Genomic DNA, 72,089 nt, shown 5'->3' on the forward strand with positions numbered 1-72,089 from the left:
GCTTTTAGCTGGAGGAGGAGAGGGGGAAAGTAAACCCAGTGTGGAAGCAATGTTTTTGAAATAAACAAGGGGGCAGCTGCTTCCATAACAATAAAGGTTGTCAGAAAATGTCACAGTAAATCATCCAGGGCATTTATTTTATATGCCATCTCAAAAAATCCTTCTTTCCAATTTATAGTTGGATAAGTCAGATAACTCTTCCTGATTCTGCAACTTCTTCTCTTTACCTATGAGAACCTAATAAATAAATAAATTTAGGACTAATTTAATTTGTGATGACATCACTGATGGATTTTTAAAAAACTAACAATGTCAGCTAAGCTTCATAGTTAATTTCTGTAGGTCTGCTTAAAATGTGAAGAGAAGATGGCAGAATTCAGTATTTAAATGGTGTTTAGGCAGCTTCTACACGTCTGAAAAAGAAAAAAACAAAAGGAAGGGCAGGATATGGAAACTGAGGCTAAGCCTTCATAGAAGATAAATCCCCACTAGAATGGTGATGCTGCATGACAAAAATAATTAATTTTGAGGATCTGGATCAGCTAGGGTCCTCTGCAGACCTTCAGTCATCCTGGATGAGCCACAGGATTATTCCAGAACACTCAGGGCTTCAACCAGGCTGGACTTGAAAACCTCCAAAGATGGTTTGGAGGTTTCCAACATGTGACTCAAATCTTATTTCATTATATTAACAACAATGCCCTGCCAAAAAGCTCAGACACCAATGATCCTGGAGCCTGAAATGACTCTGTGTGAACAGTGCATTCCCCTGCCAAGCTGACCATGAATCAAGGTTGCTCATATCAAAAAGTTAATCAAATTCCTTCCCCTTGTGGGCTCACAGATGATGGCCAAAGCCACACAGCTTTTCCTCTCCACCTAAAGCAGCAGCTAATAAGTGCTCCAGGATGTTTCCTTCAAGCAGTGCAGGGACAAGGTGACACCAAGTCTGCTAGGAGCCTTTGCAGGCATCTGGGGACAGCAGAGGACATGATGCTCCAGATTCCCAGGACTTGTTTCCAGAGTTCAATGTGCCACAGCTTGGTGATTCATACCCTGTGATCTGCACAGGACCCGCAGGCAGGACCATGAGCTGCTGCCCAAAAGAAATGGGACAGCTCAAATAGAAAAAAAAAAAAAAAAATCAGGAAAAACTGAGGAGAAAATGAAATTAGTGACAATGACATGAATGGAGAGCTCAAGTTTAACAAACTTGGAAATGAAAGTTATTGAAGAAGCACAGTGGAGTTTTATTTGCCTTTGGCTTAGCTCCAAGTGGCTCAAAAACTGCCTTTTTAACCCAAGTGTGATTCACTCTGCTCTCTTCCTTCCCAGTGGTCCAAACCTCAAGCACACAGATTCCATGTGCTCTAAGTTGTCACTGCAGTCAAGAACCACCCGTTTTCCATGCCTACATGGAAATTTTTGTTATTTTTGTTAAAAATTACACATGTAGGAGGTCTGTGCATGAGCAGCAAAATCAGGATATCCAGCACAGGTCAGATAAATGTTTATACACAAGACCAGAAGCATTAACTTGCTACATGCAACCTCTCAAATTTGTTTGCACAAGGGATACAGCCAAGGCTTTCACACTTTCAGCATCACAGTGCCTGGGCACTTAACAGTGGAAAACAAAGGGGGACAAAAAAAAAATCAACCCTCATAATTTTTTCTCTTCCTGGCCTCAAGCACATATGTGGGGGAAAATGAAAATCATATCCAATAACATCTAGATACCTAGTGCATCTGCTCAGTGAAAGAAACTTGAAATTTGAAAAACTAATCTATTCTCCTGGCCCCCAATTCTATTTTCCAAAACAGTAGAATGGGTTATTATCTGAAACATTAACAAAACAAAACAAAACAAAACAAAAAAAAAACTCCCAAAAAAACCCAACACCTCAAAAATAAAAACAAACCCCACAAACACAAAAAGCCAAAAGAAACCCAAACCAAACCAAAATCACAGGCAGACACCAAGCATGGGAAGCTTCCTTCCAGCTCATTTAAAGCTGAAAACAGAGAGAACAGATCAGAGTATCTTAGAATGGAGAACGTGAATCAGAGTTATATTTAATTCTACAAAATACCAGAATGGGAAATCTTTCCCAAACCTTCATCCTAGCTCCTTCATAACCATGATTTTTTCTGAGTGAAATTACTAGTCCTCAACACTGAACTGCTCATATCTAATGAACAGACTACTGTGATCAAGAGCAGGAGCAAACTCCAGCCAAACTCACATGACTGCTTTCCCACCCCTACACTCAGCTCTCTGAGGTGTTAATTTCCCTCGGATTTACATATTCAGATTTGGGATAGCAGTCTCCATCAGGATTCTGGCACCATGAGGCCACACTCAGGTCTGCACGACAAAAATCCCACAATTTTGAGTTGAAATAACCGAAGTCCAACCCTAATATTGCAAGCCACATATACTTTTGTATGTCTATAAACCCCTCAGGGTTTCTTCAGGTATCTCCCTTCTCCAGACACCTCACTGGTGTGTTTTTAAGACTCTCAAACCTGAGATTTCAATGCTACAGCCCCCATAGAACTTCATAGATGAGACAAGCATCTCACCTTGTCTTTCCCAAATGCAGAATTAATCACTTTGCCCCATTTTTCCCCCCTTTCTCCCAGTCACCCTGTGAGCTAACCATGCAGGATGCCTGGCCAGCTCCATGTGACCTCTGCCCACGCTGCACTAAATGCTAATTTAATTTGACAGCTGAGCTGCTCATTCTCTGTCTCCCCAGTGCAGCTCAATTCCCAATGACAAAATCTGAGTGTTAAACAGGACAACCAACAGTGTGGCTGAGGTCAGAGGTGAAGGGGGAGCAGGATTAAATCTAAGCAAACCTATATTTCCACCTGATTAAGGCCAGTGTGTAATGATGACCCTGCTACTGTTCCTAGCAAAGAAAACATTTTCCAGAGCACAGGAGTGTCCACAAACACAAAGGACTGGATATTAGCAGATTCCAGGAAAAGGTAAGGATAAAAGAGGAGCAGAGAATGGCCTTGTTGTGCAAACACTGCTCAGCAATAACTAAATCATCCCTGTGTTATCAACGCTGTTTACAGCACCAATCCAAAATATATCCTCCCACTGAAGTTTTCTTACTGTGAGGAAAATTAACTCTACCCCAGACAAAACCAGCACACCCACCTTAAAGCAAAACTCCCGGGGAGAAGGAAAAGGGACAGAAATCCAGTCTCTTGCAAAATAACACTAATTGTTCTGTGCAAGCTATGATGGTGATGTGACAGCCACACAGAGAGGGTTTTTTCAGCTGGAACGAGTAATTTGATGACAGGCTTGCAGCTTCTCCACCTACAAACCGCAATCATGCAAATAACATCTTACCACTGAGACACCTATTTATGCAAGCACAGCCCCAATCACTTACACCTGAGGCATCCAGAAGGTATTATTAGGGCATGATAAGGCTTATTAAGGAATAACACAGCGTTCTAAAGACAACACAACCTTCAGCAGTGAAACAAAACTGCAGCATCAGTGTCTTCAGTTTCAAACCCTAAGTACAAAAATGGCAGAATTCTGTGCCAGAAGCAGCACCATTTAGGCAAACCTATTTTTCTTGCCACCCTAACTTTCCAACAGGGTATTTCTCTTCTCTAAAAACACTAGTTTATATCTGACAGCAGGATCACTAGATACAGTGCATCAAATGCTGGCTGGCTTCAAGTCCAGCCTCATTTTGCATCAGAAGGCTTAAATTATGTGACTCTCCCCAAAAACTCTTACCATTTCATCAGTGGTCCTCCCCTTTAATCGGGGCAGAATTCACAAAGATGGCACTTTGATAGATCTGGAAAGCACCAGATCCTTTCCAAACAACCCTGGAGCAAAGGGAATTCCAAGCTGGGATCACAGGGCTCCCCCTTGCCAAGAGGATGGATTTACATGCCTCTCCCACAGATGGCCACAGCCAACAGTTAATTTCAGCAATAACAGCTCTCAGTCCTGCTGCCCTGCCCGCGAGCAAAATCACCCTTGTGCATGGCAAACTGAGGTTCAGTGCTTCAGAAATGACAATTTGATGTGGGTTTTGAAGGCAACACAGGCAAATTCGACCAGATGTAGAAAATTTTGTGTATTATGCCTCCTTTTTTGTTTGTGTACCAGAAAGCCACTTACTGCAAATTCTGTGAAATGGGAAAAATATGGCTATGTACACATTTAGCAACAATTTCTTACTGCAGCTGAAAAAAAAATACAGCTTTGTTGACTTGCAGTCATCATATTTAATATATTCCAGTAGCTTCTCATTGTAACCCTGCTGCTATCCCACGATTGAGTATTCCCAGGGTTTTTTCAGCTTTCCACAGGTCACAGTTTATATTTTAGGACACTCATGGATCACAAATTTACTTGTGCTCAAGGGACACATCAGGAACAGTTGTCCAAATGGACTCTGCAGCGTTGCTCCAATTGTCCTGAACAATCCTGATCTTTGCCAAAGGGAAATTTGGTATTTTAATAGGAGGCAGGGGAAGCAAGCAGCACATTAATATTAAATGCATGTTTTAGGCAGATCACTCATTTCTCTCACTTCAAGCAATGCAGGCTCCAGAAGACACTCACAGGAATAAAAAAATCAATTTTTTTTCCCCTCCACCTTAAAGGAGAAGGATCTCAGTGCAGTCAGAGTACCCAAGAGTAGTGTGTGGTGTCTGTGAGGTATATGCCAAGCTACAAACAGGTGTGTTTATTTTTACTGCCCTCATTGTTTTGCAACCTCTTTGTCATCTCCCTCAGAACCGGTTTCAGAACCAAAATACTACACAAAAAGCTACTGGATAAAAAGAAACCTGTAATTTCTTTGTCTTTGAAGTCTCCTTATAGATAAAAGTTATTTCTGTTCCCAAATACTCTATCAATCTCCTCTTTATATACAGAGTCCCACCAAAGGTTTGCTCATTCTGACTCCCCATTTAGCCTTTATCACACTGGTAACTCTCCCAGGCATTTCCTTTCACACATTCTGCCTCTTCCAGGTCCAAACTCCTCACTTCAACCTCCCTGAGGAGATCTTTATCTCAGGTGTTCAGCACTTTTATTGCCCTGTTTCATATCCCACCCTGAAGACTATTTCCTCTCCCTTTTCCTATTCTGAAATCCTGTTCTTCCATCCTCTAACAGAAGCTGGTAGTGTTCCCACTGCAGCTGGCATGCTTTCTTCTGTAATGAAAAGAAAGTGGGAAAAAAAAAAAAAAAGGAGATTTAGAGTAAAGACAAGGGAGTGGGGGTGGGACGAAACACACTTAATTCAAAGATATAATTAAAAATATGTGTCTGACTTTGACGAGACTTTGAACAATTCTACAGATACAGCCACACAGACATGTGGGAGACATTGCCTTATTTTTTCATCTCTGGCTGCTGCACATTTAAAGTCAAATGCTTCACATTACAAGGACAGCAACCAACCCTTCCCCTGGGATGGCAAACAGCTGCCTGCTGGTGTATCTGGTTACTCCCTGTCTATCACATCTAAAATCTCTTATCTCAGGCAACAAGAATTTCAAGGATGTTGCTCCTTGCCCTCAGCACCACAGTGTATCCATGTTGATGTGTGGAGCCACACAAAAATAGAAAGATACCTATTTTGAAAGACACTTTGCACTCCAGGTCTCTAAGGCACAACTGCATGAGGCACAAAACCTTAAGTACTGTTTCAGTAGCAGACTTTCAGCAAATGGAAGTACACAGCAGATAATGCTTTGTAAGAGCTCCAAAAGGAAAGTGCCAAAGCAAAGGGCTGAAGTGAAGTGTCTTCATCATCTACCATTATTTTTCCAGACTACTACCATCATTGAAGAGTGTATTTGTCTTTATTAGTTTCACTGTAGTTTGGAGAGGAAATGCCAGAGATGCTAGTGTCTCCATGAAAATGTGCTTTGATTATAAGTGGAGTTAAATTGTGTGTGTTCAACAGTTATTTCTCTTGCCTAGGAGGAAAGAAATCTTCCTGACAAGAACCAAGAAGTTTCATGACCCATTTCTCCCCCCCTTACAGGTCATATATTCTATAAAGAAATATATGATACAGAACTGGCACTTGACAATTAGAAGTCAGCAACATCAGCTACAGTCATGTATTTTGTGGTGATTGAATAAATAAACTTTTCTCATATATCATTTAATCACAGGTGGAATAAGCCCACTTTTCTGGATGGTCTGGTGAAGTCACAAAATTTTGTAACTTGTAGCTCCATAACCATAGTTGCAGTTATAGCTGTGTCAAAATAATGTTTTCAAAGGATGGTGTGTTGAACACTCTGCTAGCATCCCAAACCAGGCAAGGAAGAACTAAAAATGTTGTCCCCACTCCCACATTATTGTTTCCATTGAGCTGCAGAGTATTTTCAAGTGCAGAAATTCTACATTATTTTTGTGCACAGAGCTGGACTTAAGAGAAGTAAGAAAAAAAATCATGTGGCTGCCTCCAAAACTCTATAAAAACTAAATGAAATATCCAATGAAACCACAGATGACAGATCTGCATGCATTATTTGAGGTCTTGGCTTTGTGTCTGTGTTTCATTCATTCATGCACATTCTTGAAGTGAAGCACAACCCAGCACTCCAAAATCAGAGTCACAGTTTGACTTCAGGAGCGAGTATCTCACATTCCTGAAAAGTTCTGTTAGTGTGGGGTAAGAACATTTAATCAGTCAAATTGCTTGGGTTTTAGCTGGATTCATCAGGCAACTCTGGGTGAGGTAAATGAACCACAGCATTAAAATGCATCTGTACAGAGGACTTTAAGAACAGACAACTACAGAATTAATATGACTTCAGAGTAACTTTTTAATCCCAATTAAAAGTGCATCATAAATAGCTTTTGTCTAAGCAGATATTCAGAAGTTTTACAACAAACGTAAGGACTACAGTACCAAAACTTAGGAAGAAATACTTTATTTTCTTAGCTACTGTTCAGAAAGCCCTGAGGAAACTGATCCCCAAATCCCTAAGAGATCTGCAGCAGAGAAGCTGAGGAGCACTCTGTGCAGACAACTCCCGGTAGTACTTGGTAGAAAACGAGGCACAACATACCTAGGCAGCTTGCTCAGGTCACACCTCCTCAACACCACATGAATTCCATGTATTCTTCCCTTTTGGCAGCTACTACAAAGAGAGACACGATTCTCCCTGGCAAGTATCCTGCTATTGGACAGGTAACAGTTTCTGCTAGCGTGTAAGGTCAGACACCTGTTGTTCATCAGAAGTCACAAAAACACTGTTTCACTGCTGGAAAAACGGGAACAGCATGACTAGTAAGGCTTCAAACACAGCAGCCATAAATCCCTCAGTCACTCAGCATACAAAGTTACAAATGAACAAAGCTACTAGCTTTTTTTCTTTTTCTTTTTTTTTTTTTACAAAGAACAAGCTCAACAGACTTTAATTCAAATACATTTATAATAAGTAAACATTTCAAAATCAAAATTGGAGGGAGTGGACTGAAACACCCAGACATTCTTGCTTTGCTCTCCACCCTCCTAGAGAAGGAATGGTTATTTCTCATAGCAGTTTGATCAGTACAGAAGACTCCCACAAACTAAAAGCTTTTGTCTTAGTTAGGTATTAGCTATGTAGTAAAAGTACATTCAAGAAGTCCTTGTATCAATTTGGTGTTTTTCAAGTACCTGACAGCTGGTCCTTTTACAGATAGCAAACAGGCCTTTTGGCCTGCAGTGTTAAATCAAAATCCTTCTCTCCCAGTTCAGAGATAAACTGAGAATCCTATTTAGATGAAGTCCACTAGCTGACTCAGGTATTAATGTTAACTCCTCTAAAATGAAAACATTATGAAAGACTTATTTCATATTTAGCAGTATCACATCTCCTGCTGATAAATTTGGGTTGTGCTACTGATCACTTAGACGACATACACCTAAGAAATTTTAAAAGAATAAAATCTGAATAATTAAAATACACACTATCTGGAAAAATATCACAGATGTATAAGAATAGAAAAAAAAAAGTAAAAGGCTTTAATACATTTCATTGTTTTGTGCAGATAATATTTTTACAGACTATGGCCAATCAATGAAGAAACGAAATACAAATGTTTCAGTCTTTTTAGCTCTTTTTTCAAGACACTTGACTTGTACTTTGAGCTTAAGTAGTAGTTAAGTAGTTAATCCACTGATAAACAAACTCAGCAGAAAATAATTTTTTAGTTGTACCACTAAATCATTAAAATCATTAATATCATTAGTTGTACAGGAGGTCAGTGCTGTACCACTAATAAGATTTTTCCTGGTTACTGTAGAGGTAAATTTGTAATCCAGGTAATTGGACTACAACAGTAGAAAAATCAAACTATCCCCATGTTGTGTTCAGGTAACGTTACACAGAACAGCTTTAGATTAAATTTACATTTGTTTTTATTCCTAGTATTGCAATGACGGGCAAAATTATCTTTAAAAATAAAAGTATACAAAAAAAAAGATTGTTAACATTTTATGATGACTAAACAAAATAAATGATAAGTAGGTATGAAAAAGTAAGATTCAAAACTCTCTAACCAGAGTTTATTTTCAACAGAAAGTTTCGAGTGTCAATTTTTTTTACGTTGGAATAAATTCATAGTTCGCTTGATATCTCAAGTTTTGAACTTGTCTTCCTTATAAAGTGAATAAATCCCCAAAAGTCCTTACTTAATAGAAATAGCTTGAACACTACAACCTACTCAAGAGCAACAGAACACTTATAGCTGTACTATAAAAGCTGGTTCAACGAAGTTGGGAAGGTGAAATTTGATTTGATAAAATCTCATTGCAGCAGACAAAAATGAAGCTTGCATTTTGTTTGCTGGCAGAAAAAGAATATTCAATTCACTAGAGTGCATATAACAAAACCAAACATGCAATCTATTGCTTTTAAAACTTTTACTGCAAGATAACATTAAGAGAACAGTAATTAGATATCTATCTTTTTTTTTTTCCCAAAGAGAAAATATGTAAACAGGATAATAATTTTTTTTCTGTATGTATATATAGCTTCTCAGATCATTTGAGGGGGACAAAGGAGGGGGTGGTGTTTCTCAATAATCAGGACACTTTTAACTGTAATGGGTTTTCATTAAAAACAAAAAAGCCAACACTGTTCTAATTCAGCATTAGACAAAAATACTGTGTTTCTTGCACTACTTTAACAGAGCTGAAGAAAAAAACCCGAATACCCCTATTTTGGCATTCAGGATTACATTTGCTCAGATCTTTTAGATTTCACAAAGCTGCTATCCAGTGTTGCCATGAAATACAGACTTTAAAATCTACGTAGCACAGGCTACTTCCAATGTCGATACTAAGTGGAAAGGAACATGAAGCAGTGCATTACACTACATTTCTGGAACTAGTACAGTAAGAGAGAAAACCTAGAAAAAGTTAACCTATAGTTTATAGAAGGAGCTAATTATCTGCAGAAGCTGATTTTTTGGTTGTATTTTTTTTTTTTTTTACACTGTGCGATTTTCTGCATCTGCTAATTTAAAACAGACATAAACTTGTTGCTTTCCTTGCTTTGTTTTTTCCTATGTTCTCCCTTCCACCCACCCCCTAGATGCCATACACCAAGCATTATGAATATAAGCCCAAATATCCTAGACAATCCAGTGAACAGAGTTAGTGTAATGCACTGGTGTGAGGTGTGAAATAAAAAAAAAAATTCTCTCAGTCTTCATCGAAGTTCTGCTGTAGAAGAAAGTTGGCAGCCAGGTTTTCATTCTTCTCACAAGCAAAATACGCCTGTATCACAAGTCCTTCAGGAAATCCTAATGCCTTTAACTGAAGAAAAGAAACATATTTAGGAAGTACATTTTGTATGTTAGGCTTCTTTGTATGTCTACTGTCTTGAGATGTCACTTAAGCAATTACTGCCTTCTTGAAAATAGCATTGCTGCCTAGCTCAATGCAGACTTTAGTGAATAAAAAATAAGGTGCTGTCTCTGCTTTTAGTAGAGAGGATCCTCACTTGAAAAAGTGATTTGATTAAATCTAATGAAGCATCATAAAAACTTGTCTCCTTAGTGACACAGTAAGTCTAAAACAGACCTGGGTCACAGAACTGTCAAAAAGTAACTGCACATTGTACAGCTGCAGAAAAAAACACCCAGCTTCAAACAATGCTCATTTTAAACCATTATGCAAAGCTCCAAAGCACTTTTAACAAAAATTGCCTGGAACAAAAGCTCCCAGCCTGTGATCTTTAGTAAGTTGTCCAGCACATCGCACCAAGCCATATTTCCAATTGTTTATCTTGAAAAAATTAACTACTCACTGCAGCCAAGACAAGTAAGCTGAGAGCAATATGGTTTTCAGAAGTCAAGGAATTAATTAATGTCTGGAACACAGCGAAAACAGGGCAAGAGAATGCCAGAGAAGAACTTATTACTGTGCCAAGGGTTTAGCCAGCACTTAGGGGCACTCAGCAAATGAATCCTTGTTTCAGCCAAAGGCAAGTACACTCTACCACTTGGAGTTTTTCTTAAAATCCTCACAGTGCCTGCAAGGCATTTCATATATGAGGCAGATCAAGTAACTGTGAGAAACTGGGTCCTATTATCCCTCACCAACCATTCTTAGATTTTATTTCAGGCTCACAAACAGCATGAAGGCATCAGCTGCAATACTAAAGACACTTAAATTCTGAGGTGTGTCTTTCCTGGAAAGAGAAAGACATGTATGATCTCTGGTTTTAGAACAACTGCAGTGGTAATAATGCTCTATTGCATAAAATGGTTTTAAAAGGAAATGCAGCAGATTAGATAACCTGTGAAGAAGTACATGGACAAATAATTTTATTAGACTAATTTTATTAATTGCCAATTTCCTCAAGATCTAGAGAACTGATACCTATATTCAAATAGGTATGTTCTGATGATCCTTACATAAACTTTTGTTTTGCCACCTGAAAAGATATTGTCTTTGGGGTACAAAACCACTACCACTGTATGACTAAAGTTTAGCAATTTGTCCCCAAAAGAAATCTCAGAGGCATTGCCATCCATGCAAATCCATACTTAATCAGTTACACATTATTTAAGAATGCAGTATACCACCCCCAGAGTATATTTTCATTCTTCTAGAAAACTATAATTAAGTAATTCTCATGGACAGACAAATAACTGGGTGAAGTTTTTACTTCAATTCATCTACTCAGTTATGAGTGTTGTTACTTTCCAAGTATTTTGCAAACAGTACTCATGCAGCCAGACCTTTGTACCTGGAAACATATCATGGCATGATCTAGAACAATACTGGCTGAGGCTTTTGCAACAGGAATTACTTCCAGAATAATTCCTGAGGGAAATCCATTCCATCATCAATTATCACAGGATGGTCTCTGATCAGTTAAAATGCTCTACCTCTTCTCAGTAAGACAGATTTAAGCTATTTTAGATTTAATTGCTATAAAGCAAGAAGAGATATGATTTGAAACAAGGCTACAACAACTATGAAATGCCAAGTATGAAAATACCAAATATGATGCAGAACTACTGAGCTAAACAAATATTAAGTTAGATATGTCTTAAGCATGCACTGGAGTCAATACCCTACAGCAACAAGGAGAATAATTTCAAAGAAAAAAGGCAATTTTAAAGAGGAAAGGCTCACCCTTTCTATAGCTTCCTTTTCCTGAGGTGTTACTTGAATGTAGTTCATATGAGCATTCCCAGCATCTCCTATTCCTCCAGTGCTGGCACCATCATCACTGCCACTCAAACCCTGGCGAGACTCTAGAACTGGCTCATTCAACATATGAATAAAATGTTCCTGGTGCTGGCTTATTTGCTGTGATGCACAGAACAGTAAAAGAAACACACATATTCAAATAACTCATGCTTAAGCCTGCCAACAGACAAGTAGAAACATTTCATAAAATTAAGTGGTCAAAGGAATGTGTAACAAATGCACAGAGAAAAAGTATTAAATCTAACCACATGAAATGCAAATTTTATGTTTCAACGGAACTGCAGTGATGCTTTCCTCTTCCTCATCCCCTCTCCACCTCTTACAAAATCTCAGACTTGTATCTAATGTCACAGAAAATACATTCTGTACAGCAACCACTGCTGAAAAGCCAGCAATAGAATGTTGTAACTGAGTAACATATTATCCCAGACAACATCAACATATGACTCTCTTGTGAAGCTAAACCAGAATTAGCAAGCATTATTTTCTTGTTTCAAGATCCACCTGCAGTAGCTGTGGGTTTTCCCGTCCAATCTGCTGTAGCAATGCTGGCAACAGAGAAGGATTTTGCTGGATAATTTGTCTCATCTGCTGGAACTGAGGCTGATTTCGTAAAAACTCAAGTGGATGTCCTGGAAAAAAAAAAAAAATCAGTGAAATAACATGTTTTTTTAAAAGTTACTCTGAATCTTAATAAAATATATACCTACACTGTAATTATAGATAGAAAGAGGACATGAAAGTGGATAATACACTGAACTCTAGTTTTAAGCAAAACTTGTTTACACTAAGGTTAAACAATGAATTTCCTTTTCACCCAGTCTTAAGATCCAACAGCCTTGTCCTTACCTCCAAAACTCTCCTCTGTATGTCTCATCTCTGGTTAACCTCATTCAGAGACATCTACTCAGCCCACTGTCTTGTCTCTACAACAGAGCTCTCCACCTCCTGCCATAGGTCAGTCCTCCTTCCCATTCATCCATCCCACACTGCTAGTTACTGCATTTCACAGAGCAGTGTCTAAGCTGCTGTGAAATATCCCTCCCCCCATTCTCTCTTTATGGATCATGTCAGTACTCCCTGCATGTTTCACACTCTGACCTCTTATCAGGACTTGTATCTTGAGCACCATTTCTGCCACAGCCTAAAACAGGCCCTTCATTAGGCTCCTTTCATGTTATTTATTTATCTCCCTTTAAGAGGGAGATAAACACATGGTAAATATCCTTCTCTTCAGCAGGCACCAGTCACTGTCAATGTGCTGCACTGCTGAGTGAGGAGTCCTGGGTCACTTATAGGTCTCCCCAGTGCTACACTTCATGGCCTAATTGCAGTTTTCTCCCTTGATATTCCAACTCCTGTGTGGCAAATACATTAATACAGTCATAGTGGACAGTGCCCAGCCAGCCATAAAGTAGAAAGCCAGAGTTTAAGTGAGAAAAAACACAACCCCACCCATATTTGTGGTCTTGCATTTAAGTGCAGAGTACTGAATTAAAGAAACTATGCAAGTTCACTGCATTTTTTGAAAATGCATGCTTCATAGCACAAGAATCAACATACAACAAGCCACTTGTCCCAAGGAAGTAGCACACCTGGAATTTCCATGTTAACAGCTCTTATCCAATTCCCTTTGAACAGCTCACATGCACCTGGAACTTAAAACTGACCGGAAAAAGAGATTGATTAAGTGCAGGTGTTTATCACATCTTCTCAAATACAGCCTTTCTTACCTCCTAGTGAACTAGTAGTCGTAGGTATAGTTGCTACTGCTGCTGCCACAGCTGAAGACTGAGATGCACCAGTGCTTGGTGGTTGAGGGGGTTCAGCCACAGCCTGATTATCTCCAGGTATACCCTAAAGCCACAGTTCACATCATTACCCACAGAATGCTAACAGATACCTTTCAACTGCATGCAGTACTTGGTTTTCAGAACAAAGGAAAAAAATTAATGTTTTTGCTGCAAACACAAGGCAAGATCCTGTGAGTTACGTATTTATAACTGACAGAGAACACTGTGAAAAGATTAGTTTTATTTTTTGGCAGGAAAAATGTGTGGTTCGTACAGAAAGGCAGTAAAGCATGCACTGCATCACTTTAAAATACACTTTGCCTAATAAAAAAACACTTGCTTTGAGTCCTGTTTGAAGATATTTGATATGAGCGAAAAAGTTAAACTAAATATACTGTTACAATATGTTAACAACTCTTACACAAAAGAAGCGACATTTTGGCAACAAATTGCAGTACACAATATTAAGATTAACAATGCCATACAACTGGCAAGAAACTGAGAAGAGATACAAGAACACAGCTCTTGGAACTTCTTTCCTCAATGAAAAGCTGTCATTTACTGTATTTTAGATGTGAAAAGGTCTGTATGTCACCCAGTTTTAGCAGTTTAAAAAACGTTAACTTGCCTTTTGTTTATTTCCTATGTGCAAACAATTTTATATAGGAACTGATTGCTCAGAGGGCTGAATGCACAAAGCTAAAATACAACCATAATAAACTAGAATGTAGTTTATACAGCCATGACACCTTACTCTACTACTCTTCTGCATGGAAATGCTTCAACCTTCCTACCCTAACTCTGCCTTCCTCACTGTCACAGAACTCCTGCACCAAGTCTGTCCTTTCAAACTTCCTCCCCAAAGCCTGGAAATTAACTCATAGAAGGGACACCAAGAATATTACAAGCCCTGTTGGAACAGCCCAAAGAAGTTACCCAAATGAGGGTCATCCTTCAGTTTGGGAGCCACAAAACATAAGGAACTGGGTGGGTGGAAACATTAGAGAACTACAAGGTTACCAGACAATGAAGAGATTTGTCAAGCCTGCCATAAAAACCACAGGTAGGTAATGTAAATTAGAAGTCCTGCTGTAACATGTTCTTCACATGATATGCTCACCATTACACCTGAATAAAAAGGATAAATATACAGCTAATATAGAGGGCATATCTAAAGGGAGACCTGGACAGTGCTCCAGGCAGAGATTTGCCTTACCTGTTTATTAAGACGCACATCAGGAATAAATCACCTAATCATCAAGTGCATGTTTGAGCCACTGAGGGGAATAAATGCAAGATTTCCCTGTCACACACTTCATTACCATCACATGGCTCAGTAAGCTTGCTACACATCCCTCCCTCCACTGAGGGGGAGGAGAATTCCATTCATGGTGTAATTCTGAGGTAACACTCCCTTATCAGTGGCTTACAGAGCACTGATTAAATACCTTTTCCCATCAAATCAGTCATTTCTGCCAATCCAAGTATAATGTAACAACTTGGGTTAATCTTATGAAATTACTAGTTGATTTCACCTATTCACAGGCATATGTCATCACTGCACTCTTGTGTCCAGATCAAACAACATGAGCTTGTTTAAACTTTCAAGTTTGCTCTTGAACGGAAGGACTGTGTAAACTAGTTCAAACAAATTTACTTAGAAATTATTTGTCGTCTTGAACATCATCTTAACTCTTGAACACAAGCCTGGAGAATCACTCTCCAAATAATAAAGACTGTGTGCAGTTGTAATCAGACAACACCAGTGAGGAGTATGGACCTTGTTCACAACAGAACAAAGAATGGTGTTAAATCACACACAAGTCACTGTGAATGCAAACAGTGCTTGGACAGCAAAAAGGCCACTGTTGCTTTATGGTGGATGAAACAACTGTTTAACTGAGCAGTGCAGCAGTTTTTAGCTGACATTGCTCTCCACAGGGCAATAATCACATCAGGTCCAGCTTCTGCACAGAGCTGAGAACAAAATAGTTCCAAGTTGGGAGGTACTTACATGACCATCTAGTCCCACTGACTGACCAATTCATGGCTGACCACAAGTTACAGCCTGTAAAGGGCATTGTCCAAATGCCCCTGAAACACTGACAGGCACAGGGCATTGACCACCTCTCTAGAAATCATCTTCAGTATTTGATTTTACTCACACTAATGAAATGGTTCCTAAAAATACCCAAACTAAGAGGCTAGTTTTTGAAGAGATGACAGAACTCCTTCCTAGTCAGGGGTTAGGAAATCCTTGGCTCAAAGAGAAATCTGAATGTACATGCCTCCAAAGATGAGCATGGGGCATAAAAAAAGCACCTTTTGCAACTGAGACCTCCTTCCATGACCCCAGGATTACATTTATATCCCCCATGATGAAGCCAAGAAAATTGAAGAGCTTCCCATCTGAAACATGGACAACAGGTTGACTTTTCAGGGCTCATCTGTGGAACAGCTGTGCTTTAATTACGATTTAAGTCCTTTACAACACCTTACAAGTACCTTTGGTGTACTGGTTCTTTAAACCTGGACAGTGTTGTACACTTACATATCTCAATATAATCCTAAGATTATATAGAAGATAATGCTGATGATAGTTTGGAGGCAAATAACGTAGAGGGTCAAAGAACAGTGCCATCAACAGCTCAGATCAACAGCAACTAAAATGAACTTTTTTTGATGTAGCAGGACAGCAAGAAACATCTTCAGACCTCAGCAGATCCAGAACTGTTAGACACCATTTCCAGCAAAAAGATTCTTCTGGAAGGACAGCAAAAAGTCTACCATCTAATGTGCTTTCCAAGACCAAGACCATTCCTCCCTACTCCCTTTTCCAGCAGGAAGAAGAAATAAAAAAAAGATATTTCTAGTGAAGGATAATACAAAACATAAAGAATATATAACAGAAGGACCCATTTTATATACAGAGCCTACTGAAGGTTTAGAAATGAACTGCTCATGCCAGCCAGACAATGTATTTGGCAGATGTGACATGCAACTCCATCACAAGGATTTCTATCTCTATTCTGGACTTCCTGAACAGAAAATTCTGGGCATTCTGCACACTCTGTAGGACTGCCACATGCCCAGCAAGCCCAACATTTAGGGGAAGTACTGAATTCATGGTGTATTTACAGACTAGGTGAACAGTAAAACCAACATTTTTACAGCATGAAAAACAAATGTTTGAGCTTGCAGACCTATGACAGAGAGTTGGGAGCTATTGCATTCACCCTTGCTTGGCCTAATGCTAGTTGGGAATTGAACTTTCTGCATTCTTCTACTCAAAACATTTGTTGTCAGTTTAAAATCTGAAAATTACAAAGTCCTGGGAACACCAATCTAAGTAGTAAGCGTGCCAGGGACTTGTAACTACTGAAGAAAAACTTCATTAACAAAATTAAAGTTTTATAACTGGAGGGTAAAGATGCCAGATTTCTTATCAATCAATCAAAAATTCAATACACATGTATTTTGTAAGGATTAGATCAAGGTATCTGGTTGCCAGATTTTAATAAAGTTCAGATCTGCTAAAAGGAAAAACTTCATCAGGCGAAAAATGGTATGCCAGAGTGAAAATTAAATGCACTGGAAACACTGATTAAGCAATAATATTGTAGACAGATTCCATGGTGGTAACAATTCACCTGTCAGATTAAGGTACACAATGAGAAATAATCCAAAAAGCCCCTAAAACAACTCACAGGGTTTTCATTAAAGTGAAATTACTCTTCTATTTCCTCTCATGCCAATGAAGTTTGTTTAACCCTTCAAGCTTTATCAAATGAAAATTGATTCTTCTCTAAAACACTGCTGAAATTAAAATAGCAGTTAAATTAAGCACAGTTCAAAGAAAACCTCTCAAAACTTTCTGTCTGAAATATGTATTAAGACCACTGTGCATTATTAGCAAAAACAGTGAACTGGAACTTAAAGAACTGTGATGTTTTTAGATATTAATGCAAAAGTACAACTAATTAACTAATGCTGTCATTAAGAGGTGACACAAAACCACTGAGCCAGACACTGTAACTGGACATACTTTACATACATACCCATATAAATCAAGAAAAGAAGTGGTAGAAGTATTTAGGGGATTACTTCAGTGTTTTCTATAACATATCACATCTGTCAAAGTTTCAATCTCATCCTTCCAGATGCCCTGCCTAGAGGGCAAACATCACTCTCAGTGATTGAGTAACGCTCAAATTAACACCAAAATCAAAGTGAAAGGTATTATGTGGAAAACAAAACCAGGAAGAAGAGGTGTAGGCAAGGTAAGTGCTCACCATCAGAAGGTATTCCACCGCTCTGTCAGGATTGTTGAAGCTGGCCCTCAGTGCTGCAATCACCTGCTCTCGCTCGTAGCCCATGGACATGATCTCAGTCACCATGTTCTCATAGGACTGACCTGTCACTAAAAGTCACAGGACCACCATTTTAAGATGAAAACAATCAATTTTAAGATGAAAACAATCACACACAGAAAAGAAGTTTCAATGGCTAAATGTAATTTCTACCCAAATTTCAGCCATTTGCTGAAAAGAGTACTTCATATTAAACATGCTGTGGTTCTGTGGCTTTGACTCCAAATATATTAATTCAGTAGTTTCATTATGAATTTGATTGTAAAATGCTAGAAGGTAATGAACAAAATGTAACTTCTATTGACAAAAGAAGTACTTGTGATACCTCTGTACTTGTAATTGAAATAATGTTCTCTCTTCAGGTTTTCATTTAAGGTCAAGGGCATCCTCACAGCTAATATTCAATTCCTGATGTAATCAAGGGAAGTCTCCTGCAGCTTACATTTGGAAATCAAAACTTTCAAGGTGGAAATCTGCCTGTCAAATTGTTAGCCATTGAGGTTTTTCCAAATAAAGACTTTTGGTTGTTATATAGATGACAATTAGTGATGATCAAGTTACCACTATATATTGCTCTGTGCTGGTGATGATGATCAAAGTAATTTTATCAACTAAACATGGACCAACTCAAATCAGGCAGAAGGCTTAAAAGTTGTATCTACGAAAGTCCCTCAAGACTTCAATGAGCACTTAGGAGACCAAATTGTCTCATTTAATTCTTATCTCACTCAATTTAACATTTGACTAGACATCCATCACTCATCAAATCCCCACCTCTTACAGCAAAAATGGATAAAAACTGTACCACACCTGCAGCAATCAAGACAAAAGGTACACACACTATATATGGAGCAATTTAAGGGCAACTGATGACTACACTAATCTCATTGTAAGGAAGATTATAATCTCTTTTCATAACCCATTTAATTTTCCTAAGCAGGTGTTAACAATTAAAAAAAAAAGTAACTATTCTAGATAAATTGCAATTGGGCAACATCTTAAAGCTTATCCTCCTGGGGGGAAAAATAAATATAAACAAACCCAGGCATTAAAATACCATCTCTTTCCCTTGAAAAAGGTATTCTTAATATCAGTGAAATCCTACTACTGACTGACTCTCCAACTAGCAAGTTAGTGGCCAGAGAGTTAAATAATTAAGTCTTCACAAAAAACCAACTGATTAATAATAATAAAAAAACCAGAGTAAACAAATACAAGAGTCACTCTGTTAAGACAAATGAGTCTTAATTAAAAGAACCAAAAGAAAACATGAAGTTTTATTCCCTTAGGGAGAAGGTGTTAAACTCAAGCCAACATTAATACAACCCCATTGCCTGTTTCTAAACGTGTGCTTCTAAATAATCAGTGGGTGTATGACTTAGGGCAGTATAATCAAGAACTAACAATAAAACAGCCCTAGCCCAAGGCTGCTTGTGTATTATCCATAAACAAAGGATCTGAAAGCCTTGACTAATTTGAGTATTTATTATTTGGGCTTCAGAGTAATAGTGCCAACATGAGTTTAAAGAATGGTAAATTCAAGTCTTCAAAAAGAACTGCAAGATCATTCATTTTACATCTACTTGCATTTTTTCAGACATGAAACACAAAAATCACCTAAACTTTGCTCTAAAGATACATACTTATATATATATATTTTCAAAGAAGTTAAAAAGCCAAGCCAACAACTGTCCCAACACAATGATTTTGCTATGCTCCTGCTCATGTTCTTCCTTACACAGCACTACTCTACCCTTGCTATTCCTAACAAATTAATTAAGCACAGGTTGATGTAATTAGTTACTACTTGAACACTTCCGTATTGCTTTTTCAACATAAGCTAGGTAGAAACTAGAGCAGTATGAGAGATTTGATACAGGAGAACATGCAAAAAGGCTGCCTTGCTCTGCACAGGAGGAAAACAGAATTACTGCAAATGTAGGTGCAGGTACTTCATACAGACTGCTTCACAAGTTGTGCAAAATGAGCTCAAGAATAGTGATTCAGAAGGTGCACACCAGCAATGTCATGATACAGAGGCAGGCCTAGCTCTACACAGTGCTAGTGGAAATGTTTGAGGTCAATGCAGAATTGATTCTGCTCTTCGCTTTTGTCTTTCAAATAACATTTTAAAGCTGGATTAACTATCAAATCCAGTTCATCACACTACCCACAATAATTCTCGTCCTATGCCCTGAAGAAAGCTTAGGCTGCTCCCAAAGATGTGGTTGCACAAGGACTGCAAGATCTTCAGGTAGCACAAAAAACCACATCACTTTTCAGCATCTAACTGAAAACAACAGCAAATAATAGAAATCCCTGTTTTTAAAGCAAAGTCAATCAACTTCAGACAATGTAATTGAGAAGCCACAGTTGGAATATGTGTAGGATCCAACTTAGGATGTGAAAACATACTCCATCAATTTGTGCAAGGAAATTCCTTTCGGGACAGTTTTTTTTAAAAAAAGAAACTACAGAGTTCATGACTATTGTCCTTGAAAACTTTCTGGCTGACACCACTTTGAGCATGGCTACCCAGAAAATCACACTCAATGCCTGTTATTTCCAAACATGTCAGGGACACATGGGTTTACTCCATCAGATGCCAACCAAAGCACTCCCAAATAAAATGGATAGTGAGGTGATGCTCTTGAAATGGGATTTTTAATTTTTTTTTTCAGTTCTGAAGAGATTTGAATCAAGACCACCAGCTTCATTTGACTTGCTGATCAACACTGTTAACATGAGTGTTTGTGATGACCTCATCTTGGCCACTAAGATATTATGGTTAATGAAGCACCTTTGGTAGCAATAATCACTTCAGCCAGTTTAGTTCTGCTACATTTTTGTCTCCTGCTTTCAGTATCTATCAGGTATTTCAGATCATACAATCTAAAACATTATGTCACACCTAAGACCTAACCTGCAGGTGGACAGACTAAACCTATCACTACTTCATGTAAAACATTGCTGCTGCTTCTAAATCATCTGGGGTTATTTAATCACAACACCTGCCTCCAATATATCCACACAAAAATGTAAGTCAAACTGCTGGTTTAACTCTTTGTACCAAACTGCAGCTTCATATTTTCAGACAAAAGACAGAATAAAAACCCTACTTCCTCCTTATTTCTGTGCCTGAATTGGTTACACTCTGAATCAACACAAGAATTTCAGTAGGAGTAAGGAGTTGTGGGTTTGTCTAATAATTTCCTAGCTACTCAAATCAGCACAAATGAGGGGCAGACCTTCCTATTGTCTTTATTCTATCTATTCCACTGTGAAATATGCATTATTTAAACTGTCAAAATAGAAGTAAGTTGACTGTAAGTACATGGAGGCATTCATTTCTCAGCCTAGATAGAAGCAGATTTGGTGAATTTATCTAATCTAAACGTGTCAAAAAGCAAAACACTTTCAAAGCTGGAACAAGTGAATAATAAATGCAGTCATTTTATCAGACCTGCACTCTGGGGAGCAAAAGTGAAAAGCACACACATATTTACATCTAGTCTTCTATTCAAGCTACTTGAAAGTGAATAGTCAGAAGAGGAATTAAGGCAAACGGGGAAAAAAAGCAGGGATGATAAGGATCTTCCTTTTACACAATAAAAATATGCAAAGGGAAATATTCTTCAGTAAAGTAGCTCTTGAAGCTGGTTCCAAGATATCAACTTCAGGTCTTAGAGAAGCACACTTTGATTTTAACTTTAGCAATGACAGATACAGAAGAAAATGTCAACATGTGCTAATCTGTCATGTTTCTGCTGCACCAAAATAATGTCTACATTAAAAAAACACTCCACTTACCAAGTGCACTTATAGCATCCTCAAAAAGATTTGATCGAGATGTATCACCTGTTGTACTGTAAGATGAAGACAAGCGCAATGGTAATTACAACATTTTGGAAAACTTCCTGTTTAAAAAAAAAAAAAAAAAAGCAAAAAAGCAGCAGCAGCTGTAACTCTAATAGCCCCTTTTGTTTCTAAGAAACCAACAAAGCTTTCCAAAGAGCTCTCTTTTGGTCCTACAGTGAGAACAGATTTTACAAACTTACAATGCAAGCATTTTTAACACAAGGCCAACCTTCCCCCACTACCCCCCAGAAGTTTGGCTCTTGCCCATCTGCTCAGGGATTAGCCATCTGCTTGCTTGAATGCTTTTAAAGGGTGGGAGAACAAGGTGGATTTTCAAAAGCACCCAGCAGTCTCACTAACTGCTTCCCCACAGTCACCAGTTTGACCTCAATGAGGACCCAAGGAGGCCGGTGGCAAGCATTTATTAAAATCTCAGAAAAGTACTTTCCCAGGAATATAAACTGCTAGCATTCCCAATTACTCCATCTCAAGTTATCAGAGTTGTTAAATTACAGGATTAACGGCTCACCTCCATGAACAGCAAGGAACACAGAGGCACAACACTGGGCAGAGGAATACCAGTTTTAATCAGCCACAGCCAAGGATGCCCCATTCCCAGGGCTGCAAATTAAAGCATCACCCCCTTGGTCTCAGGGTGACACCCACAGTGGGTCAACAGGACTCCTTCAAGGGCATTACTGCCAACAGGGTGGTGCAACTCACCATGGGGGTGCCAGGAAAAGTGTTGGGGGAAATCTAGAGGAAGGACCAAAGGCAGGAAAAGGAAAGCATAAAGGCACCATGCAGATGAAAAAGCATAGGTCAAGAGAACAAAATGAGGAGAAAAGAGCCAGTCATATGTAAGGAACGCTTGCCTGGCCATGCTCTGCACCTCACCACCAGTCCATCCAATTAAATGATACTTCTAACAATTTTTTCATGATGCAGGGTGTGTGTCTCCATTCTACAGGCACGAGTATATGGAATTCCAAGTGTTCACAGGGACAGGGAACTATGAGTTAGAGTGAACCAGACACCTGTGGAGCCAGCATCTGCTGAGACCAGACACTGTGGAAGTCTGAAGGCCAAGGACTGCAGGGTGAAACCTCTATGTGTTTGAATGCACGTGCAGGCAAAGGGAATTTGAGTGTCAGGGCCTGGAGCAGGGTTGCAGGGCTCAGGCAATTCCATGTCCTTGTACCAAAAACTTGGCAAACTCCAAGGACCAGCTATCACAACAGAAATTCATTTTCCTCATTTGTATGTTTGTACGTATTCATTTTGCAGCAGAGGGCTTTGCTCTAAATAGCCAGAAGGGAACAGGATGTGGCTGATGTATCTTGCATGAATTCTGGGTTTTTTCCTTGCCCGAGCTCACCTAAGCAACCAGACACACATTTACAGGTATATACACATTGTGTGTTTATTTTGGGAATACATGTTCAGTCTTGATATGTGATAGACTTGAGGACAAGGAGCTGCAGGAGCCTCACATTTATCAGGCTAGCAGAGCTGGCAAAGCCTATCAGCAAGTGAAAGATCATCAAATTGATCTGTTCAGAAGTCGCCACTAAAAGTCTAACAAGGCACTTGCAGAGATCTGTGTAAGATCTATGCAAGAAATAATTTGTTCCAACAAGAATGCTTCACTAGTATCTGTCAGCTGTAAGATTTACAATCAAAAAAAGATCAAAGGCAAAGCAGGATGCCAGCTGGCCTGGCCTTGGGTCAATAAATCTTGCCTTAGTAATTTAACTTCTAAAGCAAATCAGAGCAAACAGTGCTCACTGAAATCAAGGCAGGTGATAACTTTAATGTACATGTTAAATTATTTTGTTTCTCCCTGTTAAGTACGTACACTGAGGCTCCCTTACTGCAGTTTTACAAAACCGCAATCTATATATGAAGAACATGGAAAAAACATTGTTTCAGTATGAAAGGTTAGATTAATCTTTGAAGCTACTGGACAAACTGAGCAGGAAAAAAAAAAACTCCACCTGTTAACATTTTTTAAAAACTAACGTAATCCAACTGATAAATGGAACTTCATTTGCGTTCCGTTTCTAACATGAATTAGTTTCTCAGAATCACAAAATTAAATCATCAATTTGCTTATGTGGTGCAAGAAACTTGTGATTACTTCTTCAAAATATTAGGCAGTTGCAAGTTTAGCTTCATTATCATCAAATCAATATTCAGTGGTGTTTAAATGCAATCACTTTTAAAAAGACTGTCTTGTGCACCAGTATTCCCAGAAATTACACACAAATAATTAAAAAGCAGCATATGAAAAATGAAGACTTGATGCTATTCAGCACTTCAAGGGCAACTACATTCCAGTTATCAACATTTTAATCCCATGCAGTACTTAAGCAACTTAAAGTAAGCAAAAAAGGCAACAGCATACAAGGATGAAACCTCAAATGTAGAGAATTGAGGTGAAAAGTTTTCCCAACTCCCACAGTTACCTGCAGACGGGCCAAGGAACATTCAGGAAAAAAGAACTTGTAGCTTTAAAGCATTACACGATTAAGAGCAGTACCACATCCTACATTTTAGAAGAAAAAGCTCTTTCCAGAAATTATTAGGCTCATACAGCAATAAGGAACTTCTGGTTTAAATCTGACCAATATGATCCAAAACACAATCAGAGGCTTATGAGCAAGACAGTACACATTTCCCTTAAGATTTCAAGAGCTTTGTGAGTAGCAGATCCCCACTGGAGGTGAATATCCCCAGTCTGAAAAGAAACTTGCATGATAGCAGCTCTGAAATGCCTAACAGGAGCACAATCCTGTGTCATTTAACACTCCCCTCGACAGGTTTATTCCCAAGACCACACTTCCCACAGGAGAAGGCAAAAGCAAAGGGGGGTGCTTCTTACAATCAGTAATGTTATACTTGAGTCAGAGACTGAAATTACAGTTAAGAAGAGAAATTTAATAGAATGGAGAGACCAACTGGACTAACATTGCAATGGAAACTTAAAATCAAGCCTATAAGCAACCAAAATGGACAGGGAACCCATTTTTGGAGGCTTATTTATACCTGTCAATCGATGATGGACTGACAGCAGCTGGTGCCTCAGGTGGTTTCTCTTCTGGCTTCTCCTCTTTCGGAGCACTCACAGGTGCAGGTTCACAAGCCACTGCCTCTGGTGCTGGTGGTGGAGGGACAGGAGCTGGCACAGGGGCAGCAACAGGGATTGGGGCAGCAACTGCTGTGGGAGTTGCAGTTGTTGAGCCAACAGTGGAAGTGGCATTTGACGGCTGAGTCGCTCCAGCTGCTGCTTTGGGCTACAGGAGGACAACAGAGTTCAGGCACTGCACAAAGATCATAAATCCATGGCTCTCTACAGGCACCACACTAAGGTCTGTTCAGACCATTTGTGTTTGATGTTGCTGCTTTGACATCAAGCACAACATTAAAACATTGCTGGACATTAAATCTCTTAATGCTTTCTGTTGTGTTTAAACAAGCAACTGAGAGCGTCACTGAAAGTACACCTGAGCATTCACACTCTGAGGATAAAGTGAAATGCAAAGATCTAAATATTTATAGACCACAATATTCTAAATATGAAAACAATCCTGTGTTTTACAAAAGCACATTTTCCAAAAGAAACCAAGAGAGCTGCCAAAAAACATCTGCAGAACAAGCATAAGCTTTCTTCACCACTCAGATCTGGAAAAAAGTGATTAAGGCAGAAATCACATTTCATTATGAATGCTCTTTGCTGGAAAACAAGTTGAGAAAAAAATTAAAACTTCACCTGCAACGTTTTAGTTATGCAATCTTTGCATTCAAAGTACTGCAAAATAACATCTTAAATACTTCAGTTCTGAAGTGAGCACCAAGGATACAGCAGAACAAAGAACTACCAAATTTACCAGCAAAAAATTTAGAGTGGAAAAGACTTGTATGCAATTATGAAATAATCTTTGTATCTCTAATGGAAACATGATTTTTTCTTGGATGCAGTATTAATCCCATTATACAGAAAGAGCCCCAAGAGATGACAAAGCTGATCCAAATCTTTGCCTTTCCAAGAAAAAGAGCTGAACTTTAACAAAACTACTTATTCAAGGTGCACCACTTTCAGACAATGTTTGCTTGAGGTAGAAAACATTTACCTCCTCCTTTTATCTGCAATGAGAGGTAAGGATGAGAATTAATAGCTTCCAAAATGACAGGCATAGCAAATACCTTTTTAATAAGCACTCAAAGGAAAACACTGACACATTTGGAATGCAAGGGGGGTTATTTTCTGCTGGATTCCTAAACCCTTAATGCAACAATTTGTCTGAGTATCAGACAAAGTTAGCAGTCTGTGCCTAACATGACTGGGCATGTCTTATCCACAGCAGAATCAGGAAAGGGGAACTGAGCTTCAAGACTAGCAAAAAGATTTTAAGACTGAAGAAATGTCCAAACTACAGGTCCTTTAATGTCAGAATATACTGAATTTAGCAGTTCTTCATGGAGATCTGTGTTTAGAATCATAGGATTGTTGAGGACACCTTTAAAATTATTGAATCTAACCCAGCACTGGGTTTAGCTCACCACTAAACTGTGTCCCTAAGTGCCACAGCCACACATTTCTTGAACACTTCCAGGAGTGGCACTTGCACAACTTCTCAGGAGTCTTCTGCTATCAACAAAATGAAAACTGGACTCTGACATCTCATCTGCACCTGTTTTCTTGCACTGAAAAATGACTCTGTGGCAAACCACAGACTAGAGCTGCTCATTCAGGAAGACAGCAACAACAGTTATCTTTTAACAAGCCCAGATGTTTAATTATGTTTAGTAATACCAGATAGAAATAAAGGGCAGCACAGTATTTCTCTGTCAGGAGGAGGAACTCTAGCTTCCAAATTAATTTTGTATTCCAAACCAGAGATGAAGGCAGTTTTATTCAGACTGCAGTGGTCTGGAATGCCTGGAAAATCAGTGGCTTGATTCCTGGAAGCAGCCTGACAAGTGGTTCAGAGAAGAAATACTTCAAACACATGTCACAGTCATTCTCTGTAAATTGCACTAGCAGTCTTTCAAAACCCACAGGTTTGTTTACTGCCAGATGTATCCTGTCTCTACTGGTTTATGCTGTTGAGCTTGACAAAAGAAAAAGCCATGAACTGTGAAAAACAACATGGCAAGGCTGGAGGAGTTCCATGCAGAGGATTTAACAACGAACTACCTAGGTTGTCTTCTTCCTTTTAATAGTAAAAGGGCAAAGATAACAGATAGACAAGAAAGAACAAACAGTAAAATCAGCCATTAGCAATTTTTTTTCTTTGAAATAAACATTCAGCACAAAACAACAGCAAAAATCAGCCTAGGCAAACTAGGACTGTGAAGCAGTATCTTTTATCTATTCACACAGGCATTCTACTGTAGACCAAAACTTGAATATGATGAAATTCCATTGATTTTAAGGATGGGCATATACAATCACTCATCACAAGAACACACAGAATTTAATTAATAAAGCTTCCCATTCAAAAATAACGATTACTTACTTTTGTCACCATAACCACCACAAAGTTCTTCTCATCTATCTTGTATTCTTTAAGAGCAGTTTCATCATTAAGGATTTTACCTGGGAAAACAAACAGGTAGGAATCAAGAAGTTGTTTAGCAAATCAACACATATCTCGGGATTTCCTCATGAAAACACACTTATGCTGATTTATAAACATTGAACATCCCAACAAAAAGCAGTTTGGCTATTAAGCTTTGGCAGTAGAGCTACAATTTTCCTCCTGTGATGTGGAGAGTACTGGATAGCTTGAGGGCTGCTGCCCTGAGTGCTGAGGATGCTTCAAACCATTTAAAATAAAAGCATTTTAAATCTGGAAAGATTCATTGGACCCTTAACAAAGACAGATGTAATACAGAAGAAAGGCTTCAACATACAAAAACAACCAAATAACTCATGTCTGCTTACACACTCCAGTCACAGTAAGAGAATTTCCTCTCTACTTATCTTCCATTTGGTCTTCAGATAAGAGCATTACCTGCACTAACAAGTTTGTGATCTTGCAACTTTAACAATTTCCTATTAAAATAAGGCTAACACATTAGAAAAAGCTAAAACTATTCCATAACATGCTACCTTGGCAGAAGAATGTGAAAGCTATCAGACAAACCCAGAAACATTTGTTATATTACCACTTTTGATGTTTCATAAGCAGAGGTGGTACTGTGACAAAATAGATTTGCATCACATCTGCAAGAACTTAGGAACACACTAAGCCACATACTTTTTTGCATTTTTTAGAATAAGTTGACTTAGAAGTAGTACCACAAATCTGAAAATTAAGTCTGTATTTCACTGAGTGTTACAGCATCAATTTCTACTACAGAATTTTCAGGAAATATTTTACAATTTAAATTGATTCATTTTCTGAAGATGTACCAAAGACTGCTTCCATGTCACAACCTCTCTCCATGCTGACACTGGACAGCAACTAGAAGGACACATCCTTACCCTGATGATTGCAAGGAAATCAACACATACACTTCATGGCACTCAGAACACAAAAGACTGGTTCCACCAGTCCTGCAGGTCACACATTCAAGAAAGTATTACATGTACTGCAGTAACAGCAATACCTGTAGCATCTGACTCAGAACCTACATGGGTTTTCTTACAATTTTTTATAGGCACTATGGGGAAGGCTTTAATGAATGTGTCTGTAATGTAATATATAACTTTCATCCTATCTTCTCAGAACGCACCACTCTCAAAGTTTCTAGACCTTACACTAATACAGGTGTCAGAAAAATGGATCTTACTGTCTAATAATCAGAGTCAGCTGGGAGTATCACTTTGTTTTACCATACTACAGAAATGCTGTAGCTCATGTTAATAAAATTAAAAAAAAAAAAATCAATATACCATCTTACCTCTTGTCCAAGAAAAAGAAAAAAAAAATATTATCAATCTTTTGGATTATATCCTTTTTGAATATGAGGTATTATATCCTCAATCTTATTTACTCTATTTGCTACTGCTTGTGAGGATTATACAATCAATACTGCAGATACATTCTGGCTTCAGAAAACACTCCAGTCATCTCACAGAATCTTATGCAATCCTTGATTTTTGCAATCACAGAAACCCAATATTGAGAGTGCCATGCAGTTATACCCATTGCACAAAGCCTTCTGCCCTGGTCACATTTCTTGGTTATACATGATACTTCCACCTTCATGTTCTTGACATGCATTCCCTTCACTGATGTGTAAGAGACATAAAACTTGCTATGAGGCATAGTCCTGAGGAGTTTTACAAATACAGAGACTTGCAACTTCTCTCCCATTAGCATTTCTCCACTGTTACCAGTGGCTTTAGTCTATTACAAGTGAAAAGACAATATTTGTTACAAAGCAGTACATAGCAGAAGTGTAAAGTCCCCCAAAGTTTCTTTCAAGCTCAGTTTTAGAGGAAAAAAACACTAGAGGGAGTACTGGAATAGCACCAAAGTCCTGACACAAAGTGAGAACAAAAAAATGGATTTCTATGTCAGTGCCAGAATAAACAAGGCAAGTAAAATAAAGCTCAAATAAAGTTAATTTCATGTTTTTAACTGACATTAGCCTGCTTTTTGGTAGTACATAATACACATTTCTAGTGACAGAGCTTAAAAGTATTCAAAGTACTTTTGCATAGCAAGGATTTGGTGGTGGGTTTCTTTTGTTAATCCAAAATAAATACTCTGGCTTTTAATTCTCCGAGGTATATACAGCAATGCTTCATCTATACACAGCATCAACTGAGGAAGAAAATAATTAAGCAAGAACAGGAGCTTTGACCTGCTTAAATCCTGATTTCCTGTAACAAAAGATATTTCTTCTTCACCCAGAATACCCGCAAGACATCATGTTATAAGAGCAGAGATGACAGACACATGTACTAAAACCTAAAAAATTCTAATTCAAAATTAAGTGTTCCCTTTAACACTGAGCTTGTTTTTGTGTTTGTGGGGGTTTTCAACCTGTCTGTACTTCAGTTCTTAGAATTCTTAGAAGACTTAACATTCACATCCAAGTAAAAGAACAGCATAAAATAAGGCAGGTTCAGACAAGGTATCTTCAGAACATCCATTACCTGCATAAATTAGTTTTTGGCCAGCTACTGGAAAGGCATCTTTCCCCCTTTCTGATTCAATCTTCTCTTTGAGTGCCTTCACCTAAAGCACAAAAACAGGCTTAATGAAAACAAAGTTCACAGTACAAACCTAAATAGATATCCTTGAAGTTTTAAATATTGAAGAGTAGTTTCAATCATGTCTTAATTTTGTCAGAAGTATATCAGTCTTCTGAATATGTCACTGTAACCCCTTGCAGAGCAGCAACATGTCCTCTTCCCAAATAATCTCCTGTACTGAATCAAATAAGGTAATTATTTTCTCAATGAGAAGTTATTAGTACGAGTGTACAACACACTGAAAAAGTAAATTGAGAAATTAATAGAACAGAAATGTTCTCCTCTCCTGACCCATTTGCCCTATTATTTCTCTGAATGCAGCGGGTGCTGCTATATACCAGCTCAAGGTTTTCATCATCATAACCACTCTTCAGGGAATGCCTCTTTTTTTTTGTAAGATCACCATGACACTCAACCTTGAAGTCTCCACATGCAAAGACTTGTGCAAACTGTTCCAATGCTCATCTTACATAAGTTGTTTTCAACTCTTCCCCCTCCACCACAATTTCTGGAGCTTCACACAGCAATTCTAAGCCTACACATCTACTTGCTTGCATGGACCACTGATACATCATCCACACTTCCCCAGCACCATGTGCAAGAGCTCATGTGGCACTTTTAGTTTTCATGTATCAGAATGCTCTCAGAATTCTCCAGAAAGACTCCATAATGCTACCCTGAAGAGGCAAAGCAAGCTCCTGTAAAAGCAATCCTGTACATTCCTGACACATCTGAAGTCAAGTTTTAAGACAAACTACCTGCACACACAGTCATTCTTCTTGCTTTCTTACAGACACTCCCAATAGACAAAAAACCAAGACAATCAATCTGTTATGGGCTTATTACTACAAGCTAACACCACCTTCTAAAGGTTTTTCCATTCCTGAATATTCAAAAAGCCTTTTTCATAGAACTCTGCAAGGATACAGAACGCAACATATTGCTTCCCTCTGTGGAACTAAACCAAAATAGGGAGCCAGCTCTTTTTTCCCAGCAGAGGAAGAAAGTATGCTTTTGGTATTTGTATCATGCATGCCATCCCAGCACCCACCAAATGCTTTGGAATCTGTCTCCAACCAGGCAGTTGCTTTTCCACAGTAAAACTAAGAGCATCCTTAAGCACTGAGGATGGTCAAACCATCTCTGGCTTTAAGAATAATTTGCTGAAAGCATCATCATTCTCATGCACTTATTTTACAGAATTCTGTCCTATCCTTGGATTTGTATTTCTTTTTAAAGTGTGTTTTCTTGAAAATTAAAAATCTAACTTGTTAATTCCTCCCCTATTATTAAGGATGGAAGTCACTTACCTTGCTACCGACTACAGATAAACCACCAAGGAGTTTTTCCCTGAACTTTAACAACAATACTGTCTAATACTTTCCACAACTTCATGCTCAGGTAAAGTTTTGCATGCACTAGGGCAAATTAATCCCCTGAATCATATTAAAAGCCTGTTATGTTTCCAAAAGTCTACTTTTTAACACTCTTGATTACCTATTCTTATATTTGTGCACTTGTACCAATCACTCAAAGATAATGACTCCATGCTACTTCTTTTATACGCAGATACCATGTTTGTCGCAATTTGTAACAAATATTACAATGTGACTAACAGGTACAATTTATTTTGAGGGAGAAAATTAAAACTTGTTTCAAGTCCGCTGGTTCAATCAAGCTACAGTATTCAAATGTCTACTTTGTCTTCTTTGTTTTCTATTGTTGTATTCCAGACAACAGTCTTTTTCCCACAAGGAACAAAAGCAAGATGTGTTCTCTCAAACATAAATGTTTGAACAGCTAAAAGTCTAGGTCAGGACACACTGAACACACATGTTGATTTACTACACAATAATTGGATCCATGGAAAGGAGTTAAGATATTTACTGTAGGAGGATCCAGCAATTCATTTGCCTTTGCTGACCACCTGCATGCAGCATTTCCCCTTATTATTACTGTGATGTGATTGATGTACCACAAGTGACCTGAGGCACTGCCTTCTTCCAAAACCTCCCAAAATGTTCCCCCTTCTATAAGTCTCCAACTAACAGGACTGTGCTTCCATCCCTTTGGCATGTGGCATTCATCTCCAGACACAGGCAAACTTCCATTCACACCATGGGGCCAAGGGAAACGAGAAAAAAAAACCTTCTCGGGGACTCTGTTCCAGCATTTAATCATCCTCACTGTACAGAATCTCTTCCTTACATCTACTCTAAATCTACCCTCTTTTCATTTAAAACCTTTATCCCTTGTCCTACTGTGACAGGTCTGCTAAAAAGTCTGCCCCCATCTTTCTTATAAGCACTAGAAGGTTCTCCAAGGTCTTCCCAGGGCCTTTTCTTCTCCAGCCTGAACAACCCCAGGTCTCTCAGCTTGTCTCCCCAGGAGAAGTGCTACACCCTCTGAATATCTTCATGGCCTCCTGTAGACCAACTCTAACAGGTCCACATCTTTCATGTGCTGAGGACCACAAAGAGCATGAAGCCCCATGGTCCACAGGATTACACCTGGGAAAACTGACTCGGCAGCCACAGGCAGTTTCAGCCTTCTTGGACACTCAGGAGACTGTGCTTCAGCTGCACAAACCCCTTCCACAATCCAAAAACCCTCTCTGGATCCTAACACCAACATAATTTTTATTATGGTGGTGGTCCAAGATCAGGACAGACTAAAGACATATACTAATTACTATGCAGTAATTGGACTCCATGGAAGGAGTTTGGTATTTATTGCCTCAGTGAAGTAGTTATCAATGCAAATACCACCATGGAGTTACAGAACCATGGTGGTCCTGAACATAAGAGCAAAGTACATGTACTAAAGAACAATCTTTGGCTAAAGCTTGCCAATACAGGGGCCATGATTAACTTCTTAATTCTTGAAAAGACTGGAAATCCTGAGGAGAAAAGGCCGTTACAGTTTTCAATGCTCGTCTTTATTCTCTGCCTGTATTCTTGTCATGTACATCAATCAGTTTAAGAACAGATTATACGCTAATTTGGAACACAAATTACTTCAGTTCTCTGGCTGACAGCTTACAAAAATCTAGAACAAATTTGAGCTTAACGTAACTGAGCCAATTTACAGTATTTTCCTATGTCCAGAGGCACTCTACCACTTGCAAAGGGAAAGATCATTTATGTAGGTCTCTCATTTAAGTGGACATTCACTCTACTGTGAACTTTTGCTATCCAAAGATATCCAATGTGCTGTGGTGACTGATAGTAACACATCATGAACTCCAAATTACTAATTAAAAATTCTGTAATGTTATTCAAGTTGCTCCTTTAAAACTGATAATACACCAGATAGTCAAATAATTTCCTGATTACATTTGAGAACATTTCGGAGCATTGCTTTACTGCCTTATAAAGAATAGTGATTTAGATAACGGAATCTGTCATACCTCAATGAATACAATGAACTGATCACATCACATCCTATTCAAAGGAACAAAGACTTAAACCAACTCTTAACCACTAGGCTTTAATCTGTAAGAAAATGCAGTCAGCTGCAGACTGCATCATTCTCCTGTTAGAGACAGGAGTTCAAAAAACACTCAAGATAAAATAAAAAGTGCTTGCCTGTTCTTTTTGCTTTCATCACTGCCTAACCTAGGAGGCCAGAAACGCATCATTTGCACAGGATATAATACTAATTCTTAGAATTAAAAAAGGAATAGATAAGATCAGATACATCGATTTTAGCAGCAACATTCCAGTGGCATAGAATTTCCTCTCGCAGCTCTAACTGGAGTGACTGAAGACATAGTCTTCAGTGAGAAATAACTGTGCCATTAATTCTGCTAATAGAAGAAAATACATGATGGTGCAACAACCTGTAAGACAGACAGTAGTCTGATCCACCTTCATTTAGATTTAAACCATAGATGTTTCATTTTCAGGGAGGAATTTTAAAAAAACAAAGGGGGGGGGAGAAGCCATCTCAATGCTCTTGAGAAAGATAGCTGCATCTTCCAGCTGCTGGTGCTGTGAACTGCTGCAAAAAAGCAACACCAAACTTTGCCTCCAGCAAATTAGGTTGCTGAGAACCTAGACTTCAGCACCACCACTGGTTCATGGTTATTAAGTGAAAATTAATTTTGGGGAAACACACACAACACATTGATCTGTCAAACTGAGATATTATCCATAGACTATGACGCATTTTTCTCATAAATACTGATCCATAAACCAAACCTTCAGGCTTCCTAGCTTTAGTCAACCTGATTAGAGTTCAAAATGTATTTCAGTCCCCACCAAATCCCATTTCATCTCTGCCCTTATAAAATTTCACAGCACAATAAATGGAGCCTGTACTTTATGGCAATACCTTTAAGAAGGAGCATCAATTCATCTACAAACACCTTACCCTAAAGATTCAGAAACAGCACACTTACAAGGCAAGATAATTTTCTTTTGTCCCCTATGAATTTAGACAGGAAACTCTCCCTACTGTTCAGAAACTGAACACAATGTCCTCAAGAATATATGCCATGCAATCTGTTTAATAAAGAGCTAGAGCTGATTGGCTCCTAACTGAAAAACTGAGGTCTTCCAAAGAAATACCCGTCATCAACTGCATCCCAGATGGGCATCCTAAAAAAGGGTTTCATGAAATCACCAGTGCTGAGTTTCACAGTTGTTCCTTGCAGTCACTTTTTGCCAGCTAAGCAAGCAAGGCATGCTGGGCTCCATCCAGGCAAGCAGCTCCCATTGATTAAACACCCTCCCCCTTCCCTCTCACACACCGATTTTCATTACTCCTACCTCATATAAATGCTAACACAGAAGAGGCAAAAATAGTCAGTTTATTCATGGACTCATTTCATAAATCCTAAAATGAACAGTGTGATTTCATCAGTTTTAATGTATAATTACATAGGCAAGACAAACTGCTGAATTTCTTGAGATGCTGGGAGAAACTGAATGCTAAACTGGAAAGGGTATCTTCTGACATCAAGCTGCAAACCCACCTTCCACACCACAACCTTCATCAGGAATCTGATGCACTTAAAGACAAGGTTGTTGCTACTTCTGCCATGAGGCTGCTACAAAGTTTACCCTGATGTTGGAAACCTTTTCCAAATTTCCAGCCCAAATTAATTCACAGACTATTAATACTGATTTGCCCTTATACTGATGTTATAATTCAAGCATGAGTAGCCTTCCCACATCCCACGGTGCTTACCAGTGTAAAACATTTATACAACTTTATCAAAACTTGTGAGCTAAGCTATGCAGGTCTCTTCAGCCTCCTTTCATGTCAGAGTCACAGTTTTCCACAGGCTCCAGGCATCTCTTTCTAAGGTAGAAATTTATTCCCCTTGGGAACAGCTGGCCAGCACACTCTTAGAGTAGCATCACTACTCTCCCTGGACATTTCAGGATCTATGATCTTCAGGGCTTCATCTTTTAATGAACCCAACTCCAATTAATCTATGCTGCTCATTTGAGAGCCATTTACCAAAGCTTGACCCTCAATTAGGCAGCCAGATACTAATGTTAAACTTTGTGTTTGTCAATGCCATCATGCTTCTATTGATTTGTACTCAAATCCTCATCAAATGAATAAAGGGATTATGAAGAGATGGATCCCAAGACCAGCTCTGAAAGGCATTCCCTACCAACCTACCTACTGCTGAACTGCTTGTCTTTGAGAAGAAATGCTGCATAGAGGGTTTGGGGTTTTGTAATCTACCTTGTAATTCTCCACAACTCTTCACCTTTTTCTGTAGTAGGTTAACAGATTTCTCCCAGACTTTGGGAAAAATCACAATTAGACAAAGACAAAAGCTGTCACTCGAAAGGGCTTTGTTTGTCTCTTCCTCCTTGAGGGAGGATATCTTTGTCTGAAAACTTGTTGAGGATTTAGGCTTAATATTCCTGAGTTTTCTCCTCCCACTGCCCTTGCAAAAATATTTACCACACATTATACTGCTATACAGACACTGCTCAAAGTCAGGCGAGGACAATGCAGCTATGTCAGACAATAAACCTGCTAATGAAGCAACAAACTGACCAGTGCAACAGGTTTTACTACCCTTAACCAAACTCCATGATCAGCAACTGATTAATGACAAATATTGTGCCTACTACTGAAAACTCCCAGAGGATAAGAAACTACTAAGCACGTAAGTCAATGCTTTACAGTACTTCTGCTGGTAAGAACACATTTGGCTCCAGCTGCTTCTTTCTACAGATTGTGAAAGCAGGTTTTCCTGGCACAAAACTCCATTTATAGTGTTCTCTTATATTGTCTTTCTAAACAGGACACTCATATTTAGTCAGGAGACAGTCATGGTGGTTACATGAACAGATCACTGCCCTACTTCAGGCCTCAAAGGCATAACAGATACAGTAATTGGGAAGAACCACAGGAGAGGAAAAGCATTGTGAATCCAGTCAGGTTTACATGCTTAGTAAGTGCCTGAAAAAAAAAAAAAACAGCTGTACTGAAATAAACAAGGCATCTAGAATTACTCCAACATTTAAAAACAGACAGGATAAAGCATTCATAAACTCCTGTATTTACTTGCTGTATTTACTGTGCTGAAGTTTGCATGCAAAGAAAGAAGCAGCATTCTCAGAAGAAAATTAGACTGGAATTGGCAAGGTAAAAACCCACATTTAGCCCTGACATTTACTTTCAAGGCAATTACCTCTGCCTCTCTAATTTCCTCTACAAAATTGAGTTCATCTACAGGCAGGTGAAATTTCTAAGTCCAGTAGTTGTCGTTATGGCACTGCCCAGAGATCAACAGAATTAATTTCTGATCTCAAAGCTGGCCTCCAGGCCTCCACACACTTCTGCCCAGCTTTTCAAAACTGATCTCAGTCGTGCCTGAAAAGGAGACACCAGGGCCAGTTTTCTGATGTAAACCAGTGACTACACACAGCTTTGTACTAACACAGGAAGACACAGATTTCAACCTAAAGCAGAGCTGTCAGCTATCTGAAGCTTGAAGAAAAGCAGAAAGATGGACAGTCAAGCCTGTGAAGCCACAAAGGCTTGTTTTAAGGAGAAAGCTTACATTCAGAGGGATGACTCTTGCACGGTCATGTTGATTGGCACAAAAAACCCTCCTGTAGCTTCACACAGAGAATTTTTACAACAGGCATATTCCCCACAAACCGATTTACAAAGTGTGAAAGTGACACAGTGGCTTGAGCATGAAGAAAACTGACAAGCCATTTCAATTAACTCTAAAAAGACACTTAAAAACCTCTTTTCCAGCACCGCATACTGACCAGCCAGTTGCAGGGGTGCCTGTGACACAAAAACACAGGGAAAGACAAAGAGAGGGAGAACCAGAGTCAGTGTGTAGACAACACTCCGTGTGCTCAGAGCAAGCAAGCCTTTCCTTCTCCTTTTCCCGTTCCTTTGGTGCTCCCTGCAGGGCAGCATGCAGAGGACAGCCATCCTCACAGGCACTAGGTAAGACACACTGCACACCACCTAGCTCTGTGAAATAAAGAGTGATTCGTTTCACTGAGCCCACTACACCCAAAGGAACTGTGACCAGAGACAGAAACCTCGCTGGGAGAAGACACTGCCAGCTGCATGTTTTAGTGCTGTAAGTTTACTCCACCCTACCTTACACCTATAGATAACCCCTCCTGTGTTTCAGGAAGAAATATTTTCAAAAGGTTTGTCAGTAAACACAGCCATCTACGCACAAGGGGCAGCAATGGGACTCTAGACTGCAGCAGGATCATCTGATCATATTATTCTTTTTAATTAAAATGTACTCTCCACTTACACCAAGTTTCAAAGGGAACACCCTCCAGCCTGTTTTTATCCATATCAAGGACAGATATCCTTGCTTTCCAATCATACCTGCAAAATAGACTTTAAATATTGTACAGAACTACCCTTAAGTGTGTACAATCTCTATATTTAACTTAGTGGACTGGCCACCTTGGGAACAATGGTGCAAGAAAGTTTAGATTGTTGAGACATACAGCACGTAATACTGCCAAATTATGAAAAACACAAAGCTAACATGTCTTTGCTGACAGCTAACTGGGTAAGAACATTCTCAATAAAATAGTTGAAATATTATGGGCAGAGCCAATGCATTTGAAAAACTGGTTACATGTAAAAACACATTCCAATATGAATTATAATTTAACTGTATTAAGTAATTTATGCTATCTTATCCTTTCTTTTATTAAATGAAAAAAAAAAAGTGTCACCCTGCCTGAATTTCTTTGGAAATTAGATTAAAACACTCACTAGAATTTCAGGAAAATATTCCTGAATATGGGAAAGCCTAGCCTTCTTCAGTTAAGAATCAGAAAAAATTCCTTGCTTGAAAATCCTAGCTCTAGCCAGGAAACAGAAAAGGACTATCTACTGAAGAAAAACAGTTGCAAAAAAGCCCCCAAAACAGTAGCAGAAAAACCGCCAGGCAGTTACTCAAAAAAAACATGATCTGTAACAGACCACACTTCGAAAATGCTACAGTCTGTAAAGAAAGTATGAAAATAATGGGGAAAAAATGCAGATACTCTTATTCTAGTGATCGCTAAAGTTACAATTTTGCAGAGTCATGTATCAAATCAGAAGCAGCAAGTACAAGGCATTTGAATTCACACCTCCTCAGACTGTGCAAGTACACACACAGTCAACAACAAAACACTAAAGAGAGGCAAAAACAACAAAACAATCCTCTAAAACAGGAGAAAGATACCTACTGTAAAATCCAAAGAGAATTACAGAAAAATACCAGGCCTTGAAACAGAAAATTATCTTTAACCTAGAAGAGTACTTCTGAATTTTTAACTGAGCACTTTTCCTCTAACCACTAAAATTATAAACTCCCAGAGAAATACAAAAACAATCATCCTACCCACAACTGCTGTAGGATTAACCTGCACTGAAACAAATGTAGGAAGGAGGTTGTCAAGAGTATATTTACACTCACTCCCAGGTCACAAGCACTAAAGTCAGCTTTTACCATTTCACTCAGCAAGAGTCTCTCATACTTGCGGAACTGTTGTAAAGTTAATTCTTCTGACACTGGATTGGCGTCCAAAAATCCCCATAAACACATTTAACAACAAAGCACACACATGCTAAGGACACACCAGAACACACAGAAGCTCAGACTTCCACAACTGAACGTTCTGCTGACATGGTGTTAAACAAGCTGGCTTTCCCTGGGTGTTCAAGGGCTGTGGTGGAACAGTGAAATGTGAAAGCCCATATTATGTGACACACAGACTGCAGCCAAAAGAGTGCTGACATCCTGGATATTCCTTGCACTTCTCTGCATTTTGACAATCAGGTTTTTAGGTTAACAGCGCAGGGGGAGCTGAAAACAAAACGGGACAGACTTACTTTTGGCTGGTGTTTCACTTTCAAAGTTAAGAATGTTTGTTGAAGATTTTTAAAGCCTGTTTCATGTCTACATAGTGATAACTACAACAGAAGTGCTATATTGTCAGCCTACAGTGTCAGCACTGCCACCTCAGACAAGAGATGTGGCCACACAGGTCTGCATCAGTGTCAGACAGCGCTTATTATTTGCTCCTAACACGATGTTTAACATATTTACTTTCTCACAGACAGTCAACAAAAAGAAGCAGCAGCTTGTGCAGATGGATACACGCTTTCATTTACCGTGGTTAAGTGTGAATGCTCAAGCCCTGAGTGGCCCCACTTGGAGCAGCAGAATGCCCACAATGGGTAAATCCAACCCTCTGCGGAGCTCAATTAGTGAAACACAAAACTTAACGAAAAACAGCCAGGACTGCAAAAATTTCTCCATTTGATAACAAGCCTTCTCCAATAACAGGGCCTGAGGCTAAATCTTTTCATCTCCTGTAGTCAGAATATCTGACAGTCCTCACCTAGTGCTTTGGCAAGCAAGATAGCTTCATCTGTAGTTTTTACTCATTCAAAATACTCAGTTGGCCAATGTTTTAAAACACAACTAAACCAAAACTAGAGTCACACTACTGAAGTGTGAAATTTAAAATTCAACTGTGTGATTTAACAGGAGGAAAAAAAAGACCAGTTTCTTCTGCAAAAAGCTAATTAGCAGGGCTAATTAGTTATTCAGAAGTGTGTCCCTTCAAATTCTCAGTGGAGGCTGGCTTTAAATATTCCTCAGTACTGATGGCAGCTCTCAGTTACAAGCATTAAGTCTTATCAGAATGCTACCTCACCCAGTAACACCAAGCCTCTCCACGTTAATCTGGAGCTGAGAGTAAGGGGAGAAATTGCCAGAAACAGAAAATCAATTTTACAGAACCAGAACCCAACTTCAGAGCAACAGGTTTCCTGGGCCTGTCACAGCTCCATGATTTTTGGCCTTGTCATAGCATGGGGCAGAGCTCCAAGTAAACAAACCTACCTCTGAGAAACGTACACATGGTCCAGAGACTAAAAGCAATGTTTCCCAAACTCCAAGAAACACCTTTCAAGGCGTTAGGAAATGAATCTAAGAAACCAGCGCACTTAGCTAAAATTTGTAAATTTCAAAAAAAATGATCTGAGAACTTCTGAGCAGATACTTGTGAGACACTTGCTCAACACAGCACATTTCAAAGCGTTTTCTGATTTTAAGATCCAGTTTGTAACTGAAGGCTCAAAAGTGTTCCTCTCTTTACTAAGTTCTACGATTTTTAACATTTCCAGCAGTGATTTCTTCACCATTTTCTAAAAAGTGTGCCAAAGAAATTTAAACACATTTTTCACTTCCACTGCTAATATAAAGATCAAGCCTTTACCCTGCTCTTTTTGAAACAAAGTTCTCCTTAAATTCTACCCTAATTTCCTCTGTCTTAGCACCAATTCCTGGCCAAAATCCGAAGTATTATGCTCATGAGGAGCATTTTTATTTTGAGCTACTGTAGCAGCTACATTTATAAACAGAGGGTGCAGTCTCATTTCCCACAATCCAACTTGTAGTCATTGCATTCTGCTGTCTCATAAACTGGTGAGGGCTTTGACTGGCTACATTCCTTCAGCCCTCTCCTTGAACTTACTTCCCAGGACCTTACTGAATGCAGAGAGCAAGTAAAAAAAAAAAAAAAGAAAAAAAAAAGAAAGAGAGCTTCTCTCAGTGACAGCAAAGACTTAAGATTTAAATATTTGAAGGTTTGTGACCCATGCTTTTCCTAGGCATTTGCCATGTCTGTCAGTCACAATGGTAACCTAAATGAGCTCTTACTCCAACTTAAGCTGTCATCCTTTATTTTTCTAAAGACAGAAGAGGGTAAACTGACAGACTTCATGAAAGCAGATAAAATGTTCCAAACTTTCTAGAGCTTCACTGCCCACCTGTCACATTAAAGGTTGCTGCAGACAACACTTCAGCTGCCAGCCTCCCCAGATTTTTCAAACCAAGGCCACAAGTGTGTCTGGACTTGGCTATCAGAGTGACCATCCCCGCTCAGGCAAGTGACAAGGCAACTTCCAACCCTGCCAGCTCACTTAAGGCCCTTCCTCTCATCTCAGAACGCTGCATTTCCCCGAGGATTTTCCAGCGGGCTCCCGGGTGCCAGAAGAAAACATTCACCTGGAAGCAAAACACATCTCCTCCTCACTCGCAGCATCACCAGACACACACAAAGGCACCAGAGAGGGGCAATAAGGCTGCCGGGAACCCCACCGTACACCCCAACGCTGGCTCCAGCGAGGTCAGCAGAGTCTCTCCCGCACTCCCTCCCCTGTTAAGTGCAGACTGATTAATCACTGCAGCTCGCCCCGTGAGGCCAAACAATAAACCCTCCCCGGGCTCTGCCACCTCCACAGCACACAGAGATGCACCTGGGAGCAAACCCCAGCCCCTCTCCAGCAGAAAAGCCCCACAGCTCTCCCACCGCTCTCCTCCCGGCGGGAATCCATCCAAGGATGGGAAGGACCACCGCGTTTTCCCTCTGCTATACCCCAAACCCCAGCTTTCGCATTATCCCTTTCCCAGTACTCCTATTATAAACCAGCAGCGATCTGTGCCCCACCGACCAGCTAACCCAGGACACCCCGCTTCCCGAAAGGAAATACTTTCGCTTCCTACAGCGCTCCTCTCCTCCCCACCACTACGCGAGCTGTTTATTCCCCCTCCCGCCTCCCGGGCTATTTCCCCTTTCCACCTCCCGAGCTGTTTCCCCGGGATATCCCCCTTTCCACCCCAGAGCTATTCCCCCTTCCCATCTCCCGAGCTATTCCCCCTCCCACCTCCGGGGCGTTCTCCTCAAAAACAAGGGGGAAAAGTCCTTCCGCCGGAGGTTCGGCCACGGCAGCCCCTTTCCTTCGGCGATGGGAAGTCACTCTCTCCCAGCAGCATCCCGAGCAAAACGGGTCCCTCCTCAGCCCCGAATCCCCCCGCCGAATCCCCCAAAACCACCCCGGCCGGGCACCGCATCACCCCCGCGGCCCCAACCCCTCAGGGAAGCTCCGGCCACCTCCCCCGGAGGGCTCTATCCCTCCCTTTCCCGGGGCCGAGGGCACAGATCCCCGCATCCCTCCGCACGGCCGCGTCCCGGGGGTGGCGGCGCGGTGAGGGGAAAGGGATCCCGGGAATGGCCGCACCGTCTCCTCGGGGTCGATGTCGATGCGGAAGGTTTGCTGCTGCAGGGTCTTCAGCGTGATCTGCATGGCGGCGGGTGCGAGCCGCGCTCCGGCCGCCCTCGTCCCTTCCCCGGGAAGAGGTGGCGGGGAAGAGGCCGGGAAAGGGAGGAGGAAGAGGGAGGCGGCGCCGGGCTCGGCGGGAGGCGGCGGTGCGCATGCGCGGCCCGAGGCGGCCGGCAGTGCGCAGGCGCGGGGGCGCTGAGGGCGGGCGGAGCGGGAGGAGGGGAGCGGGCAGCGCCTCAGAAATACAAACAGCGAGGGACGCTGAAACGGCGGATCGATGGCCGGGGAAAGGAGCTGCGAGGTCAGCGAGTCCGGCCTGTGACCGGACGGCACCGTGTCAGCGAGGCCGTGGCACTGAGTGCCGCGTCCAGTCGTGCCTTGTGCACCTGCGAGGGGCAGTGACTCCGCCGCTTCGCTGGTGTCCCGTTCCAATGTCCAGCTGCCCTTTTTGTGAAGAAATTCCTCCTGGTGCCCAAATTAAACCTCTCCTGGCACAGCTTGAGGCCGTTTCCTCTCATCCTGTCCCTTGTCCCCTGGGTGCAAAGCCCCACCTGGCTGTCGCCTCCTGTCAGGGAATTGTGGAAATCCAGAAGGTCTCCCTGAGCCTCCTTTTCTCCAGGCTGAGCTCCTTTCCCAGCTCCATCACCCAGTTCCTATCAGATCTGTGCTCCAGCCCTTTCCCCTGCTCCATTCCCTTCTCTGGACTCGCTCCAGCCCTTCAGTGTCCTCCTTGAAGTGAGTGGCACAGACACAGCACTTGCAAGTTGTTACAAACGCGGTTTATAGGGTTTATAGGGCCAAAGTTCTGTCATTGCTGGTTTCATACCATCATAGCATGTAAAGGGACCTTAAAGACCATCTAATCCCAACCACACCTGCCTTGGGCAGCGACACCTCCTGCTAAACCAGGCTGCTCAAGGCTTTATCCAGCCTGTCCCTGGGGCATCCACAACATCCTGAGCAACCTGTGCCAGTGTCTCACCACCCTCACAGTAAAGAATTTCTTCCTGATACCCAAGCTAAATCTCTCCTCTTTCGGTTTGTACCCATTCCCCCTTGTCCTATCACTACAGCTCCTGATGAAGTGTCCCTCTCTGGCTTCCCAGTACGCTCCTTTGGATACTGGAACCTTCTCCAGGCTGAACAGCCTCAACTTTCTCAACCTGACTTCACAAGGAAGGTGCTCCAGCCCCCTGATGGACTTGGTGGCCTTCTCTGGGTTTATTCCAACACTTCCATGTCCTTCTTATGTTGGTGACCTCACAGCTGGATGCAGCACTGCAGGTGAGGGTTTCACAAGAGGAGAAGAGAGGTGGAATCACCTCCTTTGACCTGCTACCCATGCTGCTTTGGATGCAGCCTGGGATTCATTTGGCTTTCTGGGCTGTGAGCGCACACTGCTGGCTCATGGTGAGTTTGGTAGTGTGTAGTTTACTGTTTGAGTAGTTGTGTACTTTTGATGGGTTATTAACCTGTGTTTGCCCTGGTGCTCCTTAGGCAGTAAAGGAGGAGTTCTGTTATGAATAAACTTTGAACTTGAGCCAGCTGTGTTGGTAAAAGTGACCCTTGCCCCCCACACCTCATAACCTCTTCCATCATCAGGTGTGGAGTCCCCTTGTAGCCTCTTCCATCTGCAGCTGTGGGATCTCCCAGGGCATTTTTATTACAGCCAAGGCTGTCTTTCAGCAAAAGGGGATGTTGATGTCAGGCTGACTTAATACTGTACTGCAATTAAACTCCAAATTTCCTAGTATTGCGTAATGGCCGGAGAATTTCTAGTGTGCCACATTGTCAGCTTGATGTTTGTAATAAGAACCATCTTCTAACCCATTTTTACAGCGAGCTTGGCTTCCTCACCATTTCCTCCCAGCAGCACGGCAGAGTAGGGGCCAGCAGACTGCAGTGCCAGGCAGAGGGACAGCAGGAGACCCCTTTCCCTGCAGGAGTGAGAGAATGGGAATGTGTTACACGTACACACAGGGCTGGAGGTGCTGCTTCTGCCAGCGTCCTCCTCAGGCTCTGACACACAGCTGCCAGACAGCCAGAGCCTCCTGCAGCTTTTGGAGCTAAAAAGAAACCACTGACTGTTGCCAGTAGGAATCCAGCATTCTTGACAGTGCAGAATAACTTGCTTGCATTGCGTGGAGAGCCATTTAGGAAAAAAAAAAAAAAAAAAAAAGAGAGAGAGAGAGAGAAAAAAAATATCACTTGCTATTTTTTGCTTGGATGGTTACAACTTAAAATATGCTGCTTGTTCACTTTTGCTATTGCCTGATATACCAACTCTGAGTCTGTATTTTGAAGATAAAAGGGATTTTTTTTTTTTTTAACTTTTCATTCAGCAATCCAGATATGTAAGTGCTGAGCTTTACATGCAAACCAAAGTGCCTGATGCTGAGGGGTTGTGTCAGTTTCACTACTCTTTTCTGCTCAGAATATGTTCAACTACTCATTCTGACTTCTGTGTTTGCTGGTTAGTGTGAAGCAGTTCTGCCCAGGGCTGAGGGTCCATTTTCACTGTGGCTGTTTAGCTCTTCTGTGAGGGCTTGAAAAATTCCCAGAATAACTGGGAATCAGCTCCAGAGGCTGTGAATGCCTAAGGATGAAGGTTTTTTTCTGACTATTTATTTGAATTTTGAAATAGAATGAGAAAAAAAAGCTGTGATTTTTTTTTCTCCTCTGAGTGGTTCAGGAATTTCTGACAACTCATTGTATGGGGAATATAATAAATAAACAGATTCTTGGTATTTCCTCTGGCTCAGCCCATTCAGCTCCCTAAAATCTGGCAATGCTTGGTTGTTGAATTCTTTCTTGCAGTGGCAGAATTGAGGGTTGGATTTTTTTTCCCCCAGAATACTCTCATCATTTAGTTTCCTAGTGCCTCCCCTTGACAGCCAGTGCTTAGTGTTTTTTTTTTATTCTGTGTCTGAAGTATTTTGGGTAATCGCCCTGTGTTCAGACTGGAGCATCACAGTTAGCTAACTTCATTTACAACAGTTTATATGCTGACTCAGTGAGCATACAAACCTCTCCTATGCAAAGAAAAAACTTGGATTGATTTGAGAGAGATGTGAAACAAAGTCCCAGACTTAGAGAGATGTTTTGGTGGAAAAATTCATACAATGCTTACTTGTGGATTTCCACTTCCAAGTAACCTGATCTCCCTGTTGCACTTAGTCCAGCTTTGTGCTGCCGTGGCTTTGCCCTCCTCAGCTCTTTTTGGTTGTCTGTGATTCCCCAGAAACTGCTCTTTACCCATACCTGTTCATATCTGTCCTACCCAGATTCTACAACTGATGGCAGATAAAGAATGTGAAAGTGACTCTCACCCCAAAAAACTGACAGTTTAGGAAAGCAAGGGGTGAAAGCAGTGCTTGCAAGAAAGCAGCACATTCTGCTTCAGACCTTTTGAGACGGGTGCAGGATTTTCAAAAACAAGAGAATGGCGACAGAAATGTCCTGAACAAGGTCCTGAAGGTGTAGAAAGCAATTTGTTTTGGCTGTGTTGAGATGGGAGGAGGTATGCAGAGGGCAGTACTCCAGGTGGATGCTTGTCAGTCTGGATAACACATGTCGTGGAGGGAAGAGGCAAGATTTTGAGCCTGTGGTGGTGATTAGGAAGAGTTATTACACAGGTAGGTGTGTAGAAGAGCTCCAGAATGGCAGCACAGCATGAGGGGCTTGGGATCAAATGGAGAACATGCTGCTAATGCAGAGGTGAGAGAAAGTAGCATCGTGACTGACAGGCAGTAACATGACCTTACCTTCAAGGAAAGGCAATGTTTCACACTTATTTCACAATAAGTGACCTATCCCTGAAAAATGCTTCAAAAACAGGCTTTTTCCACTGGCTGTTCACATGAAATAGACATTAATTAATGTGAGGTGTCCTAGGCTGAAGTGTTTATTTGCCATTAGGGTGAGATTTTCCATTGAGTTTCCTGGTCTCTGCTGTTCCACACAGCTCTGTGCAGATCTCCCACTGCCTTTCTCTGTATCACACATTAGTTGAGAACACCAGTCTACCTTTCATGAAGGCTGAACCAACTGCAAGCATGTCTTCTCTGGAGCAGGTGAACCTCCACTTACATTCCAGTTTGCAGTAATTTGTATAGTGTAAAGTAATTCACCCTTAATCTAATTCTGCATGCACTCAGGAGCTTCATTTGTGTCCTGTTGGCAGCTTTGTTTCTTTCTGTACAGAAACAGTTTGAGAGTTTACTTGTGCTGTGAAACTGCTACCAAGCTTCCTCAGTCATCCTCATTTATTGTACAGGACTAACACTGAAGCAGCTTCACAGTGTTTGTCACAATAGTAAAGAGCAGCTGTGCACGTTAATTGCTAATTAGATAGTGAGGAATTAGGCAGTGACCATGGAGGTGGTGGTAACATGCAGCAAGGTACTTGTAACCAATTCAGCCACTACCAGCTGCAGGAAGAAGAGAGTCTGGGTCTTGCTTTTCTTTAGATTTATCAGTAATCTCTCATGTCTGTGTGCTTTGTTATCTAAAAAAAAAAAAAAAAGTCATCAACAGGGGCTGGATCCTTCAGACTTGGAGAAGGCTCACTGTGAAGCAGTGGTACAGCCTTGGAAAAGGGAAATCACTCAGGTGCATTTTCAGCAGCACTCTCAGAAGCATGGAAATTCCCATTAGAGTTCCTAACAGCCCTTGAACACCATGGATGTTAGCACTGGAGTCTGCACAGAGGAATCTGCTATTCAGTTTTGTTGCACACACTGATGAAAAGTGAGTATGAGATCAAAATGAAACCTAGTCTTTATTGATAAAGAGGGACTAAAATTTCTTTTATAGAAACCTTTTCTCAAGGGCTCACACTTGAAGTCTTTTATTTTGGGAATGAGTGCTTTTCTGTTGTCAACTTTTTTGCCTGATTGACACTCAAACAACTGCCAAGAATACTTGGAATTCACTATAAAATAACAGTGTGGCAACTGCATTAGACTATCATCTTGACAGGCTTATGCATTTATTATGCTAATTATGTGGGTGTAGTAATTGTATTAGGAATATCTAGATATTTTCCATCAGAAAAATCAGTACCAAGTATGGGGAAACCCACAAAAGATTTCTCAGCTGACTCTAATCTGCAGATTTTCCTTAAACATATAATAAATTTTCTCATTCACTTTCAAAACCTTTTACCTTAATTTACTTCCCCTATACAGAGATTTTGGAGCAGTAACTATAGTAAGTACATCAACTTCCTAATTTGCAATCACTGTTAGTTCATTTTACACCATTTATCAAGGAAGTAAGGGACAAGGGGTGGGGGGAGGAATCTCAGGGAGTGGCTGCAAGGCATGCTGCCTCCGAGCATTGCTGCTGACAGTCCAGCTTCACAACAGCACTGGGCTTGCAGTTGGAATCTAACCCCTTCATGTATCATTTTGTTTGTTTGTTCACAGGCTCCCTTGCAGTCACATCAGTGTCACTTTGCTACTGCAGGAAATGAGGTTTGCCAAGAAAGGCCAAAAGGGACTTGAGTACCAGGCTGCATAGTGCTTCTTGCCCCAAGCATTTCAAAGCAGAGGTTATCTTCCAGGCTTGTAGCAGCCATGGCTAGTGACTCTGGAAGCTTATCCCAGCAGTGTCAGTGCCCTGAACATACTATTGATTGGCATTGGAATTAAACTCTTTAAATCTGTGTGTGCAGAAACTTCTTGTCAGCTAGGAGAGGGAGGTATTGAATTCTGTATGCTTCAAGAGAGTTTATCTGGAAATGAAAAAAATCTTTTTATCGATGAAAAGTTTCCTTATTTAATCACTGGTTTCTCTGGAGTGCCAGACAGCTGAAAAGGAAAGGGAATAAAAATTATTGGGATTTGACAAATGCCTCTGAAGATAGTTATCTGATGTCTGTGTCTGTTAGCAGGAAGGGCTGCTGCGGCTCTGGGGGGGTATTACAGTGTTTCAGAGTGCACACTCTTTGCCAGCTATTCTAATATTTGGGCTTTGTTTGAGCTTCTGTCCTGTCTGTGTGCCTGCCTGTCCTGTAAAAACAAGGACAAATGGGAGCCGGAAGCTGTACATTGTCCTCCTGTAGTTCTGCAGAGCTGCTGTGGGAAGGCCAGACATCTGAATATTCCAAACCAAGGCCAATTATTGCACGAGCCATTAGAATGGCAAATAGTGCAGCCAGCCAGGGCAGCCCATTTCTATTGACAGTTGTGGCAGGATGAGTCTTCCCAGCTTCAGGACGGGACTGAGCTGTTGCAGAATTGATGGCTGAGTGCACTGTAAAAAGCTTCTAGGAAAATGACATCAGGAATCATCAGCAATTAATCTGGAACATTGATTCCAAGAATAATATTTATCTGAAAAATAGTGAATCAAATCCTACAGGTCTAACTGGGCCTACTATGAATAAATTAGATCAGTTTATTTTTCTATGAGTCATTCATCATATTCCAGTCATCACTGTGGTTATCTGAAAGCATTTTAATTTAATCAAAATGCAGTTAAAACTCATATAAACAAATTTGGCCTATGTTGTACAGCCACACACAGCCACATACACAGACCAGTCTTTTCCAGTGTGGTGTGAGGAATTAAATACCAAAACAGACCTTTCTACAGAGACCTGACTATGGATTTTTGCATTACTGGATTTTGAGCATGCACTTTCCAACACTTTGCTTTCTGTGCTGACTGCCAGATCAAAGAGAACAATACGCTGTGCTCTGAAGCTTTTGTCACAGTGTTCATAGCTTGTACAGGCCATCTGCTGTGGAGTAATGTAGCTGCTACAGTACATCGCTTTCCTAGCATATGGGTAACCTGACAGCTGGGGAGTGTGAGCCTTCTGGATTCAACAGGAATTCACTTGGATGTGTAGTTACTCTGTCCACATAAAGCCTGGTGTAAAACAATGCCAACTCCTAGGTCCCAGACCACAAAACATTCTGGTTGGCACAGATATGGGTAGCTTCTATCCCAAACTTTTACTTGGAGTAGAATAATTAATTCAAGAATGAATTCAGACCCTCATGCTTAGAGCTTTGTCCAGCCAGACTTTGAAAACCTCCAAAGATCCCACAGCCTCCTCTGACTCTTGTTATAGTGTATAATTATTCTCATTTTTTCCCCTTCTAACCATATGCTGAGCTTCTCTAATTTCTGCTGATGTCACTGTCTCTTGCTCTTCTGCCCAGGAATCCAAACAGGATGCAGTGCCCAAATGAGGCCTGATGGGTGCTGAGCAGAGGTGGTCACCCTTGCCCACCTCCCTGAACCCTGGACAGGAGAGGAAATAGGCTCAAATCTGTGGAGCCCAGTGAGATAGATCCCAGAGTCCTGAGGGAATTGGCTGATGTTGCCAAGCAAATTGAATAGTCATCAATTTTTGAAAAAAGTCAGGGGAGGTCCCTGGTTCCTGGAAAAAATGAAACATCACTCCTGTTTTTAAAACTGGGAGAAAGGAAGACACAGGGAGCTACAGACCAGTGAGCCTCCCCTCTATGCCTGGGAAGATCATGGAGCAGATCCTTACGGAATCAATGTTAGGGCACATGGAAGACAAGGAGGTGTTACAAGATAGTCAGCACAGCTTCATTAAGGGAAAGTTGTGCCTGCCAGTCTGATGATATAACTGCATTTCTGTGATGGAATGCCTGCAACAGTCTGCAAAGGAAGGACCAACCAGTGTCATCCACCTGGAGTTCTGAAAGGGCTTTGGAGAGACATGGATTTGAAGGGTGTGTGATTCCCTGGATGAGGAGCTGGCTGGATGGACACAGCCAGAGAGTTGTGGTCAATGGCTCCGTGTCCAGCTGGAGGCCGGTGACAAGTGGTGTCCCTCAGGGCTGTGTCCTGGCACTGGGACTCTTCAGCACCTTCATTGGTGACATGGACAGGGAGATTGGGGCCACCCTCAGCAGGTTTGCAGGTGACACCAAGCTGAGGATGCAGTGACACCCCTGAAGGATGGGGACATCCAGGGGCACCTTGACAGGCTTGAGAAAGGGGCCCAGAGAACCCAGTGAGGTTCAACAAGTCCCAGTACAAGATGTTGCACCTGGGGCAATCCCTGACATGAGCACAGACTGGGAGAAGAATTCACTGAGAGCAGCCCTCTGGAGAAGGACTTGGGGGCTCTTCTGGTGGATATGAGGGTGGACATGAGCCAGTGGTGTGTGCTGCAGCCCAGAAGGCAAATTACCCCCTTGGCTGCACCCAAGTGGGGTGCAACATATCAAGGGAAGTGACTCTTCCCTCTACCCTGCCCTCATGAGACCCTGCCTGGAGTGCTGCATCCAGCTCTGGATTCCCCAGCACATGGAAGATGTGGACCTCTTAAAGCTGGCCCAGAGGAGGCCACAAAGATGCTCAGAGAGCTGGAGCCTATCTGCTAAGGACAGACAGGTGGAGACAGCTGAGGTTGTTCAGCCTGGAGAAGTGAAGCAAAACCTTAGAGCACCTTCCAGTACCTAAAGGGGCTACAAGGACATTGGAGAGAGACATTTTACAGGGGTATGCAGTGATAAAACAAGAGCTTTAAACTGAAAGAGGGCAGATATTAGGAGGAAATTCTTAACTCGGATGGTAGTGAGGCCCTGACACAGACTGACCGGAGAAGTTATGGGTACCCTGTACCTGGAAGTGTTCAAGGCCAGGCTATATGGGGCCCTCAGCAACCTGATCTAGTGGATGGCACCCCTGCTTCTGGGGATGGAGGTGGGGATGGAACCAGATTGTCTTTGAGGTCTCTTCCAGCCCAAACCTTTCTAAGATTCTATGAAAACCTCTGTGACCCCTTGTGGGAGGAAATAGGGGAGCCCCAGGGAGGAACCAGGGAGCTGAGATGTGTGGAAAGCCCGTGGGACTTTGAGCTGCAGCCTCCCAGGGAGACACAAGGTGTTACCCAATGAACCCTCTTGCCTCATGCCTGGAGTTGTCTGCCCCAGCCAGAGTGGTCTGATGGAGCCCTGGGAATCACAGAATCATTAGGTGCACATAAAATCATCGGGGACCAGGCTCCACAACCTTTCAAAGATGGCAGTGTGAGGCCATCATCAGCCACCTCACTCAACACCCTCAGACAAATCCCATTAGGGCCAATGGAACTGTATAAAACAAGATTTTCCAGGAAGCGCCTGAGCTGAATGTCCGCTTATCCTGCAATTCCTCTGCTTCTTCATCCCTGCCTTTGGGCTGAAACACCTGGAAACAGTTTCAGTGGAAACTGAGAAGAAGAAGGCACCAAGTACCTCATTGTTGCCTTGCATTTGCTGTCACTGTACCACTCAACCCTTTTGTCAAGGAGGTGCATAATTTCCATACCTGATTTACAACTTACATAGCAGCAGAAGCACTTCTTGAACCCTAGCTTAGCTTTGGTTTTCCTGATTACACCTCTGCACACCTCAGCAGTAATAATAATATAATCTCTGTAATAACCTCTCCTAACTCCCACCATGCTTACACAACTTTTTTTTTCCATTGCTTTCCCATGAACTCTCTTTTTAGCCAAGCCAGCCTCCTAAAATATGTTGTGTTTTATCCTTGAGCATCAGCATGGACTTTTCTTTTGAACTCCTTTGCCTTTCAAACCCCACAAGAGCTGCCTCCCAATAGTGCTGCCTCTTCCCTGAGAATGCCACAGCTTTCTCTGGTGAGGTTCAGGGCTTTTGGCCTTCCTACTCCCCACCCTAGCCCAGGATCTTGAACTCCCCTGTGTCTTGATCATTACAGTTATACCCTGATTAGTTCTCCCTTATTTTTAAGTAGCACATTCAGAACAGCATCATCCCAGCAGGTCCATCTAACAGCTCTGTTTTCCCTGACACCCTCCAGAAATCATCCTATTGATCTGTCCCTCACAGCAGGTACCAGGGAGGATGAATTCCCCCAGGAGAACCAGTTCTAGGAACCAGAAACTCGACCATGGCAGGAACACTGTAGTTTTGTGCCCACACACCGTGCTCTAGCTCAAATGTAAAATGCAGGAATATTAGACAGAGCCAGCAGATCAAATTTGAGTGAGTCCCAATTTCCTAGAAATATCTTAAAACATAACAAAATCAGGGATTTTGTTGTTGTTTTTCTGTTGTTGTTTGGTTCAGGGTATTTTAGTCCATATGCCTCTTGCAATTAATTTTGATGAGTCAGAAACTGCCTCTCTTGAAACTGAATGTCTTCCTGTCTCCTGTAATAATGTGTTTGTGATCAGTTTAAACCTGTTTGCTCTTCAGCCAGCATGGCCACTCAGGTTTTCAGCATTCATTTGTATTCAGGTACAGTAATTATACTACTCTTGGCTTTCATTTTGTGAGACTAAATATGCCAAACTTCTGTAGTTTTGCCTTCTTTCTTATGAATATTTTAGTTGTCATTCTCTGCAATTGTTCTAAATTGATATAATCTTTCTTGAACTCAAGCTGGAGCCTACGCAGCATCTCACTAGCAGGGCTTGTGCTTCTGGATCTTGCTGTGCACCTGCCCTGTGGAAGCAGACTACTTTTTCACAGCACTGTCCTCTTAGTGACACATAGATACTTTAGGACACAGTTACACACACTTGCCTGTCTCTTTCAGGAGTTTTCAGCCACTAATCTTGCAGAAATTCTAACTATCATTGCCAAAGCATTTGGAGTGTATGCTGCTTTACATGTACCTCCTTCCAGTTTTCAGGGGCACATCTTTTTCCATGTGGAGAGTGCCTGTAAACTTTGAGCTAAGTGGATAATGTTTCTTCTTTGCAAAGGGCATAAGCAGAACATCCAGTCTTTTTTTTGATGGCTCTTGGTACTCCAGACTATTTTGTGTTTTGGATTGCTTCAGATGACTTGGGCTGAATGATGCTGTTGTGCCTGGACACTCCCTAACACACAAGTGGATACACGTTCACAAATCCCTGTTTTCTGCTTCCCTTGTACATTGTCAGTGTCATTTTTTAGGAAGGCATTCATAGATATTTGCACACAATTGCCACAGCAAGTGCTAATGGGGCAGCAGGCTCACTGGGGAGCCCTGCCTTGCTTCATTAGGTGACTGAGAAGCGTGCTCTGTGCTATCTTTAAGAGAGATCTGCACAGATTCTTAGTTGGCTGAAGTACACATTCCAGTTGAGCACTACTTACCAGCCAAATTTCAAGGTTCAGCAAACAATTGAGCTAGGGCAGACGGAATAATTATGGAGTTGTGAAACGCTGAAATGTAAAACAGATGAACAGATTGTTCCCTCTACCTGTCAACCTTGGTGGGGAACAAGTTCAGCTTCAAGGCAGCAGCAGTCTCATAGCTCAGAGGAGTCTTGCCTCTCTCCCAGAGCTCAGAATGATGCTCCAGTGTGATAGATTGCATTGCACACTGCATTGTCACATCTCCAGCTAGTATATTGTGTGTTGTTTCTGATACCCAGCTTATCACCAGGACTTGTGGGCTCAGGGTGGCTGCTGCACAAACCACATCCCTGCAAAATACTGTGTCCAAGGGTGCTGTTACCAAACAGTATGTCAAGTCCAACTGGCCATTTCACATTTAGGGTTGGATCCCTACTGAACCTCTCAGGTAAAGCCTTTTCTAGTGCTAACTGAGCCAGGGATATGCCACCTTTAATTGAGATGCCCTTTTCCATTACAGCTCTTGTGTCTCTGTCTGCACTGTAGAGGGATTGCAGTACACAAGAGGGTACCAGGTTTGTCTCAGGTTTCCCATGGTTACCAGTGAAATCAAATATGAATAAGGCAGAGGGCTGATTTCCTTTGGATTTAGTAGCATGGTGTTTTCTTCTTTGCTCCCAACTGATCAAAATATTTTCTTCTTTTCATCTTCTGCAGTTTCCAGCTGCAAGTTTAAGAGGTGGTCCAGAGGAGTGGGTAGGATGCCTGACTGGGGGTAAAGAGGCTTGCCTGCTAATCCTGCCCAAAGATCAGCTAATGGTTTTGATTTTAGCTGTATGTGGTTCAATCCTCTCCCATCGGGAGGACTCTGCAAAGCGCAATGACTTGAAAATTAGCTTCACAGTATTTTTTTTTTAATTAAAATGAAAGAGGAAATTAAATTACCACCAGTGAGAACAAGAAGTAACAGTCATTCCCTAATTGTTTGTCAGAAAACAGGTTCAGTGAAGGGGAAAATCAAATTTGATTGGTATTGCTGGGTTTGTCTTCATACTTTCTTGGCTAAATGGTGTTTTCTGAGATCATGGAGAGCACCAAACTGCAGCAATTCTGTTTCAGGATTTATGCAGAGCTCTCTTGCACATCAGGTTACAGATATTGGTAGTTACAGCAGAACTTCATTTCTGCTACAATTGTTATGTTCCAATAAGATTATTAGAAGTGCAAGAGGCCTGAAAGGGATAGTTTGCTTGAGCTAAGAACTTTAAAAGCTAAGCATAAATTCATTCAAGTTGAGCATAAAGGGCAAGCATCAGATCTGGCAAAGCAGGCAGACTTTAACCAAGCTTTGGTGAGACCCAATGGAGAGACGGTACTCTCCAAGTGGCACTGAGGAGAGAAATTAAAAGAGTTATCAGCAGTTATACATTATTCTTTCTCCTGATCAGTGCTGTTGCATGGCTGCTATGAGAGAACAGACTGAAACGACTCTGCTTCCATAGGTGTGCACACTTACCAAAAGGAGCAGAAGAGAAGTAATGGGGAGAACAGAAAGAAGCTGGCAGTGGAGCAATACTCATGCATGTTCAATAACACTTCACACTGAGAGGCAGAAGACTCAAATTGCCACAATCCTCAGCAGCTTTCATGTTCCCAGCTAAAGCTTCCAGACAGGGTTTTCATGTTTCCAGCACCAGAGACAGGCAGCTCATGTGAATTACATGCTTTCCCATGTACACAGGCCGCCCAATGCACTCAAGATGCAGCAAACCACTTCTGCCTGCTGAGAACAGGACAGAGCACATGTCCTGTGCATGGAAACCCAAGGGATTTTAGCCTCACCTGCTCAGCACAGCAGCCATGCACAATTGCTGCAGCTGGTTCAAGCAACTCTGGGATCTCATCAGAGATTTCCAGTGTTGCAGAAGATGCTCTTAATATCCTGCTGGAGGGAAAAGACAGGGCAAAGGACCCTCCAAAGAGCAGAAAGCTCCACAGCCAAGACTGCAGTGGAGGTTAATTGGCTTAGCCACAAGATTCATGTCTGTGTTTCCCCAAGGAAAACAATTATAAATGCCAATGTTGTTCATCCCTAGAGAACAATTTTATTGTAATATTATAAGCGCTGTTTTTTCCAATGTGCAAATATTGACTGTGTTGGCTTAGGAAAAATAGTTAGCTCATGCCTCAACATGTATTTCTCAAATATCTGATTGCTGCTTCAGGTAGAAGATTCCCAAATCTTACTGCTCACTTATTGCACTGTCTCATTTTTCTCTGCCAAGTGACATTGCCATTTGCTCTCTGAAGTGGGTGTGTTGCAGTAAGCTTACTGTTTTATGTGCGTTACTGGATTTGTCAGTGTGAAGGTCCAAACTCACACAGCAGAAATCTGGAATCCAGTAAAATAGACTAGAAATCTCACCTTTGTGGGCCTTCAAAGGACATAAAGTCCTTTGGAATCTTTTATGCTTGGAGTTTTATTTGTCAGTCTTCTGCAGTTTACAGCTAAGATGTAAATCTTAGACCATCTGTGCTTGCAGTTTTGTTCTAGCTTCTTCTCATGTCTCTCATCTTTGAAGTGTAAGCACTCTTTTTTAAGATACGCTGCTGTCCTGACTTGAGGACCCAAGCAGAGAGGTTACTGTCTTGAAACGGATCTTGTTGGAGAAAGTTTTTTAAAAGCTGTGAAGATGGTGCCCACTTCCCTCTTTGCATGGAATCGAAGTGTCAGTTTACTGGTTTTCATCCTTCTTTTATCCCTCTTTTTTTTTTAATTCCCTGGAGAACTGTCCTGTCCCAAGAATTTTAGGTTGTGTCGAGTTTTTTTTTCCCTAATTCTGCTGTCACTTAGTTAGGAACCCGCAGCTGCGGGGCAACCCATGCTCGGTTTTCCACGTGGGAATAGAAAAGTGCTGCGTGGATGTTGGGATCACTGCACTCTTTTTACCCATCCAGCAGATGGCATCGAAGCTCCAGGAACGTCAGCGCTCTCGGACCCTGATCAGGTACTTTCTGCCTTCGACATCGCGGTGCAAACAGGATTATTTTAGTAGGCTTCCATTTAGCCCGCTGTTAGCTTTTAAAAAATTATGAGATTAGTAGAGGTACACATTTTTAAAAGCTGGTGATCTTTCTCCTGAAGCTTAACGTACTGGGATTTTTACTTTTCTCCTTCAGGGTACTTAGAGGAAATTTGAGAATTTTTCTTATAATGTTTTTAAGTGAGGATTCATTTTATATGTCACTGTAACTCTGATTTCTCAAGTTCATTTTTTAGACTAATATCTGTACTCCAGATATATCCAGAATTTCAGCTGTTATGAATGCTGACATGAGTAAAACAACAGATGTTAATCAAATGTCTTGAAGTATTATTTCAAAATCATATTGTGTCTTGATGTTAGATTTCACCGTTTATGTATACCATTAAATAACTTATGAATGCTCTGTGCAAAACTGCTGCTTAGGTGTCTTAAAAAAAACTAATACAAAAGCTCATTGTGAATATATAAGATCTAATAAATTCTGTTGCAAAGTTGAGTATGATTTTTGTACTTTGTTGGGAAAAAGAAATTTGGAATTATCACTTCAGATCTTATGAAAAGTACAATATAACCCATTTGCTCTTTTGTTTCCAGGATGGCAAAAGCAGCTGACTCTCTGTATCTAATCCCACACACACTAGTCTTCATAGAAAGAGTCTAGTGCCAGTTTCTTTCCTAGGAAACACTTTTTATAAGTGCAAAGAGAACAAGAAAAAGTATTGAATTATTAGTAGGTTTTTTACCTGTTCTTCTTTTTAACAAAATCATTTTAACACTGCCAACAACAGGAATATTAAATTACATGTGAGGGGGGAGTCCAAATAACTTTTTCAGTTCAATGGAAATCATGTTTGGTAGAAGATTTTTCTTCAGAAATCCAAAAAATAGTCCTTCAGGGAAAAAAAATATTGAGCCTTTTATATGATTAAAGTATTTACGGATGAAATGGTTATAGCTCATCCCTCATCTCTGCTAATTAAACAAGTCTGCCTGTGGTACTCAAATATCTTTTTCTGTCTCCCTGATATGAACAATAAAATAGATAAGAGGAATTTAAAAAGTGAAGCCCATTTGGCCTTAAATGAGATAGCAAGCTAATCTTTTCTGGCAATGGTATTTCTCCTGACTTTCATATCCATGGATTGCTCAAGCTGTATCTAGACACCGGACAAGTAGTTTTTGTCTGTTCCAAATTTATTCATTATAAATTCAATTTCTGATGCTGGCAAAACATCAGTCTCTGGATCAACAACTTTTTATATCTCTCAGTGGCACGGATTCTGTGTAAATGTATTTGTTAAGGATTTCTTGAATTGTTACTTAGATTTTGGATAGTCATTATGTGGCACATTCAAGTGTCTTTCTGTGTGTTTGTCCTCCATATAATTAAAAATTATATCTCATATTAATTCTAATTCTATTATTATTGACTCCACTCTTACAAACTATTCCAATTCTCTATTCTTAATTCTGTTTCACTGAGGTTATATATTCCAGTTAACAGTAGTTTTTTTCAAATATGTAATATGCAGAATTTATCACATTATTAGTAAATAAATAATATGTTCAATGTTAATAGTATTAATTTAATGGATATCTACATGGTTGCATACTTGCATAACATTCCCACGAAAACAAATAATACTCCTTCTTGAAAGATGCTTCAAAATACTTAATTTTATTTAAAAATTCACTTAACATACATAATAATCTAATTGATACCACACCATTGATGTAAACAAAAGTAACAACTGTAGAAAACATAATGTGAAGTGCTGCTTGTTAAATACTGAATAAGCACTGAGAATTGCTGGTTTAAGTGGCCATGTGGCCACTTAAGTGACTCAATAGTGTGCTACCAGAAGACAAAGGTTGCTCTCAGAACAAAATGCAGGTCTGAAAAAAAAGGAATGGCAGGTGGGGAGGATCTGTCTGAACCCAATTTTGATTCAGGCTGCTTGATTCTCACTACTTGCACTCACTGCCAGTGGCCAGAGTGAAACTTTAGAGCTCCAAGTGCTGCATGCCCCTGGCTGGGCAGCTCCTCACCCTCCCACACACTGCTTTTCTAGGACATGGGTTCCACCAGCTGCAGCCACAGAGCTCCATCTGAACCCTCAGTGCTGCTGCAACACAAATAACAAAGACTGGCTGTTGTTCCAGCCAAATTCATGCTCAGATGAATCTCCCCAGAGGTTGCATTTTTTTAGGAAATGGAGGGGGGTAATACCCAGATTTCCAGTTCTGCTGGCAGGAGAACAAATTGAGTTTGTGAGCACGTTTTATCTGCAGGCTCTTTTTCAGCCATCATCAAAGCCAGTGACATGGTGGGGAGGGTCAAACAGAGGTGAGGCTCACTTGTACTGCTGTCCTGAACTTCTTTCTTTGCCTCCTAAGCACAGTGCAGCAGGACTGTAACTGTGCTTAGGAAGCAAGTCTCAGCCAGCTTTCATTGTCTCTATGCCCATTCTACAGAGTAAATGACAATTAAAAGGCTTTCTCTGTTCCTTCAGCACATAACTTTGGTTCAAAATTCTGTTCCTCCCTCATTGTCTGTGAAAAGGATATTTTTCTCCTGCATGGTTTGAAGCCTCAGGTGTTCACCCGCAGCTATAAATTTGCCTTAGGCCTGTCTTAGCATGATCAGCTCTCAGAAGCACCTCTCTAATTCCTTGTTTCTCAACCTGAACTTACTAGAGAAATTGTGTACAGACTCACACCAAATCCTGCACAGGAAGGACAGGCTCTCTTCTCATGCCTTTTTGCAAGAAAACCACCCCTTTGCCAGAAGCACCTTCATCTGATTATCAGCAGCTCGCTCAAATGGCACATGCAAGCTGCTGTCCATCCTCCAACTAACTATTTGCAGGGAAAACAACACAGTGCTGCACAAGCTACCGAGCTTTCTGTGCCCTTTGGAGGGCAAAGGAGCTCAGAAATATTGGAATATTTTCAGTTTCAAGGCATAAAAGTGGCCTACACCCTTCATCAGGAAAGGGAACAGTCATTACAAGAAAACATCCTGGTTTAAACAGTGAGCTGCTGAAGGAACTCCAATGAAAAAGAGAGATATGAGAGAGATGGAAAAGGTGAGAACCCCACAAAAGAAATACAGAAATAGTGCTCCTGCATGCAGAAATGTAGTTAAGAAAGCAAAAATACGGCCAGAGCTCAAATTGGCAAATGATGTCAACCACAGCAAAAAAAAAGGCTGTTATTGCTGTGTTAGAGAGTGGAAACCAGAGTAAGCTGCAGGTGTGCTGCTGAATGGGGATGGAAGGTTAATTAAAAATGCCCACAGAAAACTCAGTAGTACTCAGTGCCCTCTTCACGTCCATCATCATGGGTGAGGTCACCCCCAGGTCCCTACGCTGAGAAGAAATGACAAACAAATGTGCAACTACCAGTAGTGGAGGAAAGTTCGGTTAAGGACCATCTCCACAAATTGGTCATCTGTAGATACCTTCCCTGGTTTCAGGGGGGGGGCAAAAAAATGACTATGAGAGCCAGGAAGCCACATGGAAGCCAGGAAAGTGGTGGAATCACATGGAATCACATGGAAGCCAGGAAAGGGATGGACTTTTCTTGATGAAAGTGTTCAAGACAAAATTCAACAGAGAATGGAGAATCTAATCTAAGGTACTGCTTTCCATGGAAGTTTAAAACCCCCTTTGAATCTGGACCTTTATGTCATTTTTATGATCATCTCTTGTTTGTGCAGAAGAATTACAGTGAATGAAAAACAAGTAATACGATTACAAGCTTGTTGAACATTTCCCATGATGACTTAAAGAAATATTTGTACATAGCTCATCCCTTCAGCTTAAACTTTATTTCACTTTTTCTTTCATCTCTGCCAGTCCCATCTCCCTGCACTAAAGATCACAGAAGCCACCACAGAGAGAGAGGTTTTATTCCCCAAAACACTGAAATTTTTATTCTGGATTTTTTTCTCATAATGTTCAAGCTTTGGCATCTGGCATTAACTCTTGCCTTCTATTTAAGGGTCTGTGGAAAAACAGTTTTTCTTAGTGATAAAATTTTATTGTAATTGCTGGTATTTGCAGCTCTTCACCAGGTTATGCCTTACAGAGCAAGATGTGATGACATCTTCACAACTCCCAACTCGAATAATTTCTACTCTGATGCTCTGTTGTTTTGGTACACCCATCTCTGCCATTTGGAAAGCTTTTTTGCTACCACATAGAAAGAAGGAGGCATGCTTTTCTACCTCCATTCCAGGAAATTCTGTCCTCAAAACTATCCCTCAAACATTTTGGCAGCTCTCCTGATTTTTGAGGTCTTAGTGAGGAACATCTGAATTTCTGTCATGCACCAGAACAATATCCAACCATGTTTTTCCATGAGTGAATAATATTTACTTCCCTAAGGTGTCCTGGAGACTCTTGGGGCCTCAGCAGACAGCAGTGGTGTGATTGCCTCCCAAAGAGAAAAAGGCTGTGCTGTCACTAACCTGAAAATACTCACCCAAATTCTGTCTTTAGAGCTCCAATGGGCTGAGACAACATTGCTGCAATTTCAGGCTCTGTCTCTTGGATGGTCACAGACTTTGTGGCTGGGATTTCACGGGCCAGCCTCCAGCACTGGGGCTGACACCCAGCATGTTCCAGCTAATTCCTTCCCCAGGCTGCAAGTCCAAGAGTTCTCTGAACTTGCCTCATGGTTTTCCCAGGATATGTATGATTTCCAGCAAGCCTAATTACTTTCTGGCTGATGCAAGACATACAGAGGGGAGAAAAATACCATCCAAAAAAAAAGGGCAAACTATACACATTAATCTGCCTCTGTGCCCTTGTGGCCAAGCTACCTTGAGGTTTAGATTAAAGGCTTTTAAGGAGCCCAACCCTCTTTCTCTCCTTTTTTCCTCCTGAAAGTGGCCTTTCCCTCTCCTTCCAGCAGCTGTTTTTTTGCTCCCAGTCTTTCCTCATTTTTTGACATGACTGAGGAGAGAACACTTGCTGGATTGTCATTAGTCTCCTTGTCAGGAGCCTCACAGATCAGGCCTGTCAGATGTTCAAAATCTATCACCACCTCATCCACAGCTTACTTGTTACCCTGCCGAGTTTCAGATTGGAATAATTAGTTTGCCTTGAGCCATTGCCAATTATTTTGCTGCTATATGATTAAATGGACTGTAACTGAATAGCTGGTCACCAGGATTTAATGACCATCCACTGTTATATCTAGCCAAGTTAAAGGCTTTTTCTTTTTCTTTCTGTCACCTCCCAGAGGACTTCAGCTGAATCTGAAGGCAAAAGGTCACAGGCATGCACAACAATGAGAACAGAATTTGCAATGTGATATAGAATAACACAGAGGGTCCCTAATATCAAACAGAGTCTATAAGCAGGGTGGTTAACAGGTTGTTTTGCATATACACAGGGACAGACACAAATAGGAAAAGTGCAAAATGGACTTACTTGTAAGAACTGTATCTTCTTTCCTAATTAAGAAAACTCTCTTATTTAGTATGCAACCCAGCTGGATCAAAGCATACTCCTAAATGTAAAGTTACATGCTCAAGAAAATGGATTTTTCATCTGTGACTAAGATTCTTATAATACATTAGTTTTTGTTTCCCCAAATCCATCTCCCAGGACTTAGACATTTGTTCTCTAGTTGTAAGCTGCCACCTCACTTAAAAAAAAAAAAAAAAGGCATAGTCTGTTTCTATAGTGCCTATGCCAAGTTTTGATTAATATTTTGTAACTCAGCTGTTGAAACTGTAAATGTAGAAAAACAAAAGAATTTTGTTTGAGTCTTGGACTGAAACATTATGGGCAATTAATTTACAGTCTGGACCAGCACATTTGAGCACATCAGCAAAAAGATGTCAGTGGTTCTGTGTCTTGCTCATAAAAGAAATCATGATGTCCCTGTAGTACAATCTGTTCAGCAAATGTGGGTTTGTGGGTGATCAGCAACAGCACTGATGTGATTTCCACAGTTGGATGTAGATGTGTGGATCTGATCTATTAATTCGATCATGTTCACACTAAGCAGTGCCTCCTACATCCCTTGATATTGCAAACAGCCACGCAATGATTCATCAAACCAACGTCCTCTTGATGGGGAAACTGAATCATTGAAGGCCTTCTGTGTTCAGATCAATGAAGAAAAGGATACTTCCATTCATTCACATTCTTCTGGCAACTGCAATATGTAGACACTGCCCCAAATGCAATAGCATTTTCCTTGTCCTGGAATGCTCCTGCTGCTCAACATCACCACCACCATTGCAGGAGACCTTTGGCTGCCTTTCCCCACTGAACACCTCTTCTTCAGCTCCTCTTTTCCATCCTGGACAAAATGCTGAGTGCCTCTCTGACCTGGACAAGGCCAGAAGCAGGCAGAGATCCTTCGGACTGAGGGTGGTGTTTAGCCACAGAAATGTTGGGTCTTTGAATTCATAACAATATTCAGGCTGTCTGGAGATTTGGGAGAGGTTGGAGGAAGAGGCAGGGACAGGCAGGAAATACAGGAGGAGCAGCCAGTCTCAGTGACTCTCTGAGCTGGCCTTGCCAAAAGCTGGGGCTGCAGCAAAACCCAGCTCTAGGAAAACACCAGAGACAGATTTCTCAGTGTGTATTCATGATGGTTACACTGTGTAAGTCCTGGACCAGCGAGGTAAGCCCAAGACATACATTTTCAGATCACTACTGATTTTTGTTAGTTCATAAGTAAGTTTGACAGGATTGTTTCTGGGCTTCAGGTTTTTATCAAAACTTCAGGATAAAATGGTAAGGAGAAAAAGAGTATCTGTTAAAAATAACTCTTCACAGTCAAAGCAGAGATATTTAAAAAAACCCAAAATTTGATTTAACCAATGTTCAATCCCACTGCTGTTAAAGCGAAGAAAGGTATGTAAGGGAGAGTTAAAATAAGATACAATAAGTGCATTTAAAAACTTGCAATGAACAACATAGAATTGCAATGAACAACATAGAAACCCCAATGCCTAGTGTGTGTCTGCAGGGAAGCTCCAATATCCAGTGGGATAAAGTTGTGCAGCTGGAGAGGTACTATCACTGTTTCTGTCTTCACTATCAACCCACAGATTTTTCACAGATTTTTCACAGATTTTCACAGATCTTATGGGAAAACTGTTGCCAAGTTTGGATGAAATTTGCAAGCCGTTTTGGAGGTGATACAGACCGTTTTCACAGAAGGTAAATCCTTACTAGACCTCAACTAACCTTTACCAAGTCCACTACACCTGCAGGTACTGCTGTGTATGAGCACAAATTAATTTTTGCCAATTAAAATTAGAGTAATTTTATAGATGCAGGTACAGCTATCTCTCAATTTAATGTAATCACTGGGTAAGCCTGCATGGAAATCAGAAACCCTTGTTTTGCATCTTCAGAAGTTGATTGTGTGCACATCCATCTGTGCAAAAGAAATATGATTCTCTCCTGCAGACAGCAGATAAATATCATGTCAGCTCTCCTCCGCTGCTGAATCCCTGGATGATCCTGTTATCTTCCCTTTATTGTTATTCTCACTGGCAGCAGGAGCCCTTCAGCAGTCCTTACTCTGGGCCCAAAGTGGGAGGTGGGGTGTGAGGCACTCAGCCACATCACCCCCAGGCATATCCTCATCTCTGTTTCACCAGGGACCAGCACTGGGAACCTGAGCACAACACTTCATTTGTGGTCTGCTGGCTTCTTCTCCACATTTTTTGTTTCTCTTGTCTATTCAGCCTGTAATCTTTTCAAAGGCTGGGACTGTCTCTGACTGTCTAGACACACAGGACCTATTACAATGGGACATTGATTTCTGATGGGGTCTCCATCTGCTTACTGTATTGCAAATGATTACTGCTAACTTTAAAAGAGCTACATTTCAGCATCAGGGTTCAGCAATAATAACGGCATTTGGACTTTATTGCAAAGATAAATAATGCCTCTACTAATGTACTAATGAACAGAGGAATAATCTATTTCAAAATCACAGAAGTTTGTAGGTTAAAGGTGGATTATGTGGTTTTCATGCTTGGCCAATGATGTATGCTCTTGCTTTCTTTCTCTGCTATCTGCTGAAGCCAACTGAAATGTCTGACAAGTTGCTTAGTTTTTCTATGCAGTATCTGTAATATATACTGCTATTTCTTAGCATTTTTGTTGTTGTTACCACTGCAGCCTCTGAATGTCTCAAAACAGCTCAAGAATTTATTTGTAATACATAAATGTTATTGTGCCCATCTTACAGAGCAAAATATAAAGGCATGAAGTGATATACACATGTGTAAAAATTATCTTCCAAGGAAGAAAAATCCAGATGCCCTGTCTAATCATGGGTCTAGCCTTTCTACAGTACAGTGTTTTATTGGAAAGCTTCAAGGAAATCTCTCCTTGACACATGAAAAATAAGAAGTGTGATTCCTGCCAAGATTATTTTTTTTTTAGTTGACAAAACCGTTGCCATGTCAAAACAGTTCTCAGAATTGCATCTTTTGTCTCATTTTCACAACCTTTTCCTCTGCTTATGTAGGCAAGCAAGAAGATTCTGGGAAACTGCAGCTTCCTTTAGAAATATTCCTTTCTTCCCCAACGATGTGACCACCTAACAGAGCAAAGGGAAGGCACAGGACAGTGAGGATGTTTGGCACAGGGTGGGTGAGTAGCAAGAGACATCCCTCTGTCCCTTTATAGGATAACAGCTGCAGCACCATCACAGGCTCTGGGAAGACAGAAATAATGTGTTTGTGGCCAATTGTTCAGCCTTGGCAAGTGACCCTGGAGAGTCAGTGTTAGCAGCTATTGATACCAAGAGCAACGGTCTCTTCCTGCTTTTGTAAGAGCTCATTTTGGATTACCCAGGGTGCTCTGCAATCCTGCTTTTGAAACATGCCCAGCTCACCAGGCATCCCGACATAGTGGAAAACAAACAAACAAACAACAACAACAAAAAAAGAAGCAGCAAAGGCTGCAATGCAGAGCAGCATTTGGACAGGCAGCAGCCAATTTGCCAGTACAACAATTCTGCATTGAGCTGATTCCTAGATATGAATATCCCTTTCAGGGAGAGCTTCCCAAATGAGGGAAATCCAGAAGCTGGCTTTTGAGAGCAAAATTCCCTGGGAATTCAGCATACGGCTTTGCCTGGCAGTGTTCCCACCAAAGAATCAACAAAAAGCAACTGGCTCTAATCCTTCTCCTTATGTATTTTGGCAGCTTTCTTCCATTTAAAAGGAAAATAAAAATAAAAATAAAAGTCCATCTTGCTCCCACATTGGAAGAATTCCAAGATACACACATTGGGAGTACAGGAACTGGCATTTAAGGTCCTCCTCACACTTTCTATGCTGGGTCTTTGATCACACAGAAAAAGGCAGTTTATTTTTGCCTTTTATGGTCTTAAAACAAAAAGTTGCTCTTGGAAGCTGTATGCAATACAATTTGGTGTTCAGCTTTCCTGGTTAAACTGTTCTAAATAGCACCATAAAACAACAAACACCCCAATAATCCTGGTTAGGCCTCCCCTATGTCTCTTCTGAACCATGAATTTTGCAAGGATTAAAATTAATGTAAGATCAAAATTGGGCCTTTTTTCTTCTTTTTTTCTTTTATCTTTCTTTTTTCTTTTTTTCTTTTTTTCTTTTTTTCTTTTTTTTTCTTTTTTTCTTTTTTTTTTTCTTTTTTCCTTTGTTGTTTTTGTTGTTGTTGTTGTTTGGGGGGTTTTTTGGGGGGGTTGTGTTGTTTTGTTTTGTTTTTTAATTGTATGGCCATTCAACAATCTAAGATGATTAAAAAAAAAAAGCAGCAACTGTTTGGGAGTTCAAGACTGCACCAACACACAAACACACATGCTTTTAGTGTCATAAGCCTTCATGCTTTTTAGATAAGATGAGGTCTGAGATAAAGTTGTGGGGGAAATACAGTGTGAGATGATGGCAAAAAGCCATTTGTGTCAGTTCTGCTGCCCTTCAGGCATGCTGTCCTCAGACAGGCATATCAGAAAGTCTGATCCAGGATTTTTATAAACTCTGCTGCTGTGTCCAGATCTGCTCTAAGTGATGTGTTTTCTCTGTCAAGCATTTAGTCATGCAGAGTATTAGCTCCTACTATTTGTAGAGAAGTTCTGTTCACTACGACACTTTGACCTTTATATGGGAACAAAAACAAGACATTGCAGTTGTCCAAATGATTTATAATAAAGATGTTATGAATTGGCATTTAAAATAGGTATTGTTCTCATGTAGCAAGCATCAGGCCTTGTATTTCATCAGATAGCACATCTTAATTTGGCTGTTAGAGAAAAGTCATATCTGACCCATATGAAATACTCTTGTTTATCCCAGGAGTGGTTTCAGAAACAGTTTAGAGAGGGCAGAATTCCCAAAATGGAAAGAAAAATCTATCTGCTTTTACTCAGACAGACCTAGGAGGGCAAAGATGGTCAGCTTAAAAGGAGAGATGCTCAGAAATTGTGATATCCCAGAATCAGTGGAAAATCTTATTTACGCCTACAGAGTGCCTAGCAAGTGTCAAATTTGAAAACTCTGGAATTTAACAAATTCTGCCAAAAAACACTGAAGAGAAAGGTGTGCACTGCTAGATATACTAGACAAGAATCAGCAGAAGAAAATTCAGTGATCCTTTTCAATGGAAACTGAAAGCATATAGGGCCTGAGATCTTGTCTAGCAGATTTTAATACTCAGACAGGAAAAGCTAAATGGGATAGATAAACCACAGTAATTTCTGCCAGCATCTCTGACTGGGTTGTGATGGTTTTCCATGCTGGTGCATCCTCACCAATGGAGATGGAATTCATCAAGCAGTTCACAAGACCAAAGAGGCTCACATTTTGACGTGTTGCTATGTTGTTGTTAGGGACATAATTTTTGTTCACATGAAGGACATTTGGGCAGGTGTGACAAAAAAAACTGGTAGAGGCAATTTATGTGAATTACAACATGATGACAAAGGCAGTGTGTAGGGTACAGCAGAGGCCTCAGCTCATGCCTGAACATACCTTGGCTGCCAGCAGCATTTAACACCTCTCCTGTAGATCTTACCATGTGATAATTTTGCTGTTTCATCTTCCTGATCATAAATCAGATGTGTGTGTGCTGAGAGTTGCAAGTGGTGGGGACTGCTCTGGGGTTGCCTGCATGGCAGAGTACAGCATAATAATGAGTCTGAGGTCATCAACAAAACAGAAAACAAGAGAAAACAGAAAACAAGGGGCCCTCCTACCTGAAACTCTTGACAGCATCCTTAATTTGTACTATATGAGCAGGTTTCCTTTGAGGTTTCCTCTTCCTCAGCACAGGAAGGACATTTACCTGTTGAAGCTAGTCCAGAGGAGACCACAAAGATGACCAGAGGGATGGAGCAGGTCTGCTGTGAGGAAAGACTGAGAGGATTGGGTTTGTTCAGTTTGTTCATTCTTGTTTGAGAAGAGGAGGCTTCAGGGTGAGCTAATTGCCCCTGCCAGTGACTGGAGGAGCCAAAAAGAAAGGTGGAGAGAGACTAACAAGGGCCTGGAGTGACAGGACAAGGGGAAATGGCTTCAAACTGACAGAGAGTATGTTGTTTTGATGGGAATTCCAATCCTAAATGTGCTGGCTTCTCTGACTGCTATGTAGTTTTTTCTACAAGAAAATATTTTGAATAAAACGGCACTGGGAGAAAAATATGTTCTGATATTTGATCCATTTGGATTGTGCTGGTTTTCATACCCTACAGCATGGAGAAATGCACTGAAAATTTGGGATCACCATACAGAAACTGCATGTCTAGCTGCACAGCACAGACCTTCCAGTGACTGACTCTGGTTTCGCTTCTGCAGCTGCAAATCTGGAAGTTGCATCTGTCTGGCAAAATTGTGGCTGCAGGTTAAGCTGGATAGATTGTGTGGCATTTCTTTCCAACCACACGTCAGTGGTAATGAGACCATGTTTCACAATATTTGTCAAAGTAGCACATTCAGCAGCACTTTTCACAGGCATCAGAAACTGTCTATTTAGAACCAAAGAGTTCTTGAGCAGTAGACACTGGTGAAGATTCAGCTGGTTTTTTACAAGTGCAAAACAACTGTGAGAGAAGTCAGCTGTGTCTCCAGGGCATCAGTACTTTGCTCAACGTGCAGTATCCAGGCAATCCAACTATTTTTTCTCTGGTCCTTGGCACTGTTCTTGCCTGACACTTGTCTCTTATTCAGAAACTGTTTGTCTGGACCTGACTGGTACCCCTCTCCATCCCTGCTGGGCAGGTGTCAAGGTGCTGTTCACTTCATTCTCTCCTGCCACCAAAGGTTTTCTGCTTCTGTGGAGAGGGGCAGCAGGAAGGGGAATGAACCTTTGTCTCAGCCACCACTGTTCACTGCCCAGCACATTTACTGGCAGACAAAAATAAAACCCTGACCAAGAACAGAGCAGCAGAGGTGCAGGCACATGCTCTGATCTCCTTCTCCCATAATGTGGGTGGTAACCTCCTGCAGAGGAATCAGATTTTAGCCCTTTCAGTCATGAAGAAATTCTCAGAGGCACAAAAGGGCATGTTAATCAACACAACAATGCCTGCTTCCTCTACCAGAACTCCCAAGACAGGGCATCAAGATAAATTTCCATTTACTCAGTGGTGTAGAAACCCAAAGCTACCAGTTCCCAAAGGGTCTCAAGTTGTTATGCTCTGTGTTGATGTCCTGTTTGGATGTTTTTACCTGAAGTAAATACAAGGTAGAGCAAAGTACCCTGGGCCAGGGAAAAATAGTGAACAATTTCACTTGCTGCAGAATGCCACAGACAGAGCACATTTAAGGACATCTGGAGCAGAGTATAACTGTGATACCCAGCATATGACCAATGCTGGCAATCTCTTTGTGCTGATTTTGGCTGGAACAAAATTAATTTCCTTCACAGTATCAGGTATGTGGCTGTGTTTTGGATCTGTGCTGTAAACAGTGTTGATAACACGGGGATGTTTTAGTTATTGCCACTCAGTGTTTGCACAACTAGGCTTTTCTGCTCCTCACAATGCCCTGCTAGAGAGGGGACACAAGGACTTGGGAGGGGACACAGCCAGGACAGCTCACCCCAACTGATCCGAGGGATATTCCAGACCATATGGAGCTGGGCTCAGCACACATGGCTGGAAAGAAGGAAGAGGGTGACATTTGCAGTGATGGTGTTTGTCTTCCCAAGTCACCTGTGATGGAGCCTGGCTTTCCTGGGGATGGCTGAACACCTGCCTGCCCATGGGAAGCAGGGAATTAATTCCTTGTTTTGCTTTGCTTGTGTGTGCAGCTCTTTCCTTCCCTATTAAACTGTCTTCATCTCAACCCATGAGTTTTTTCACTTTTGCTCTTCCACTTTTCCTCCCCCATTGCGCTGGTGGGGGAGTGATCAAGCAGATGTGTGATACTCACTCACTGGCAGGCATTTTTGGCACCCAAAATGGGGCATGAAGGGCTTGAGATAATGACAGGTTTGATTGGAATGTGCCTTTCAGAACTGTCACTGGATTTGGTATGCACTACTGTTGTGTCACCACAAAGAAAGATCTATTTTAGACAGCTAAAGCTGTAGGTCTGGATAAAAATGCAGTACAAGAGAATTGCTCACTCTCCAGGTGGGCTCCATGGTATCACATGTGTGATTCCTGCATGCTTTCCTTCCTGGAAGACAAGGAGAAATCTGGTACACTCTTTCTCTAGACAGAGAGTGATAAGGAATAGAAATATTAATGTTGTGCCATATACAATCCTCTTCCTATTGTTTATTAAGAGCTCCACTCTTTCCCCACCTCTCATATGAGAGCCTGTGCTTTACACTCTGGTGATTGTGATGTCTTGAAGTCAAAACTGAAGCCTCCAGGCCTCAGATTTCTGGACTCTTCACCCCTTAGTCATGAAAGTGTGGGTGTTCATGAATCAGCATGGGATCACTTAACTATCCCCTCTGCTTTCCTACTTGTTTACTGGTTCCACAAAATGCTATTCAGTTCTTAAGCTGAAGCAAGAATTTATTTTCCTGGTGTGTCTGATAGAGCCACACTCAGTGTGGAAATACCTGGATGTGTCTTACTCAACTGCTATAGATTCTGTGGGAATTTTATTCTTATCTAACCCTGCTGCAGAGCAGGAGCAGAGCACTGGACACTGCTTCTTGATGGGAGATCAGGAGATCCAGCTCAGGAGTGATACCTTCCATCTGTTCCTACAGCCATTGCAGCTTGGTTGCTCAAAACCTTCTGATGAAATCCACACCATGGAAAGCAATTTTAGGGAAAAACCACTGCACTTGTTTTGTCTCACCTCCCATCTAAATCAGGCTTCGATTTGCCTTTGCTGCTAACAATCGGTTGGACTCTCCCACCAGAAAGGTGAAGCAGAGGTTCTCTCTAAGCCATTTGCATCTTTGTAGGCACTAGTGGCTGGAAAAAATGTCCTGGGATAGAGTTACACCCCTGTGTCCAAGACGTTCTCATGTGCTGGATGTCCTGGGCTTATTTTTGGTAGGGGACTCATTCATAGGATGTCCTGTACTCCAAGAGAATTCTTTCTCACCCCTCACCCTGCACCTCCTCCTGAGGTTTAGCCATGCTGTTTTGCATGTAAAAAGAAAGCAGCTGAGCAGAGCAATTTTGGGCAAAGGACCCTTAGTGGAGTTCCTTGAAAACTTTAAAAAGCGAGGCTATCTTGATGATCTCTTCACTGCCTTAACACTATCTTCAGCTTTGTATGCTGGTAGATCTGCCTTTTTTAGGGATTGCAGCCTGGGTGGACAGCAGTGAACTCCTCATGTTCAGCTGGGGTGCTGAGAAACTCAAGGATTCTTTCCTGCCCATGAACCCAACATGACTATCTGGGAAGGACAGAGCTCTGCACCAGAGCCTTCCTGTATGTGTTAGAGTGGCCACAGAGCTACCACCTGGGACCAGGGGCCAGTGGCCACACCAGTATCTATGCCAGACAGCTCTGGCACACAGCCTAGCCCAGGGAGGAAGCAGTTTGCCCAAAGCCATGCAGAAAAGGCCACATCACCACTGCAGCCCTGTGCTGAACACCTCCCTGAATTCCAGATGCAATTTCTCTAAACTCCCCTCTGTCATTTTTGCTTCAGTGCAGCTCCAGGGCCTGGCCTCCTGTTTGTTTTTCTTTTTTTTTTTCTTCCTGTGGAAATTCCTGAAAGTCTTCCGAGAGGTTAGCAAAATGTTGTCTTGCAGAAAAGCCAGCATACCAGGTAGGGAAAATCTTACAAGATCAACCAACCTTCCTGCCGGCAGCTGCTTCTGAGAGCAGCCTTAAAACTCGGTGAACATGACCTCTGGTCTTGCCTTGGTTTCAGTCCAATGCCAGAATCACCACCCACTCCTAATCTAGACCCACATGGGTTGTGCAGAGCACCCCTCATCTGTACAGGGTGCAAA

The 72,089-nt window shown here is 41.1% G+C and overlaps 1 protein-coding gene and 1 long non-coding RNA gene across 2 annotated transcripts; both read right to left on the reverse strand.

Moving 5' to 3' along the window:
- Positions 1–6,825: 6,825 nt before the first annotated feature.
- Positions 6,826–42,696, reverse strand: RAD23B (RAD23 nucleotide excision repair protein B). The gene is made up of 10 exons (XM_085043291.1): positions 42,518–42,696; positions 29,873–29,954; positions 27,279–27,358; positions 24,805–25,052; positions 21,709–21,764; positions 17,821–17,948; positions 13,469–13,592; positions 12,240–12,367; positions 11,658–11,834; positions 6,826–9,827 (listed from the first exon to the last, which is right to left on the reverse strand). Exons 1-10 carry the CDS (start codon positions 42,581–42,583, stop codon positions 9,714–9,716), a joined length of 1,203 nt encoding a protein of 400 aa, XP_084899417.1. The 5' UTR covers positions 42,584–42,696; the 3' UTR covers positions 6,826–9,713.
- A 13,836-nt stretch (positions 42,697–56,532) lies between these two features.
- Positions 56,533–62,417, reverse strand: LOC146424252 (uncharacterized). Its single transcript, XR_014846931.1, has 3 exons — positions 62,132–62,417; positions 57,434–57,580; positions 56,533–56,722 (listed from the first exon to the last, which is right to left on the reverse strand). It is a non-coding gene; the product is annotated as an uncharacterized LOC146424252 (long non-coding RNA).
- Between the last annotated feature and the right edge of the window lie 9,672 nt (positions 62,418–72,089).

This window comes from Lichenostomus cassidix, chromosome Z (genome assembly GCF_008360975.1).
Source record: "Lichenostomus cassidix isolate B80296 chromosome Z, HeHo_3.0, whole genome shotgun sequence".
In the NCBI taxonomy this organism is placed as follows: Eukaryota; Metazoa; Chordata; class Aves; order Passeriformes; family Meliphagidae; genus Lichenostomus; species Lichenostomus cassidix.

Excerpts from the sequence above, each read along its gene's own strand:
- RAD23B (XM_085043291.1), bottom strand. The coding sequence starts at position 42,583 with ATGCAGATCACGCTGAAGACCCTGCAGCAGCAAACCTTCCGCATCGAC. Across the intron at positions 27,359-29,872 it reads CCAAAAACTAATTTATGCAG|GTAAAATCCTTAATGATGAA; the intron begins GTAATGGATGTT and ends TTGTTTTCCCAG. Across the intron at positions 11,835-12,239 it reads AAAACCCACAGCTACTGCAG|CAAATAAGCCAGCACCAGGA; the intron begins GTGGATCTTGAA and ends TGTGCATCACAG.